General features: G+C 35.6%; 1 protein-coding gene across 3 annotated transcripts; it reads left to right on the top strand.

The window, feature by feature from the left end:
• The first annotated feature begins 17,236 nt into the window (after positions 1–17,236).
• LOC101890263 (sodium- and chloride-dependent glycine transporter 1) lies at positions 17,237–71,124 on the top strand. 3 transcript variants are annotated; one of them, XM_059131331.1, is made up of 11 exons: positions 17,237–17,705; positions 47,013–48,039; positions 53,403–53,534; positions 53,621–53,799; positions 53,865–53,905; positions 62,343–62,463; positions 62,522–62,864; positions 62,958–63,115; positions 63,184–63,312; positions 69,970–70,176; positions 70,325–71,124. In XM_059131331.1, the coding sequence occupies exons 2-11, from the start codon at positions 47,595–47,597 to the stop codon at positions 70,601–70,603; spliced, it is 2,034 nt and encodes a 677-aa protein (XP_058987314.1). In that variant the 5' UTR covers positions 17,237–17,705; positions 47,013–47,594; the 3' UTR covers positions 70,604–71,124. The 3 variants fall into 3 exon arrangements, with proteins under 3 accessions (XP_058987314.1, XP_058987313.1, XP_019893180.2); XM_059131330.1 differs by having other exon boundaries at positions 17,237–17,709; XM_020037621.2 differs by lacking the exon at positions 17,237–17,705 and having other exon boundaries at positions 46,670–48,039.
• The last annotated feature ends 965 nt before the right edge of the window (positions 71,125–72,089 follow it).

The raw sequence follows: 72,089 nt of genomic DNA, 5'->3' as shown, positions 1-72,089 counted from the left end.
ACATACCGTTCCACGCGCCGACACTACCACCTACGTCGTAACTGCAGTGGCTGGTGAGTAAAGCAAAACAGGTAATGATGTACTAATAGGTTGCGATGCTAACTCTCACCACATTGGGGTAGTACTAACACTTATAAGAAGGGCCAGGTCCTATTAGATAATCTAAATAATTCTTAACATTGGATATAAAGCGACCTTTGTAAACAAACTTAGGGAGGAGGTTTTAGATATTACTTTTTGTTCAGGAAATCTTATAAACGATATTCAGAATTGGAGGGTTTCAAAAGAACACATGCGGCGAATTGTTTCGAACCTCTTTTCAACCTAACCTAACCTATTAAAAGTTCGGAACGGACGAATTTGGCTGCCTTTTTACTTTTTAAATATTGATATGAGGTTGTAATAAAAATAATTATTTATTCTACCTAACAGATCTCGTATGTAAAAGTATTTATTGGTTAGTAACACTGATTATCATTTACATTTATTTCATTATATTTTATAATTAATTTCCGTTCACCATTAATAACTATATTTATATAATTATAATGTAATGCAACCTTTCTTAGTATCGCCACTCGCCACATTTTTTTAAAATTATTATGCTGATATAAGTGTGTGACACTTTGACTGTTGGTTTCATTTATAATAGCGACATTGTTGTTGAACTGACAAAACAATCGACCACTGGCCACACCTAAGCTGCGGTATTGAATTAGTTCCGTTAATTAATAATCTACTTATATTTTCTATAAAATTAATTGATAAGTTGAGACAAATATGTCAATATCATTAACCCATTACCGGTTAGTATCGATCGAATTACACAGACATACGATCGCTGTCATAACTTGAATATCGCTAATTTTTAAAATGGAAAATAATTATCATATTTATAGTTTAAACATAGTTTTATGTTTTCAAGTCCTCCAAATTAGTTTAAGTTGCTTATTTAAAAGCTGAAATCGAAAGTTAAATTTAAAAAAGTTCTATATTGCGCCTAATGCCAATATGGTCGCCTTTATGGGCATGCTAGCCAATGTCCGTATTCGGAAAGAGGAATTTATATTAAGTTACTTTATGTGTGACTTTTTAATCCAAACAGAACGAGTTAAATAAAATAATTGTAATTGCCACAATTCACTCCATTTGGGCTGATATTAGCTTTTTGGTGCACAATAAACCTCAAATCGGCTATGTCTCAATATCTTTTAGCACAATTCTTACTTTTATAGAACGTATTTCAAACCCACCACCGAATCTCAATCTTACACACCAACAGTGACCCATCATTCCAAATATCAGAGTTCTAGCTCTATCCGTTTATGGGGCAGGAGCCCGGTAGGATTGAGACAAAATTTTTCAATTTTATTTGTGTAGTTCGAGGCCGAACCCTATTGAAGTTGGTGACAACAAATCCAAATTTAGATATAGCTCCCATATATATCTTGGTCAGATTTCAATTTAATTGTGCGCCATGTGTATCACATTCGTACAAATTGGATATATTTAGATACTATAGCTCCAATATATATGTTTCCTGCGATTTGGTACACCAAATGACCAATATCAGTACAAAAGTTCTGCAATTTGGTACATCCGACCGAATTCAGTGTAGAAGCAAGAACTTCAAATTTGGCGAAAATCGGTTCAGATATAGCTAACATATATACGTTTCATCCGATTTGGTGTTTAAATCCCCCACAATCTAAAACAATAATATTTGGTACCAGATATCGCGTGAAGCTCAGAAGTAGCTTTGTCAAATTTTATCGGTATCGGTTCAGGTTGGGACATACAAGGTGAGATAAAAAAAACTGCAACAAAATCAAACGGCATAATTTTTACATTTTTATACCCTACAACACTATGTGTTGGGGGTATTATAAGTTTGATTGGGCCAAAAATTATGTAACACCTCGAAATATTGATTTCCCACATAGGAAACTATATATGGATCTTCCTATCTCGCCGAGTTGAGTCGATCTAGCTATGTATGTCCGTCTGTCCATCTGTCCATGTTAATTTGTAATCACTCTACAGGTCGCAATTATGACCCGATCTTCACGAAATTTAGAATGGAGCTGGGGCTAGGGTCAGAATAGAACCCTATTTCTTTTGGAGATGATCGCATAATATTTAGGGGTCGAAATGGACCAAAAACTGAAAAAATGTCGGATTTTGCAGTAGCTATACAGGTCGCAATTATGGACCAATCGACGCGGAACTTCGCATGCAGCTAGAGTTTAGGGCGGGGAAGAAGCCTACCAATTTGGGTGGTCATCGGATTATATTTAGCGGGTAAAATAGACCATATCTTTTGTATTGAAAAAATTAAAAATTTTTCATTAAACCGCGAATATTTTAAATCCCGGCGAAATCACAAAGCCATGACAAGGTTACTTCTGATCTTTACATTGATGTTAACATCCAACAAATCGGATATATAGCAAAATATGTGCGAAATGTATGTCTATCAAAGAAGATATGTTTGAAAGATCTCTTATATGTCGAGAACGGCTGAACTGATTTCGACAGTTCTCATTAAATCAAAATGGCCTCTTGGCAGGAAAGAAAAAACGTTTAAAAAAATCGCATAAAAATATCTCTCTAAAGATGAAAATATTGATTTTGTAAAATTTTCTCATATTTTTTCAATTTTGTCATATTTTTGGCATATTTTCATTTTGAATTAAACATTTGGTAATATTTCTACAGCTAACAAAACTAAGTAGTTTTGACATCAGAATATCATATACAGATCGCATTTATGGCCCGATCCTTACGAAATTTTGCATGGGGATAAGATGAGGGTCAGAATAGAAGCCTACTCTTTTTGGAGATGATCGCCATATATTTAGGGGTTGAAATTGACCAAAAAAACTGCAAAATTGTCGGCAGGTCGTAATTATCGCCCGATCCTCACGCACATTTGAAAGGGGGTTACCGGACATTGCAAAAGTCAAGCAGTTTTGGATGGCCATCCAAAAATATTTAATGTGTGAAATAGTTTGCCAACTTTTGTAAACAAAATACAAAAATGTCCATTCCAGAGACTTTATCGTTAACGAATATAGTCAAATGTCTGTATCTCATATAGATGAGTTTCAATCAAAAACCAATAATAGATGTTAATCTTTTGCTACTTCTAAGAAATTATAGGTCTTTGGGAAATATTGGTTCCAGATCTAGGAAGAACATTTAAGTGCAACATCTACCAATAAATTGGAAATGAGCAAATTAGTTAGTTGCTATTATTCGAAAATTAGAGAACGAAACCTGATGGTTTTCTTTTATTATTTGTCACAATATCTTGTGGAATTTTTCGAGTATCTCGCCTATATAAACTGTATCGTATATTATAGTGTTGTAGGGTATTCAACGGTCGGCCCCGCTCGACTGTAGCCTTTTCTTACTTGTTTTTTTTTTCTAAATTTTATTGAATAAAAGCAAAAAATTCCGGAAATAGAATCAAATTTTAGAATAAGTTTATATTTGTTCGAATTGGTCATCTTTGGCAGGAATTATGGCCTTCAAACGGCCAATGAAACCGTCAAACGCTGCCCAAATATTGCTCTGCGGTATTTTGGCCCATTCCCGGCGAAGCGTTTGCTTGAGGTGATCGACACTTTGGTATTTTGTAGTGCCAACATTGCTTTTCAAAATACTCCAGATACAATAGTGCAAGGGATTGGTATCCGGAGATTTTGGTGGCCATTGTGCGCTGGAAATGAAGCGAGGAACCTCATTTTGTAACCAGTCTAGGGTGGCGCGTGCTGAGTCCTCTTGGAATGTGGAATGTCCAAGGTCTGTGGCCAAAATGTTTGCGTGCCCAACGCTTTTTTAATACACCCTCCAGAATATTTTCGCGATAACATTGGGCATTTATTCTGCAGCCACGGTCGAATAATACGAGCGGAGAGTGACCATCGACTGTTATGGCGCCCCACACCATCACCATGAACAGCGCTTGAGTTCTTGGCCAACAGCAGGTGCACATTTTCAGCTGACCTCTTTGGCAAGTAAACACGATCATTTTGTTTGTTTACAAACTGCTGGACAACGAATGTCCAACCAAATTCGGCAGTTCACCACTTTCGACCAAGCGAAGCAACTCTTTAGCTCTTTTGAGTCTATTTTCTTTCTCTTGCGGTGTAAGTTCTTGCACTTTTTGGAATTTCAATGGCTTTACCCCGAGCTCAATATTTGCCGAATGGAATATTGCGATATGTTCAACTCACGAGCCATTTTTCGGCCACTTCAACGCGGATTTCGATCAAGTTGTTTCTTTACTTTTCGAACCATTTCTGCTGATGTTGCTGTTTTCTTCCATCCACTTCCTTCACGTGTCAGTATCACGTTAACGAGCGATGTTACGAGACACAAAAGATTTATTCAGATTTAAATGCTGCAGTGCTCTAACGATAGCCGCTTGTGGTTTTCCAGCCAAATATAAAGAAATCACACTATCACGCTTGAATTCCATCACGAATAACTTTTTTTCTGGAAAATTCTCACCAAAATGCTTTTGTACGCTTGTAAATAATATAATGAGCTGTCACTGGAATAATTTTAACAGCTGTCGAACTAGTGGCTTGGAAATGACAACAGTCTGAAGTTGGCTCCGGTTTCTTCATCTCACCCTGTAGCTCCCATATATCTTCGACCGATTTAACGTTTATTGTGCACCAGATGGTTAATATAAGTTCAAATGGGGTGAATTTTGGCTCTTTCAACCGAATTCAGTCTAGAAGCAAGTATTTCAAAGTTGGAGAAAATCGGTTCAGATATAGCTATAGCTCCCATATATATATGTTTCATCTGAAACAACAATGATAATTAGTACCAGATATCAGACACAGCTCAGAAATAAGTGCCTTAAATGTTGTGAAGATCGGTTCAGATTTGGATATAACCCCCATATATATATAGTCGAATCTTTATCCGAGTTCAGGTTTTTTGTGTACCAAATGGGTAATATCAATTCAAATATAATAGCTATAGCTCCGATATAAATCTTCAGCCGATTTTGCGGTTATTGTCCACCATATATGTAATATCAGCCCAAATTGTATAGATTTTTATACCCTACACCACAAGGTGGTCAGGGTATTATGTCTTTGTGCATTTGTTGGTAACAGGCAAAAGGAAACGAGATAGACCCATAGTTCCTTTTGATGATCTGCATAGAATCACTTTCTGAGTTGATTTATGCATGTCAGTCCGTCTGTCCGTCCGTCCGTCTGTCCATGTATTCTTGTGAACAAAATGCAGGTCGTATTTTTTATCCGATTGAGATGAAATTTTGCAAACAACATTTGTTTGGCACAAGGACGAACCCTATTGAAATTGGAAATAATCGGTAAAAATTTAGATATAGCTCCCATATATATCTTCGTCCGATTTGCCTTTTATTGTGCCCCAAACGTGTAATATCAGCCCGAATAGTATGGAATTTTGCACATACAACCAAATTAGGCCTGAAAATAAGTATGCCAAATTTTATCGAAATCGGTTCAGATATAGCTATAGCTCCCATATATATTGTTCATCCGATTTGTTATTTTTGTCCTCCGCAGCCGTAATATGCACTCTGTAACAACAATATTTGGGGAAATATATCAAATGCAGCTCAGAAATACCCTTGCTAAATTTTATCGAGATCGGTTCAGATTTGGATATAGCTCCCATATATAACTTCGTCCGATTTACCATTTATTGTGCACCACGTCTAATATTTGTCCAAATGGGATGGAATTTGGCACATACGACCGAATTTAGTCTAGAAGGAAGTATGCCAAATTTGGTGAAGATCGGTTCAGATATAGTTATAGCTCCCATATATATTGTTCATCCGATTTATTGTATTTGTTACCCACAGCCGTAATATGCACTCCGTAACAACGATATTCAGGGAAATATATCAAATACAGCTCAGAAATATCTTTGCCAAATTTTATCGAGATCGATTCAGATTTGGATATAGTTCCCATATATATTTTTATCCGATTTCAAATTAATTGTGCACCAAATGGGCAATACAATTCCGAATTTAAAATACAAATGCTTCGGCAATTTAGTCCTTTGAACTTTAAATTATAATTATAATCATAGCGTGTATGATTGAATTCTCCCATAAAAACTTTTAATTATTAAGTGGAGCTCTACTTAATTAGCAAAGTGGTGTAGGGTATAATAAAATCGGCCCCGCCCGACTTTAGGACTTTCTTTACTGGTTTCATATTCAATCGAATTTTTCCATTTGGTGTATCTCGGTCCGGTATATTTGTTGCTCCAATAAATATTTCGTAATATAATTATTATCGAAGTCATATCATGCACTATACGTCCGTCAAACTTGTTGAAAATCGATTCAGAGTTGGATATAGTTCTCAAATTGTGGCTACTCTAAAGCCATGATACGCATTCACATAAATTCCAATTATAAACGTTTATTTGTTACGGGTAGCTCTAATAAATATGCGTAGTGGAGTGGGTATCATATAGTTGGACCCGAACGACTTTTGACCTTTTTTTACCGGTTTACGAAAACTAATATACCCCCTATCATTGGTTTTGTAGAGTATAATTACCACCACCACTAACAATTCCCAGCGACTCGAGTAGGGTACACCGATAGATTGAATAACAAAACAATCAAAATGTAATTGACAAAACACCAAATGTGTCATTAAAAAGCAATTAAAGCAACAACGACAACAAAAGCAACTCCCTATCATTACAATCGTTCCAAAACTAGATTTTCTACTTTGTAAATAAAACAGCCAAACAAAAGTAAAGCCTTTTGTGGCTTCAACTTCATTCGATCAGCAGCAACAGCGGCGGCGGCAGCAGCTAGCTTAGCTACATAAATTGAATTCCAATTCAACATTGACAAGTATTTGCAATTTCAGTGACGTTAATGGCTGTGTGTGAACCAAAAAAAAATAAAAATAAACGTCATTTATGTTTACATTCTGAGTACGACAACAAAAGAGCAGTCGTTAACAGCGACAAGAGTAAATAAATAAAAGTTTTTGGTAATATCTGTTAACTGCTCTGTTATTAACATTGCCCCCAAACAATGTTAAGTTATCAGCCCAACATTTGTTAGGGATGGAAAATGTTGAGATTTTTAAAGAAGTACAATGTTGATACTCTAGAAAAGTACTTTTTATAAAAAGAGTTGTCCTTAAGAGAGGTGCTTTGAATTCTGAATTTGTTGAATTTTTGAAAAACTATCAATCAATATCAATTTTTTTTATACCCTACACCACACTGTAGTTAGGGTATTATGTGTATTCACCTTTGTATATTTGTATGTAACATAGAGAAGGAAGCGTGTTGGACCCGTAGTTTTTTTTGATGATCTGCATATAATTACATTCTATGCATGTCCGTCCGTCCATCTATCTATGTATATTTTGTAAACAAAGTACAGGTGGCATTTATTGTCCTATCGAGATGAAATATGATACAAAATCATTTCATAGGCCCAAAGACGAACCCTATTAAAATTGGGGATAATCGGTCAAAATTTAGATATATATCTTCGTCCTGTTTGCTTTTTATTGTGAAATTTGGTACATACGACCATACTCAGCCTAGATATAAATATGTCAAATTTGGTACAAATCGGCTATGATATAGCTATAGATCTCCTATATGTTGTTCATCGCAGCCGTAATATTCACATCGTACCAACGATATTCGGAGAAATATATCAAATAGAGCTCAGGAATACCTTTGACAAATTTTATCAAGAACGGTTCAGATTTGGGTATGTCTTCCATATATATCTTTACTCGATTTATTGTGGACCAAATTGAATGAATTTTGGCACATACAAACGAGTTCAGCCTGAAAGAAAATGTATCAAATTTGGTGGAAATCGGCTAAGAAATAGCTATATGTCCCATATATATGTGTCATCCAATTTATTGTGGAACAAATGGTTAATGTGGCGTTTCCACTGCACTTGATTCGCTCTCTATTCGTTGTTTGACCCTTAACTATGAAAAAACTACATAATGCTATGTTCTCATTACACTTTCAATCACGTTGTTCGCTCTCAGAATTAGGTACACGAATTAACCCGTTCATACGGCACGATTCGTAATTCATAGTAAAATGATTCATTTTTTCAAAAATTTTGTTTGTTGATTTGAATGGGAATTTATACAAAAATACATGAAATTCTCACTAATATGAATAGAAGAAAATATTGTTTTTCTTCCAAAGAATAATTATATCATTAATTTTACAGTTTTCATTCATGTTTTCAACTTTTTGTATTAATTTTGACATTTTGAACATATTTTTGTATTTTTCTATTTTTAAATTTTGCTGGAGAGACACTTGTCAACATTTTTTTCTGCAGATACAAACATTTTGAAAATATTGCCTCTTTTGTTTGCAGTTTTCTATGGAAATTTCAACTCGTGGACAAAATGCGTACCTCTAATGAAAGAGAAAACAAAATGTACTTTCGTTTGAATGTACATACGCCATTCAACATTGTAGTTTTCATTCATAATTTTCAGTCTTCCCAAAAATTTTTAAAATTTCATTAAAGTTTTTTAGTTTAATTTTTAAATGTCATAATTTATTTTTTCGATAAATGCTCTCATTTTTTAGGGATGGGACATACTTTTTCGTTGTTCTGAGAGTGATTTGATTTGAATTATGTACAAATATGAGTGTTCGCTCAGGAAATTTTGTGTGAAGAATTAAGTAGTTTTTTCATAGTTAAGGGTCAAACAACGAATAGAGAGCGAATCAAGTGCAGTGGAAACGCCACATAATTCTTCACACAAAATTTCCTGAGCGAACACTCATATTTGTACGTTGTTCAAATCAAATTACTCTCAGAACAACGAAAAAATATGTCCCATCCCTAACAACTGAGAGCATTTATCGAAAAAATAAATTATGACATTTAAAAATTAAAAATAGAACAAATTAATGAAATTTAAAAATTTTTGGGAAGACTAAAAATTATGAATGAAAACTACAATGTTGAATGGCGTATGTACATTCAAACGAAAGTAAATTTTGTTTTCTCTCTCTTTCGGGGTACGCATTTGGTCCACGAGTTGAAATTTCTACAGAAAACTGCAAACAAAAGAGGCAATATTTTCAAAATGTTTCTATCGGCAAAAAAATGTTTGACAAGAGTCTCTCCAGCAGAATTTAAAAATGGAAAAACAGAAAAATATGTTCAAAATGTCAACATTTACACAAAAAGTTGAAAACTTGAATGAAAATTGTAAAATTAATGATATAATAAATTTTTAGGAGGAAAACAATAATTTCTTCTATTCATATTACTGAGAATTTCATGTATTTTCGTATAAATTCCCATTAAAATTAAAAAACAAAATTTTTGAAAAAGGAATTATTTTACTATGAATTACGAATCGTGCCGTATGAACGGGTTAATTCGTGTACCTAATTCTGAGAGCGAACAACGTTGTTCGGTTTCCAATGGAAACATGCTATAATATTAATCCAAATTGAATGAATTTTAGCACATACAAACTAATTTTGTCTGGAAGAAAATGAATCAAATTTGGCGAAAAAAATATATATATATTGGATCAGCATAAAATTCTATGACGATTTAGCGATGTCCGTCCGTCTGTCCGTCTGTGGAAATCACTCTAGCTTCCGAACGAATTGAAGTAGATAGATAAAATTATACTTAAGTGTATATTATATCTGCAGGACTTTTGGTTTTGAAAATGGGCCATGTAGGTTCACGTTTTGGTATAGCCCCTATATATAAGGGTACCTCCCGATATTTTGTATGTTGATGATTTTTGCGACAATATTCTTCGGAATTGTTTCAAATTTGGTATTTGAAGTTCGAAATAGATGCTACAGCCTAAGACAGAAAATTGTCTGTGCAAGTCCACGTCGTCGTATAGCCCCCATAGGATGGTAGCCCCCGATATTCGGTATTTTGATTATTTTAGCGATATTATTCACCGGAATTCTTTCAAATTTGATATTTGAAGTTCTTAATGGATACTACAGCCTAAGACAGAAAATTGTCTGTGTTGGTCCATGTCTTCGTATAGCCCCCATTTAACGGCACCTCCCGATATTCGGTATTTTGATGATTTTAGCAACATTATTCACCGAAATTATTTCAAATTTGTTATTTGAAGTTTGTAATGAATACTACAGCCTATGAGAGAAAATTGTCTGTGCAGGTCCACGTCTTCGTATAGCCCCCATATATTCGGTATTTTGATGATTTTAGCTACATTATTCACGATTTTTTTTAAGTTTCACATTTGAATATTGTAATGGCTTATGACAAAAGTTACCTATGCAGATCCATGTCGTCGTATAGACCCTAATGTAACAACTACATTCGGTATTTTTAAGATTTTGAAAGAATTTTTAACGGATTTTATTGTATTGGAGAATTGCCAAATTCGATCCAAATGGCGGAGCTTTTTACTAGTTTATTTTTCAAATCAGTTATTTAACCTGCACAGAAAAATGTTAATCAGCTGGTAGGTCCACCTTACCTTCTTATTATACCATGCCTATAACCGGATTTTAGGTATTTCAATGACATTTTTAAGAATTCATCTGTAATTTGGAAATACTTTTACAGAAAGTTCAATTAAGGTATTAAATTTTCTACTCGGCCGAAGTTATGCTCTTCATGTTCTTCTGTTTTAAATATCTCCAGAATTATAGTAAATTCTTCTGATTCTCTAAAATCCCCAATTGACCCCACATAACCGTAGTTAACTCAAGTTTGATGTGCTTCTTAAAACGTACAACTTGGACAATGGTATACAATTTTCCATCTCTGCTAACAACAGCTGTTATTTTATGCACTCACTCTCTCTTACTCTCTCTCTCTCTCTGTCAACAGTTGAACATTCGCATTTCACTTCATGTGCAAAAGGCCAACCCAGAGACGAATGTTATTCTAACGTTTGTGTGTTTGTAATTTCAAATGAAAATGAAATTGGATTTGTTTGTTTGTTTCGCTATTTGTACTTCGAAATCGATAACAGAGAAAGGTGATTGTGACGTTGCAAATAAGGTGACCACATGTTGCTGCGAAACCAGTAAAAATGGCATTAAGTTAAAGCGGGTGGATCCAGACAAGCATGAGTGGATGTCCATTCAAGCATAACAAATTGAGCGTAATTATACCCTACACCATTATATGAAGAGGTGATTAAAACTAATTTTGGCAATATTAATAAAATTAGTTAAGGATTTCCCCAAGAGATAATCAAACACATTATTCTATTAATAGTAATTAACTTATTATTATTATATGTTGTCATAATTGCTGCAAAAGCCTTTATTTTTAAAGGGAGATCCAATTTCTAATTGTGATTTCTTTTAATATTTTATTTTTTAATAATTATAAAATTAATGTTATAACTGGATATAGTCAATGTCTATAAATGCCGAATGTCTATAAATGCCGAGGGCTAGTATTTGAGCGATTTATATTATAAATCTTATTAGGGACTCGCTATACTATATTAAAACCAGTAAAGAATGTCCTAAAGACGGGCGGGCCGACTTTACGATAACCCACACCACTTTGCTAATATAGTAGAGCTCCACATAACAATTATACGTTTTTATGGGAGAATTCAATCATACACGCTATGGTTATAAGTATAATTTAAAGTTCAAAGGACTAAATATGCCGAAGCTTTTGTCTTTTAAATTCGGACTTGTGTTGCCCATTTGGTGCAAAATTAATTTGAAATCAGATAAAGATATATATGGGAGCTATATCCAAATCTGAACCGATCTCGATAAAATTTAGCAAAGATATTTCTGAGCTGTATTTGATATATTTCCCTAAATATCGTTGTGATGGAGTGCATATTACGGCTATGGGTAACAAATGCAACAAATCGGATGAACAATATATGGGAGCTGTAGCTATATCTGAACCGATGTTCTCCAAATTTGGCATACTACCTTCTAGACTAAATTCGGTCGTATGTTCCAAATTCCATCCCATTTGGGCAAATATTAGACGTTTGGTGTACAATAAAAGGCAAATCAGACGAAGTTATTTATGGGAGCTGTATTCAAATCTGAACCGATCTCGATAAAATTTAGCAAAGGTATTTCTGAGCTGCATTTGATATATTTCTCCAAATATTGTAGTTACGGAGTGCATATTACGGCTGCGGAGGACAAAAATAACAAATCGGATGAACAATATATATGGGAGCTATAGCTATATCTGAACCGATTTCGATCAAATTTGGCATACTTATTTTCAGGCCTAATTTGGTTGTATGTGCAAAATTCCATACTATTCGGGCCGATATTACACGTTTGGTGCACAATAAAAGGCAAATCGGACAAAGATATATATGGGAGTTATATCTAAATTTTTACCGATTATCTCCAATTTCAACAGGGTTCGTCCTTGGGCCAAACAAATGATTTTTACAAAATGTCATCTCAATCGGATAATAAATGCGACCTGCATTTCGTTCACAAGAATACATGGACAGACGGACTGACATGCATAAATCAACTCAGAAAGTGATTCTATGGAGATCCTCAAAAAGAACATGGGTCTATCTCGCTTCCTTCTCCATGTTACAAACAAATGCACAAAAACATAATACCCTTACCACTATGTGGTGTAGGGTATAAAAAAAGAAAACAAGTAAAAAAGCATCAAAGTTCGGCCGAGTCGAACTTTTTATACCCTCCACCACTTTGAAGGAACTTGAAGAATTAAAAAAATCCGTCGAAAAATACCGCTCAAATGAAAAGAGTTGGTATAACCTTGCTTTCCAAATGACTCCAGACACAATAGTCCGGAGTTTTTGGTGGCCATTTGTAACCATTCATGGGTGGCGCGTGCTGAGTTCTGGTGGAATGTCCCAGGTCTGCGGCCAAAATGTTTGCGTGACCAAGGCTTTAATACACCCTCCAGAATATTTTCGCGATAATATTCGGCATTTTTTTAATGCCACGGTCGAATAATACGAGCGGAGAGCGACCATCGGCTGTTATGGCGGCCCACACAATCACCATTGCCGGCGCTTGAGTTCTGGTGGCCAAGCGAAGTAGCACGAAGTAGCTGACCTCTTCGTCGCTTCTTTACTTTTCGAACAATTTTTGCTGATGCTGCTGTTTTCTTCCGTCCACTTCCTTGATGTTGGGCTACGCTACCAGTATCGCGGTAACGAGCAATGGTAAGAGATAGAAAAGATTTATTCACGTTTAAATGCTGGAGTGCTCTAACGATAGACAGTTGTGGCTTTCCAGCCAAATATAAAGAAATCACACTTCCACGCTTGAATTCCATCACGAATAACTGATCACCAAAATGCTTTTGTACGCTTGTAAACAATATAATGAGCTGCCACTGGAATAATTTTAACAGCTGTCGGACGAGCAGTCTGAAGTTGGTTGCAGTTTTTTTCATTTCACCCTGTATATATCGAAGTTTTATCCAAACCTAAACCGATCTTGAAAAAATTTAAAACAGATATTTCTGAGATTTTTGGATATCTGGTGCCGAATATCATTCTAGTGGAGTGCATATTACTAATGTATCGGACATAAACACCAAATCGGATAAAATATATATATGGGAGCTATATCTGAAACGATTTTCACTAAATGTTAGGGATTTGCTTCTAAGCTGAATTGGCCATGATGTTTGTAAAGGTCCTTCAAGACGAACGAAGCAATGCATATTCTCATAGTAGAGATGTCAAGTTTTAAAATTAACAAATTTTTAAGGGTCTTTTTGAAAAAAAAAAAAACTTTTCGGTACCAATGATTCTGGATAGAAATCAAAGATCTCAAATTTCAGAGCTTTATCCCAAATATTGTGAAATATTTCTCAAAGTATGGGGGGGTCCCTTTGTATATGGTCAAAACTATATAAGGGCCTAAAAGCAAGTGGCCTAAGTAAGAACTCATTCCGGCTATTTACATTTTTTAGCGAGGAACAAGTAATTGGGAAAATGCATAATGTATGGACGAAAAAAATATACTTGTTGAGCATAACTCAGCTGGTTATACCCCACACCACATAGTGGTAAGGGGGTATTATGTCTATGTGCATTTGTTTGTAGCATGGAGAAGGAAGAGAGATAGACCCACAGTTACTTTTGAGGATCTTCATAGAATCACTTTCAGAGTCGATTTTACATGTCAGTCCGTCCGTCTGTCCATGTGTTCTTGTGAACAAAATGAAGGTCGCATTTATTATCCGATTGAGATAAAATTTTCCAAACAATATTTGTTTGAACCAAGGACGAACTCTATTGAAATTGTTGATAATTTAGAATTAGTGATTATTGATTTCTGAGCACCAGGTATCTTTTAGAGCTCGGAAATACCTTTGCGAAATTCTATCGAGATCGGCTAAGATTTTTATGTAGCTCCCATATATATCCTTAGTCCGATTGCAGGTTTATTGTGCATATAATGACTAATATCAGACGTAATGGAGTGAATTTTGGGACTTACGTTTCCATTTTGTGAAACTCGACTCCGATATACATTTTTTAATATAATCCTTCTGGAAGTGATATCATGCAACTTTAACTCCTCTAAAGCCAAATATTGATAGGCGGTATTATGGTACAATAAAAAGGTAAGGTAGAGCTCCCAGCTGATTACAATTTTCTTCTAAGTGTGCCCGACTTCTGCCAATTTTGTGTATGTATTTGTTGTTTTGAAAAATAACAGGTAAAAAAGTTGAAAGTTCGGCCGTGCCGAACTTTGAATAACCTCCACCATTTGGTACAAATTTGTCAATTTTCAAAAAATTAAAATCCGTTAAAAATTTTGTTAAAATCTTAAAAATACCGAATGTATCCGTATATTAGGGTCTATACAAAGACGTGGACCTGCATTCGCAACATTTGTCATAAGCCTGCACAGACAATTTTCTGGCATAGGCTGTAGTATCCATTACGAACTTCGAATACTAAATTTGAAAAAATTTCGGTAAATAATGTCGCTAAAATCATCAAAATACCGAAAATCGGGGGGGACCGTTATATGGGGGCTATACAAAGACGTGGACATGCACGGACAATTTTCTGTCACGGGCTGTAGTATCCATTATGAACTTCAAATTCGAAATTTAAAACAATTCCGGTAGATAATGTCGCTAAAATCATCAAAAAACCGAATATCGGGGGGAACAGTTATATGGGGGCTATACAAAGACGTGGACCTGCACAAACAACTTTCTGTCAAAGGCTGTAGTATCCATTGCGAACTTCAAATACTAAGTTTGAAATAGTTCCGGTAAGTAATCATCAAAATACCGAATATCGGGAGTACCGTCATATGGGCGCTATACCAAGACGTGGACCTGCACAGACAATTTTCTCTCATAGGCTGTAGTATTCATTACGAACTTCAAATACTAAATTTGAAATAGTACCGGTAAATAATGTCTCTAAAAATATCGAATCTCGGGGGAACTTTGAAAAAAATCGGTTAATAATGTCGCTAAAATCATCAAAATTTCGCATATCGGGAGATACCGTTATATGGGGGCTATATGAAGATGTGAACCTACATGGCCCATTTTCAATACCAAAAGTCCTGCAGACATAATACATAATTTTTATTAACTTACCTCATTTCGTTCGGAAGCTAGAGTGATTTCTACAGACGGATAGACGGACGGACATTAATAAATCGACATAGAATTTTATGCTGATCAAGAATATATATATATTTTGTGGGGTCTAAAATGTATATTTCGAGGTGTTACAAACGGAATGACAAACTTAATATACCCTCCATACTATGGTGAAGGGTATAAAAACAAAATATTTTCAAAATCAATGATTGGAAGAAACTTAAATTGCGGGACGGCTGAGGATATACATCTGGCGGCAAAACCGACTGATACTTTTTATACCCTACACCACAAGGTGGTCAGGGTAGTATGTCTTTGTGCATTTGTTTGTAACAGGCAAAAGGAAACGAGATAGACCCATAGTTCCTTTTGATGATCTGCATAGAATCACTTTCTGAGTTGATTTATGCATGTCAGTCCGTCTGTCCGTCCATGTATTCTTGTGAACAAAATGCAGGTCGCATTTATTATCCGATTGAGATGAAATTTTGCAAACAACATTTGCTTGGCCCAAGGACGAACCCTATTGAAATTGGAGATAATCGGTAAAAATTTAGATATAGCTCCCATATATATCTTCGTCCGATTTGGCTTATATTGTGCACCAAACGTGTAATATTAGCCCGAATAGTATGGAATTTTGCACATACACCCAAATTAGGTCTGAAAATAAGTATGCCAAATTTGATCGAAATCGGTTCAGATATAGCTATAGCTCCCATATATATTGTTCATCCGATTTGTTATTTTTGTCCTCCGCAACCGTAATATGCACTCTGTAACAACAATATTTGGGGAAATATATCAAATGCAGCTCAGAAATAACTTTGCTAAATTTTATTGAGATCGGTTCAGATTTGGATATAGCTCCCATATATAACTTCGTCCGATTTACCATTTATTGTGCACCAAACGTCTAATATTTGTCCAAATGGGATGGAATTTGGCACATACGACCGAATTTAGTCTAGAAGGTAGTATGCCAAATTTGGTGAAGATCGGTTCAGATATAGTTATAGCTCCCATATATATTTTTCATCCGATTTATTGTATTTGTTACCCACAGCCGTAATATGCACTCCGTAACAACGATATTCAGGGAAATATATCAAATACAGCTCAGAAATATCTTTGTCAAATTTTATCGGGATCGGTTCCGATTTGGATATAGCTCCCATATATATTTTTATCCGATTTCAAATTAATTGTGCACCAAATGGGCAATACAAGTCCGAATTCAAAAAATACAAATGCTTCGGCATATTTAGTCCTTTGAACTTTAAATTATAATTATAATCATAGCGTGTATGATTGAATTCTCCCATAAAAACTTTTAATTATTATGTGGAGCTCAACTAAATTAGCAAAGTGGTGTAGGGTATCATAAAATCGGCCCCGCCCGACTTTAGGACTTTCTTTACTGGTTAAAGTGTGTAAATTCCAATCTTGTAATTCCAATCTTTGCTTCTTCCTATTTTTTACAGGTGTGGTCACCCCAAAATCTCTGTACAATCGACGTAATGCATATTTGGATAAACTATGACGACCTGTTGTCGTGATATGGGGATGTGTTCGGATATGTATGCGCGCACACCCAACCAACCAGCCAAGCAAACAAACAGACGTGAGTATCACTGGCTTTGTTAGTCACTCTGGCCAAGTAAATACTCATCCAATCAGGCAGCAAACAAACATTAAGCTTAACAAACGAAGATATCACGGAGCACCCCGACCGACAAAGAAAGAAGAAGAAGAAGAAATGAGAAAAAGTTCAACAACGGGAGAAAAATAATAATAACAACAAAGCGCCAATCAGTTTACGGTTTGTTGTTGTTGATGTTGTCGTCGTTGCTGCAGCTGATGTTATTGTGGTGCTTCTATTGAAGCTTACGCTGCTGTTGTTATTGTTTTTTTGCATTCGATGCAATAAAGACGTGCAACAAGTGAATTCTTTTCATTTTCAAACGTCAGGGAATAGTCGCCGAGAACGACGCGTTGCGAACGCCCGTAAATATATAGAAAAGAAAATTCGAGCGAGCGAACGAACGAACGGATTGTAAGGCAGTGAGTGAGTGAGTGTGGGAGGGAGGGTAAGGAGAAGTGATGCATTGGTATATTTGTTATTTGGGGGGTAAGAAATCTACCGGCAACACTGGCCTGGCCAACACTTTGCCAATGCCAATCCAAGAAAGGAAATTATCAATTACGGACTAAAGAAGTTATTCAATTACATACGAGTGGTGTATGTTCGAAAGTCTTTGAAAAGAAAGCCAAAGTGCAAAAGCCAAGAGGAGAAAACGAAATGGAAAAAGTGAAACAAAGTGATAAAGAAAGAATAACACCCAAGAATACACAAAAGTGCAATCAATCCCAGTGCAAAAGGAAATTGCATCAAAACGTATAATAAATCAATCAATTAATTGCCGTGTGATAAGAGACCCACAAACAGCTGACCGACCGCATACCACTGTCATAATTAATCTCTTGTCTGCTCCCATACAGGGCAGAGATAAGACACGGAACCGAGTGATAAGAAAAACGAAACTCAAAGCGAAATAGTTTGAAATGAAAATGAAATTTATCGCCCAATACTAGTACCACCCAACAAAAAGTCACCACCGACCGACCGACCAAACGCCCATCCGACCAACTGCAAGTGAAAACAAAAACAACGCGGCGTAAACAAACCGCAGATTATTCAATTTAATGTAGAGGTGACGCCTGCCCATACGAAACGCTTTCTTTGTTTTTAGTCCGTGCTATTTGTCGATTCTATTTAGTAACCGGTTCTGTTTACGGTCGAGGTGATAAGAATTACTTGCGAAATCTGTCAACAAAAGTGTTTGCATAAAAAACAAAAAAAAAGGAATTCATGTGTTGGTGATAATTGATGATTTTTATTAAAATTCAAATTTTTGAAAGAGAAAAATATTCAAGAACCGGAATTACCTACTTCGCCGGCCAGTATAAACAATAGCGCCAGCGGTATTAACAATAAAATGTGGTTTAAATAAAAGTCAGGTGCAGCGTCCATAATTCTCACCATAATTGAACAAGTGACAACAATTTCATAAGAAGCCAGCAAAGAAAGGGCCATAGACGGGGGAGGCCGACATTATGATAACCTACACCAATATGCCTATATAATAAAGCTACCCGCTACATAAAAACAAGTTAAACAAGTAAAAAAGTTCGGCCGGGCCAAACTTTTAATACCCTCCACCTTAGGGTAAAAGAAACATTAGAAGAAATGTGGCAAAAACCATTAAAATGCCGAATATCGGGAGGTACCGTTATATGGGGGCTACACCAAAACGTGAACCCATGCATGCAATGTTTTGCCACCGAAGCTGGAACCCATTATGACCAACAAATACCAATTTTCAGACAAATCCGTGAAAAAAAAAATGTGGCAATAATCATCAAATTACCGAATATCGAGAGGTACCGTTATATGGGGGCTATACCAAAACGTGGACCTATACATGCAATGTTTTGCCACACGTACAGGGACCCGTTATGACCTACAAATACCAATTTTCAAACAAATCCGTGAAAAAAGTGTGGCATAAATCATCAAAATACCGAATATCGGGAGGTACCGTTATATGGGGACTATACCAGAACGTGGACCGATATATCTAATTTTCAATACCAACCATCCTAGACACAATACAAATAGCTCTGCTAAATTGTAATGCTCTATGTCAAATAATGTGACCTGTAACGTGATTTCAAAAGACATACAGGCGGACAGACAGACGGACATCGTTAAATCGTCTTAGAGTTTTATGCTGATTATGAATATATATACATTATGGGGTCTACGACAAATATTTAGGGATGTTACAAACGGAATGACAAAGTTAATATTCCCTCCTTTCCGAGGTGGAGGGTATAATAAACATTTACATTGGGAATTTCTGTAAAGTAACCGTTTAGAGGTGTTTGTATTTAAAAGTCGAATAGAACTATAGCTATATCTGAATAGCTTAATTCCAAACTGACTGACTGAGAATCAAAGCTAGACGAAACGGCTGCAGCTAGAATCTTGAAATTTGAGACGAGGGTCAGTCTTGGCGCGTAGGTATGTGATGAGGCAAGGTCTTTGGAAATTCACAGCAAAATGGTACGAAATGTACAAAAATGTACTAAAAGTTGAATACTCTGTATTGAGAAATGTGAATTGAGAATCACAGATCGATTGCGGGATGTACCAAAGTGCAGATGTTCCAAAGGATTTTTGGAAATTCGAACTTTAAGGTAACAAAAACTTCTAAACTCGTACCATTTGGTACTAAGTGTATGGATAGAGCCAAAAACTTGAAGTTTGGTAGGAGAATCAATGTTGGAAAGTAAGTTTGATATAGAAATGGGTACCATAATTGTACGAAAAGTTCGAAATAGTACTACATTTGGTATTGGGTGAAGGGATAGAGCTGAAACGGTGAAATTTTATATTGCGATAGCTGTTGGTCTGTAGGATTGTGATATGAAACTGTTTTGCAAATGAGTACGTAAGTTATACGAAAAGTACTAAATGTTGTTAAATTTGATATTGAATGAATGTGTAGAGCCTGAATGCCGAAATTTGATACTGAGATTCCTTTTGGTATCTGGTGATGGGCTTACAAATGGTTCGAAAAGTACTAAATGGAACTAATTTTGTCTAGGATGTAAATAGTTTTGGATATAAATGTTGCAAAATTGGTATCGGGTAATCGTGAAATTTTATGTTGTGCTAAGTTTTGGAATCTAGGATTGAGCTATGGAAGTGCTTTAGAAATGTGTACTTTAATTGTACGAAAAGTACTAAATTTTGTCTTTGTTGAACAGATATAACTGGAATTCTGAAATTTGATATGGATGTCACTGTTTCTAGGGTTTCAATTTTTCAAAGATAGATACCCAAATTCAAACGCACCTAACATTAACAAGTAATAAAGCACCTACGTTCGGTCTTGAAAACGCCGGAACGTCGGAAATTTTCAAAAAAAAAAAATCCATCAAAAATGTACCGCTTAAATAAAAACCATTATATGGAACACTTCTAGTGGACAGTGTCGCTAAAATCATAAAAATACCGAATATCAGGTGGTATTGTTATATGGTGGCTATATGAAGATGTGGACCTGCATTCTCAATTTTTTGTCATAATCTGTAGTACCCATTAGGAACGAAATTTGAAACGAGTCCGGTCTATAATGTCCCTAATAACATAAAAATACCGAATTTTGGGAGCTACCGTTTTAGAGGGGCTGTACGAAGACTTGGGCCTGCGTAAGTAATTTCTATACCGTCCAACATAATTTGGAAGGTATATTGGGTTTGTAATTACGTTTGTAATACCTGGAAATATACATTTTAGACCCCACAAAGTATATATTTTGTTGATCAGCATAAAATTCTATATCGATTTAGCGATCTCCGTCCGTATGTGGAAATAACTTTAGCTTCCGAACGAATTGAACTGATGAGGGTTGGTGGCTCTTCCCGAAACCTAGGTATTCCCTGCCCCCTGGTAAACATTACCATCGTTCTCCACTAATAAACAAACCTTGTTTTTATAAAAACAACAATAAAGGGATTAAGCCTGACCATTTTGCAACAAAAAAATACTATGGTATCCAGAACAAACAGGCCAACACAGTTATATTTTAGAATAAGTTTAGATTTGTTCGAATTGGTCACCTTTGGCACGAATTATGGCTTTCAAATGACCAATCAAACCGTCACAAGCTGCCCGAATGTTGCTCTGTGGTATTTTGGTCCATTCCCGACGAAGCGCTTACTTGAGGAAATTGCTTTTGTTCGCTTGTAATCAATATAATGAGCTGTCATTGGAAGCTGTCGGACGAGTGGCTTAGAAATGACAGCAGTCTGAAGTTAGCTGCAGTTTTTTCATCTCACCCTATATATATGAGCTATAGATATAGCTATAGCCGGTTGTCACTAAATTTGACATACTTGTTTCTAGACTCAATTCGGTCATTTTCCTGCACAATAAAAGGCAAATCGGAGGATATATGGGAGCCATATCTAAAGCTGAGCCGATCTCGATAAAATTTAGCAAAGTAATATCTTAGCTGTATTTGATATATTTCCCCAAATATTGTTGTTACAGAGTTGTTGTATTGTTACGGCTGCGGGGGACAAAAATCGATTTCGATCAAATTTGGCATACTTATTTCCAGGCCTAATTTGGTCGTATGTGCGAAATTCTATACTATTTGGGCAGATATTACACGATTGGTGCACAATAAAAGGCAATTCGGTTCGGCTAATAAATTTTATTTTCACATCAGATCTCTGGCTGGGAAAATATGTATTGTTATAACAAATTTAAGTATTGAACATCGTGGGAGAGGTAGGCCTTAACACCAGATCTTGTGTTATTAAAAATATTGGGATGTGTGAAATTTGAAGATAATCTGATGCTTATATCGAATTATATGAGATATAAGATGATTTTATAAGAGATATAATGGATCAAACATTGTAGTAGAGGTACCAGACGGAGTCATTCGACATATTTCATCTTTACACTTGATCTTGTGTTGATTGAAATATCGGGATTAGCCGAGTTTAAAACAAGTAAACAAGTAACTAATTTCGGCCGGGTTGAATATATCATTTGCAATATACCCTCCATCATTTGTAAAGAACTTGAACATTTTCAAAAAATTCTGAAAAATATCGTTTAAATGATGACCTTTATCATCAAAATACCGAATATCAGGAGGTACCGTAATTTTAAGATTCTGCCTCCCAGAATTTCAAGTGGTACTAAATTTAGTACTTTTTAGTACATGTTTCCAAAACCACCTTCAAATTTCAGCTCAATATACTAACAGTGACCCCAATAGCAACATTTCAATATTCCAGCACCATCCGTTCACCCAAACCTAAATTAAGTACCACCTCCATAAATCACCCCTATTTCCTGAATTAAATTCTTAGACAAAATGTAAAAATTTTAGCTGTAATCGTTCACATAATACCGAAGGGTACATATGTTTAGTCTAAAAGTACTAATGTTCTATAATACACTTATAGTTCGAATTTCCAAAAAAAAACTCCTATGGCCCATCAACGACCATCATTCCAATACAGTACCTTTTAGTACATTTAGTATACTTACAGTTTGAAGAAGTTATAAGCTTTGAGCTATAACAAGGAAATCTTACTCGGTTTACGTCCCAGTGCCTTTTCAACAAAATTTGTGGAACAAATAAAGGTCATTGTGTAGGGGTGGGAAATTCCCAGCCCCGGTGATGACAGAAAATGCAAATCGTACGCCTATTTTAACCCATTGTAAATTAATATCAAACTTAATATACCCTATATACCATCATAGTGTCTCCAATTCTTTGTATGCAAATGAAAAAAAAAATGACAAACCATCAACTCCAGCACCAGCATCCTTAACCTCAGCGGAATGAAAATGATCGATTTATTAGTCACAAATTTAATTTTCTTCATTTCTTTTGTCGTCGACAACATATTTTTGTGGCGCCGGATTATTTGTTATTGTTGGTTTTGCTGTTGGCATCGTGATAGTATCGAACATTTTTTTTTTTTCTATTCTTTATTTGTGTACTTTGAGTTCATTTACAGAGCAATCAATTGCATTGTTTGTTAGCTATTCGCTTTGTTATTGTTGTTGTTGTTGACTTATTGACTGTTAAACTTTAAGTCAACCACCAGATTGTAATAGCCATTGTCGCTGCTGCTGCTGCTTCGGACGTTGTCGTTGTCATTGTCTAGCAGCAGACCCAGTCGGAGACACCATGCTGCATGCACACTTGGTAAACGACCATTGCCGAGCGACAGCAACGAATGCCGTCTGCAGCGTCAGCATTACAAGCAACCGCCAACGCCTACACCTTGTTTTTGGTCATTGTTTTCTTTTGTCACAAAAAAAACGACACGGCAATAAATTGCGGAGAGGTGAGGATGCAGGTGCAGACTAGATATTTGATTTTAGTTGACTATTTATATATGCACAATTGTCGCGATAAGTCGTCAGGTGTAGTTGCGCGACATTGTTAAGGAAAACGCCTCTCAATTAATTTGAAATAACACCCAAAAATGTTGCCGAATTTGTGAATTCAGAGGAAGTCTTTTTCATGTGATTCGATGATTCTAGTTGGAGGTCAATAACCTAGAGACGGAATAGAAAATTAGGTCAAATTTGTGAATTGTGCAGAAATTATTTTTTGTCATTTTGTCAGCACATATCTAGTGCTTGATTTAACGACTGTAGCGGTTGTAGCCTGTTATTTTTCCTGTATAAAATAAATTATGACCTCAGCCCCGTGGCAATGGAAGGTATAAATCAACTGATGCTCCAGAAATCTGCCTCATCTTAATAACGGTCTTTGGAAATTGACCTAGATATGTCCATCAGTAGTTCTATTCGGGGAGTACTCGAATTGGCACAAACGTTACCTAGCAATAACTTGGGAGCCATATGAGCCGAACAACCTAGTATGAGGTAATGTAAACAATATTTCCTCATTAAAAACTACAAAAATAAATAAATAAATAAATAAATAAATTTTCCTCCTTGCCAAGCTTCCGACTACAAAACCAAAGCTTATATGCTTAAGACTCCGCGTCGGTAAATAAAGAACAAAAAACAGTTAAAAAGTATCTGTCGGTTTAGCCGACATATGTATACCCTCAGACAATTTTCGATTCTTTAAATATATTTTGACTTGTGTTATGATTATTCAAATTGTTGACCCTCTATGGAGTAGGTTCCAAAGGTATGGGCCAATATCGTCCATTTCGTATCGGTCCTAAATAAATATGATATAAAAATTGCCACGTGTCAGGTTTGGACTATATTGGTTACTTCCTTCACTTCGTATGACATATGTAATAATTTCTAGATGATATTGAAACGTGTGTGAGGTACCAGATACCAAAGTATCCCATTTCCATACTTCATTCAAAACCAGTAAGGAAAAGTCAAAAGTCCGGCGGGGCCGACTACGTGACACCCCTTATTTGAAGTAGATCATACCACCTATCAACATTTGGCTTTAGAGCAGTTATAGTTTGGTTTCAGAGGCAACTAATATATGGAAGGCATATCCAATTCTGAATCGATTTTCACTAAATTTGACGGAGACATTTTTATCTTTTATACCAAATAACATGGTTATAGAGTGCATGATATCACTTCGAGAAGGATTATATTAAAAAATATATATCGGAGCTGAATCCCACAAAGTGGAAGCGTACGTCCCGAAATTCGCTCCATTTGGTCTGATATTAGCCATTATATGCACAGTAAACCTGAAATCGGGTTAAGGATATATATAGGAGCTATATCCAAATCTTAGCCGATCTCGATAAAATTTGAAAAATGTATTTCCGAGCTTTATAAGATATCAGAGACGATTTCCTCCATATTTGAATCTAAACTGAATTCGGTCGGATGTATCAAAATGCAGGACTTTTGGACAGATATTGACTATTTGGTGCACAATTAAACCGAAATCGGTTGAAGATATATATGGGAGCTATATCCAAATCTGAACTGACCTTGGTAAAATTTGGCAGAGGCATTTCCGAGCTCTATAAAATATCTGGTACCAAATATCATTGTTGTCGAATGCATATTACAAATGTGAGGGAATTAAACACCAAATCGGATGAAACATATATACGGGAAATATAACTATATTTGAATTGATTTTCTCCGAATTCTATGTACTTGCTTCTATGGATGTCCGAAATTCAGGTTATTTGGACCTACATTGATCATTTGAAGCACAATTAACCCAAAATCGGTTGAAGATATATATTGAAGCTATATCTAAATCTAATTTGATTATCACCAATTCCAATAGGTTTCGTCCTTGGGCCAAACGAATATTGTTTGCAAAATTTCATCTCAATCGGATAATAAATGCGACCTGCATTTTGTTCACAAGAATACATGGACGGACAGACGGACTGACATGCATAAATCGACTCAAAAAGTGATTCTATGAAGATCCTCAAATGTAACTATGGGTCTATCTCGCTTCCTGTTCCATCTTACCCTTACCACTATGTGGTGTAGGGTATAAATATTTGGATGTGTGAAATTTGAAGATAATCGGCATATGGCTAGAGAGGGTATATATCATTTGAAACGGCTAAAACGTGCCTCATCGAAATAGCGGTTTTACCCCCTAGGTCTCTTTGGACCAAATCCATTTTAGGACATTTGGAGTCGATCTAGCGATGTCCGTCCGTCCGTCCGTCTGTCTGTCTTGCTGGTTGATACGCACGAAAATTAAAGAAGGGAGTATCCGTTGTGCATCGATTTCGGAGATGGGCAATATCGGTCCACTCTTTCTGGTACCTTCCTCACAAAAGTTCGAAATTTCCAAAAAAAAAAAATATTTTACTTCACAGAAAGAGAAAATATGATCCAATTGTGCTCCAACTTTGCAAATCCTATTTTTTCGGTGCGAAAATGGACAATATCGATCCCCTCCATTAAGCACCTCCCCCAGAAAGGGTCAACATTTTGAATATTAATAAATCTTATAAAATGTCATGTAAGGGTCTAATTGTCTTCAAATTAGACACATCTCAATATTTTTATTAACCCAATGTTTGGTGTGTATATGGAATATGTCGGTCCATTCCTTCTTGTGCCTCCCCCACAAAGGGTTAAAATTTTTAATAACCAATCAAATCCGAAATAAGCACCTCTTTATATTTCACACATCCCATTATTTCTACTAGCACAAGATTTTGTATGAAGATGGATAATATCGGTCCACTCCTTCAGATACCTCTTCCACAAGGGTCAAAATTCTGAGTATCCATGAAGCTCATAAACTCGAAATTAACGTCCGATTCCATTCAGACTTGGAACATCTCAATATTTCCATGAACACAAGATCTGTTATAAAGATGTTAGAAATTGGATCATTCTTTCTAGTACCTCCCCCATATAGGGGTCCATATTCTTTAATATAATCCTTCGCGAAGTTATATCATGCACGCTATAGCAATTTTATTTGGTATAAAAGATTTAAATGTCTCCGCTAAAATTTAGTGAAAATCGATTCAGAATTGGATATGCCTCCTATATATGAGTTCTCTTTAAAACCAAATTATAACTGCTCTAAAGCCAAATGTTGATAGGTGGTATGATCTACTTCAAATGAATTCTTTTGTTACGGGAGATCTACTAAATATTCATAGTGGTGTAGGGTATCATATAGTCCATCACGCTCCACTTTTGGCTTTTCCTTGCTGCTATATATTAAAATCTATTTTTATGCCCTACGCCACAAGTTGGTCAGGGTATTATGTCTTTGTGCATTTGTTTGTAACAGGCAAAAGGAAACGAGATAGACCCATAGTTCCTTTTGATGATCTGCATGATGATCACATTCTGAGTCAATTTATGCATGTCCGTCCGTCTGTCTGTCCGTCTGTCCATGTATTTTTGCAGGCAAGTACAGGTCGCATTTATTGCCCGATTCAGATGAAATTCTGCACAAATAATTTGTTTGACCCAAGGACGAACCCTATTGAAAATTAAGATAATCGGTAAAAATTTAGGTATAGCTGCCATATATATATTTTCTTCCAATTGGCCTTATATTGTGCACCAAACTTTTTAATATAGGCCTAAATAGAATAGAAATTTCCACGTACGGCAAGATTGGACCTGAAAATAAGTATGCCAAATTTGATCGAAATAGGTTCAAATATAGATATAGCTCCCCATATATATGAATTGTTCATCCGATTTGTTATTTTTGTCCTCCGCTGCCGTTATATGCACTCTGTAACAACGATATTTGTGGAAATATATCAAATATAACTCAGAAATACTCTTGCTAAATTTTATCGAGATCGGTTATTATTTGGATATGGCTCTCTAATATATATCTTCGTCCGATTTGCCCATTATTGGGCACCAAATGGAATAGAATTTGGTACTTACGACCAAATTGAGTCTAGAAACCAGTATGTCAAATTTGGTGGAAATCGGTTCAGATACAACTATAGCTCCCATACATATTGTTCATTCGATTTGTTGAATTTGCCCTGCATAGCCGTAATATGGAGTCCGTAGTAACGATATTCGGGGAAATATATCATATACAGCTCAGAAATACCTTTGCCAAATTTTCCGATTTCATCTTATCCGATTTCAAGTTAATTGTGCACCAAATAATACATGCCCGAATAGAAAAGGCGCAAATGCCTCGACAAATTTAGTAAAAATCGATTCAGGGGAGGATATTCCTCCTCCCATATATTAGTTCCTTTGGACTTTTAATTATTACTAAAATCATAGTTGGTATGATTACAACTTCCCCATTAAAACTTTTATTTGTTATGTGAAGCTCTACTAAATATGCAAAGTGGTGTAGGGTATCATAAAGTGGGCCCCGACCGACTTTAACACTTTCTTTACTGGTTTTCTCATATATCTTTGGGTGACAGCTCTAGACCAATTCATTGATTCAAAACCACACCATCATAATTTATTGTCTTCCACCTTTTCGTCGGAAATAACGCAAACACATACGTATGCACTCGTATATACATTCACCCACAAAAGTGCAATGTGGTCAATGACGTTCTGGTTAGCCATATTTTCATCTTTTCATGGCAAAATTGAAAATGTCTCACCACCACCACCACTCTCCCAATTAACACCTCACACCCCAATGTTGTTAACAAAACCTCGTACGCTGACGTCTCAGCTGAAAATTTATTCAAAGTAATTTGCTTTCATTTTTTGTTTTTGTCGTCTTGGCGATATGGCGACACATTTATCGGCTGTATTGCATTGAAAAATATTGCAAAAAAAAATAACAAAACAAACGAAAATATCTCAAATAATATTATTTTTTGATATTATTTTTAATGTTCGGGGTGAAAATTCTTGAGAGTTCAATTCAGTTGACAAATAAAAAACACAACAATCATCCTTCAAAATGATAAAATATATTTTTATTTTTTTTTTATTTGTGAAACATAAAAGGCGCCTTTGTTCCAAATGCGGATGCAATAGATTACACACACACACATACACCCGAATGCACGCACTGTCACCCCTGTCTGACTGACATTGAAATCTTCAGATTAAAGTGCTATGAAAACACGTCCAGTGGGGTCTGATAGATTTATCGCAAATTAAATGACGACATGAGTAAGGCCATATCTCTGATGAAATTAATTAATTTGTTTTCAAAACACTTGAACTGCTACTGTTCTCGATGATCGATGTGTCGGCTACTGTCTGTGGAATTATGTACAGCTAACAGCACTGTACAACAGCCACACTGGAGATTTTGTGGTGGAGGTCATAGTTTTTGGTTAGTAGATCAGAACTCCAAAACAGTTTCAAAGGCAAGACTTTTAGGGCCCTGTAGCCTTAAGCTATATATTAAAACAAGTTAAAAAATATCGGTCGGTTTTGTGTATGTATACCTCAACAATTCGATTACTTAAACATATTGTTTAAATTGTTTACCCTCTATGGGGTAGGTTTCGAAGGAATGGACCAATATTGTCCATTTCGTATCGGACCTAAATACATATGATAAACCTGTAAAGAAAGTCCTAAAGTCGGGCGGGCCGACTTTATGATACCCTACACAACTTTGCTAATTTAATAGAGCTTCACATAACAATTAAAAATTTTTATGGGAGAATTCAATCATACACGCCATGATTATAAGTATAATTTAAAGTTCAAAGGACTAAATATGCCGAATCATTTGTATCTTTTAAATTCGGACTTGTATTGCCCATTTGGTGAGAAATTAATTTGAAATCGGATAAAAATATATATGGGAACTATATCCAAATCTGAACCGATCTCGATAAAATTTAGCAATGGTATTTCTGAGCTGCATTTGATATATTTCCCTGAATATCGTTGTTACGGAGTGCATATTACGGCTGTGGGTAACAAATACAATAAATCGGATGAACAATTTATATGGGAGCTATAACCATATCTGAACCGATCTTCACCAAATTTGGCATACTACCTTCTAGACTAAATTCGGTCGTATGTGCCAAATTCCATCCCATTTGGAAAAATATTATACGTTTGGTGCACAATAAATGGTAAATCGGACGAAGTTATATATGGGAGCTATATCCAAATCTGAACCGATCTCGATAAAATTTAGCAATGGTATTTCTGAGCTGCATTTGATATATTTCCCCAAATATTGTTGTTACAGAGTGCATATTACGGCTGCGGAGGACAAAAATAACAAATCGGATGAACAATATATATGGGAGCTATAGCTATATCTGAACCGATCTCGATAAAATTTGGCATACTTATTTCCAGGCCTAATTTGGTAGCAAATGACATTCCATACGTTTCGGGCTGATATTACACGTTTGGGCCAAACAAATGATTTGTGCAAAAATTCATCGGGATTGGGTAATAAATGCGAACTGTACTTTGTTTACAAAAATACACGGACAGACGGACCGACGGACATGCATAAATCGACTCAGAATGTGATTCTATGCAGATCATCAAAAGGAACTATGGGTCTTTCTCGCTTCTTTCACCATGTTACAAACAAATTCACAAAGACATAATACCCTGACCACCTTGTGGTGTAGGTATAAAAATATCAGTCGTTTTTGCCGACAGATGTATACCTCAGCCATTCAATTACTTAAACATATTTTGACTTCTGCTATTATTATTCAAATTGTTAACCCTCTATGGAGTAGGTTCCGAAGGAATGGACCAATATTGTATATTTTGTATCGGACCTAACTAAATATGATAAAAAATATTGCGGCATGCCTGGATTTTACTATTTTACTTCCTTCATTTTATGTGAGATATGTGATAACTTTTAGAAAAAGTGCATGAGGTACCAGATATAGTCGATCGAAGTATTCCATTTTCATACTTTATCTAATACAGATAAAAATATTTTTAAGGGCAAAATTACAAAAGAAAAATCGAACATTGATATCCGATATATCCCATCTTCTAAATTGTACTAAATTTTGTAATGCGGGACATTATAGAGCATAAATCCTGAAATTTTGATGCAAATGTCACTGTTGGTATCTGAGGTTAAGATATGAAGATTGTTTTGAAAATACGTACTTTAAATTTACGAAAAGAATTAAATTCTACGAAATTTGATATTGCGTGAAGTGATAGAGCTGAAATCCTGAATTTTGATATAGATTTTTAAAATGGGTTCTATGAACGTATGAAAAGTGAAAAATGCCACAGAATGTGCTGTTGGGTGTTGTTTTAAAGATGGAAGGTGGTTTTGGACTTGCACAGTATAACAGTACAAAAAATATGAAAATAAATTTTGGATTATTTCATAGGATAGAGCTGGAATTCTGAAATTTGATATGCAGTCTACTGTTGGTACATAATTGAAAATTTTGAGAGAAAGAGGTGGATTTGGGAATACGTACTATGATTGTATGAAAAGTATTAAATAGTACCAAATTTGCTATTGAGCGAATGGTTAGAGCTTGAATGCTGGAATTTAAAATTGAGGTCATTGTTGGTTTTTAAGATTTGTATACCCTACAACACATAGTGGTAAGGGTATTATATCCTTGTGCATTTGTTTGTAATATGGAGAAGGAAGCGTGATAGACCCATAGATAATTTTGACGATCTTCACAGAATCACTTCCTGAGTCGATTTATGCATGTCAGTCGATCCGTCTGTTCACGCATATTTCATTATTCGATTGATATGGCATTTTCAAACAATACAGGATGAGATAAAAAAACTGCAACAAAGTCAAATGCCATAATTTTTACATTTTTTTATTGTTATTGAATGAAAGCAAAAAAATGTCGGAAATGGCATCAAATTTTAGAATAAGTTTAGATTTGTTCGAATTGGTCACCTTTGGTACGATTTATGGCCTTAAAAACGGCCAATGAAACCGTCACACGCTGCCCGAATGTTACTCTACGGTATTTTGGCCCATTCCCGGCGATGCGCTTGCTTGAGGCGATCGACACTTTGGTATTTTTTTGTGCCAACCTTGCTTTCGGTAACACTCCAGACACAATAGTCCAACGGATTTGTATCCGCAAATTTTGTTGGCCATTGTGCGATGAAAATGAAGCAAGGAACCTCATTTTGTAACCATTCTTGGGTTGTGCGTGCTGAGTGCGATGGTTCTGAGTCCTGTTGGAATGTCCAAGGTCTACGGCTAGAATATATTCGCGATAATAATCGGCATTTATTCTTATGCCACGGTCGATAAATACGAGCGGCGAGCGACCATCGGGTGCTATGGCAGCCCTCACCATCACCATGGCGGCGCTTGAATACGATCATTTTGTTTATTTGGTACCATCTGCATCAGACTCTGCTCGAATATACGTATGCCAAATTTTATCAAGATCGTTTTAGATTATGATATAGCTCCCATATGTATCATTATCCGATATCAAGTTTATTGTGAACCAAAGTGACGAATATCAGCCCAAATGGACTGCATTTTGGCAATTCCTAGTGAATTCATCCTTGAAAAATTTAAATGTAAATCGATTCAGATATAGCTATAGCTCCCATATATATGTTTCATCCGATTTGCGGTTTTAAGTCCCTCACATGCGTAATAGAAACTCCACAACAATGATATTTGTTACCGGACATCAGATACAGCTCGAAAATACCTCTGCCAAATTTTATCGAGATTTGTTCGGATTTTGATATGCCTTCGATATACATCTTCATCCGATTTTACGGTTATTGTCCACCATATATTTAATATCAGCCCAAATTGCATAGATTTTTTCATATTCAACCGAATTTTTGCATTTGGTGAACACGGTCCGATATATATATTGCTCCAATAATATTTTTTTAATATCATTCTTACCGAAGTCATATCAAGCACTATACAGCAATGTTATTTGGTCATAGAGATACAAAAGCCCCCAGCAAATTTGTTGAAGATCGATTCTGAATTGGATATAGTCCCCAAATTGTGAATACTCAAAGCTATGTTACCCATTCAAATAAGGTTCATCGTTGGTATGATCTACTTCACATAAATTCCCAATATAAACTTGTTTTGTTACGGTAGCTCTACTAGTGGTGTAGGGTATCATATAGTCGGCCCCACCCGACTTTGGACCTTTCCTTACTGGTTTTTACTTAACGATGAGTTTCTCTACTTTGAACTTTATTCCATGGCTGTAATAAATATTATTTTAATTGCGCTAATGCACTTAATACTCTCATAATACCTAAGCATATGCATAAATAAAACAAATGTTCTAATCTGGAATTTTTTGTTATGAATCCGAATACCATGCCCCTTCCCTTCACCGGCACACTAATTGAGCGCACATTATTACGCCATTAAGAACAAAGAGCTATTTTAAAATAGTCCCATAAAGAAGCCTCTAATGACTCATTAGAATTTTTATTTTTATGAATGCACTGAGATATGGAAAAAATCGATGATAAATAGACGACCCATTCTGAGCTGAAAAAACATTACACACAGGCGAACATACTTACTTGCGATACAAACATACATACACACATAAATGTGCACCCGCCGATGATGTGCGTTAGCCATGAATGATAAAGGCATTGTTTATAAACAATTGAAATCGCCGAACATGGCAAAACAAACCAAGAGAATTTTTTACTATTACCATACAGGGTTGTAAACGTGCGTTGCGGTGGCGGATACCACCCGCCAGACATTCGAAAATAAAACAAAGAAACTGTCGTATCATTGCTGCGAATAAAAAAAAACAAACCAAAACAGCTGTTTTTGTGGTTTGTTTTTATGAAACTATTGCAAAAATATATGAGCAGAGATGGTACGTCGTTGGTTGCCACGAATTTGTCGTACCTGTTTTTCGACAAAAACAGCAGGAAATTACGGAAATTATAAGAATTTATATGTGCATCGTTATTTGTACTTGTTAATATGATATCTATAGTCTGCAAGACTATGTTGTGAGGTTATTATAAGTTTGATTGGGACAAAATATTTGTAACTCCTCGAAATATTTGTCCTAGACTACCCATATGGTTATCGATCGATATGTCGTCAAGTTGCGGTGATCTACCTATGTACGTTTGTCCGTGTGTCAATGTTAATTTGTAAATATTCTACAGGTCGCAATCATGGTCCGATACTCAAAATCGCGGTAAGTTCCAGAATGAATGCCCATAATTTCGGGAAATTATCGCAAACCGTTAAGGCTATGAAATAGATAACAAATTATTTTTCCTAATTTGGCAATCGTCCTAGAGGTCACAATTATAAATCAGAAAGGAAAGATTTAAAGTCGGGCGGGGCCGATACCCTAGATCACTAGGCTTATTTAGCAGAGCTCTCATAACAAAAGAAGTTTATATTGGGAATTTATGCGAAGTAGATCATACCAACTATGAACCTTATTTAAATACGATTCATGGATCTCAACAAATTTGACAGAAGCCTGTGTACCTCTAGTACCAAATAACATTGTTGTATAGTGCATGCTATGACTTCGATAAGGATAAATTATTAGAGCAATAGATATATCGGCCCGTGATTCACCAAATGGTAAAATTCGGTTGAATATGAAGAGATTTATCCAATTTGGGTTCATATTACATATATGGTGAACAATAACCGTAAAATCGAATTAAGATGTATATCGAAGCTATATAAAAATCTGAACCGATCTCCAAAAAATTTGACAAAAATCATTTTTGTGGAGTGCATATTACGAATGTGAGGGACTTAAAACAACAGATCGGATGAAACATGTGTATGGAAACTATAGCTATATCTGTATCGATTTTTACCAAAATCTGAAGCGCCTGCTTTTAGTCTGAATTCCATTGGAAGTTCCAAAAATCAGTCCATTTCGGCTTATATTAGCCATTTGAGGCGCAATGGCCAAAATCAGCCCCAATTGACTGAACTTTTGCAATTACGAGTGAATTCATTCTAAGAACAACTACTTCAAATTAGGTATAAATTGGCTCAGATATACCTATAGCTCTCATATATATGTTTTATACGAATTGTGATGAAAATTCCTAAAATTGATACGCGATAAAGATATATATTGGATATATATCCTAATCTGAACCGATCTTTATAAAATTTGGCATACGTATTTTCAAGCAGTATCTGATGTCCTGTACCAAATATAATGGTATAAGGGTATTATGTCTTTGTACATTTTTTTGTAACATGGAGGAGGAACGGAGATAGACCCATAGTTACTTTTAAGGATCTGCATAGAATCACTTTCTGGGTCGATTTATGCATGTCAGTCCGTCCATGTATTATTGTGAATACTTATTATCTGATTGGTGGGAATCGGTGTAAATGTAGATATAGCTCCAATATATCTTCAACCGGTTTCGGATTAATTGTGCACCAAATGGCCAATATCAGTCCAAATGACTTGAATTTTGGCACTTCCGGCTGAATTCAGTCTAGAAGCAAGTACATCAACAATTTGGCGAAAATCGGTTCAGATATAGCTATAGCTCCAACATATAAGTTTCATCCGGTTTGGTGTATAAGTCCCTCACATTCGTAATATGCACCCCACAAGAATGATATTTGGTACAAGATATCAGATAAATCCCAGAAATACCTCTGTTAAATTTTATCGAGATCGGATCTGATTTGGATATAGCTTCCATATATATCTTTATAAGATATCAGGTTTATTGTGCACCAATTGACCAATATCACTACAAATGACCTGAATAACATATCCGCCCGAATTCAGTCGTAAGAGCAAGTACATTAAATTTGGTGAAAATCGGTTCAGATTTGGTGTATAAGTCCCTCACATTCGTACTATGCATTCGACAACAATGATATTTGGTACCAGATATCTTATGGAGCTCGGAAATAAATTTGCCAAATTTTATCGCGAACGGCTAAGATTTGGATATAGCTCTCATAGATATCCTTAATCCAATTTCAGGTTTATTGCGCAAATATAGCTCATATCAGCCCAAATGGAGTACATTTCGGGACGTACGTTTCCATTTTGTAGAACTTGGCTCCGATATACAGGGTGAGATAAAAAAACTGCAACAAAGTCAAACTCCATAATTTCGACCTTTTTTTAAAATGTTATTGAATTAAAGCAAGAAATGTCGGAAATAGCATCAAATTTTAGAATAAGTTTAGATTGGTTCGAATTGGTCACCTTTGGAATGAATTATGGCCTTCAAACGGCGTATGAAACCATCATACGCTGCCCGAATGTTGCTCTGCGGTATTTTTGCACATTCCCGGCGAAGCGCTTGCTTGAGGTGATCGACACTTTGGTATTTCTTAGTGCTAACCTTGCTTTCCAGAATACTACAGACACAATAGTCCAACGGATTGGTATTCAGAGATTTTGGTGACCATTGTGCGCTGGAAGTGAAGCAAGGAACCTCATTTTGTAACCATTCTTGGGTGTTTTCTCATCGGAGAAACCCAAATTCGGCAGTTCGCCACTTTCGTCCAAGCGAAGCAACTCTTTAGCTCTTTTGAGTCTATTTTCTTTATGTTGCGGTGTAAGTTCTTGCACTTTTTGGAATTTCAATGGCTTTACCTCGAGCTCATTTTTCTATTTTTCTTGAATGGAATATTGCGATATGTTGGCCACAGCGACGCAGGTTCCGATCAAGTCGCTTCATTACTTTTCAAACAATTTCTGCTGATGTTGATGTTTTCTTTCGTCCTCTTTCTTGACGTCGGACTACGCTACCAGTATCACGGTAACGAGCGATGGTACGGGACGCAAAAGATTTATTCACATTTAAATGTTGGAGTGCTCTAACGATAGCCAATTGTGGTTTTCCAGCCAAATATAACGAAATCATACTATCACGCTTGAATTCCATCACGAATAACTTTTTTTCTGGAAAATGCTCACCAAAATGCTTTTGTACGCTTGTAAACAATATAATGAGCTGTCACTGGAATAATTTTAACAGCTGTCGGATGATTGGCTTAGAAATGACAGTAGTCTGAATTTGGTTTCAGTTTTTTCATCTCACCCTGTATACACTATTTTAATATTAACCTTTTCGAAGTGCTATCATGCACTCTATAGCAATGTTATTTGGTATAAAATATTAAAATGTCTCCGTCAAATTTAGTCGAATCGATTCAGAATTGGATATGCCTCCCATATATCAGTTCCCCCTGAAACCAAACTGTAACTGCTCTAAAGCCAAATGTTGATCTACTTCAAATAAATTCTTTTGTTACGGGAGCTCTACTAAATAAGCATAGTGGTGTAGGGTATCATATAGTCGGCACCGTCCGGCTTTTCACTTTTCCCTACTGGTTTTTATTTTCCGTTGGAACTTGGAATTTCTCCACTTTTTCAATAAGTCAAAAACATTAAGTTCAACACACAGAAAATGAAGTACCTTCTTAGTTTAGTAGAGTATCTCGATAATACTTGGAACAAGAAAAAAATATATTAATAATAATTTTAGAATAATAGTTGCTAACCCACAATTACCTAAGCAGATTTGAATATCGTCGGTTATAAAGACAATTATAGCTTGAAATCACTTTCACTTCAAGAATAAATAAGTTATCGCCAAAATTTATCTAATCTCACATTCTGAAACTCACTAATCCCAAAATAAATCACAATAACCCCTAGATTTGTAATAAATTACATTTTCCACCGATTTCATTATCTTTGTTTATGGAATGTGTGAATTCAAATATTTCTCTATGTGCGACGCCAAATGTCTATCAAGCTTATCAAAAAAAAAAGTAAAGACAATAGATGCTCTCTAGATGAACTAATCAAGCGCAAAGATAATGCGTACGTTGTGTCAACAAAATAAATTATCTACGTAAGAGCAAGCGTACAGCGACAGTTCAGCCAGACAAAAGCATAAACAATGACTGCGTGAACAAAGTATAGTTTTTTTCTCAGTGCTTTGAACTCCGTGGCCTATAGCCGTAAATTGTCATCTGAAGGAACTGAAAAAAATTAAACAAATCTTATTCTCATATAGAGATACAGATTTCAATGACAATTGACAGAAGTGGGTAATATGTGGCACACATCTAATAAAGAAGATTCCAAATGTATTTGTTAATGCTTAAACAGTTATTAAGGCTTTGGGAGATTTTGTCGGTAGTCTGTAGAAAAACTGGACTTTTTTATATGAAAATACTACAGGTTCATTCCATCAGATGGAATTCCTATAGAACAGACCCTTTTCAACAGAATAGCATAAGACCATAGCGTTGTCTTCTTTTATAGAATACCATCAGGTCGTCTTCTTATATAGAAGACCATCAGGTAGTTTTCTTATATAGAAGACTATCAGGTGGTCTTCTTATATATGGAAGACCATCAGGTGGTCACCCAATTTCCTTCACTCACTACAAAATTTAGTACCATTTAGTACTTTTCGTACAAATATAGGACGCCAGCAGTAACATCCATTTCAAATTTCGGGATTTAAGCTCTATTAATTCACTCAATACCAAATTTAGTACTATTTAGTACATTTCACACAATTATGGCACACATTTCCAAAACCACCTCCCTATCTTATTTTCAGATACCAACACAGACTTTAATATCAAATTTCACAATTTCAGCTCTTTCGCTTCACACCATACCAAATTTAGTTCCATTGAGTACTTTTCGTACAAATATAGGACGCATTTCCAAACCACCTTCAAATCTCAAACAGAGATGCCATCAGTAGTCTAAATACTAAATTTCAGAATTTCATCTCCATCCCCACTCCGAATACCAAATATAGTACCATTCAGTACTTTTGGTACAATTATGGTACACATTTCCAAAAACCACATTCATATATCAAACTTACTTTCCAACCTTGATTCTAATACCAGATTTCCAATGTTTAGCTCTATCTGTTCAAATAATACCAAAAGGTACCATTTTAGAAGTTTAGTACCAGTTTGAACTTTTCGTGCCAAGAAATTTCCAAGAGCCCTTTGGCACCTCAATCCTGTACTCCATCATTGCAAATTTCAGAAGTCTAGCTCATTCCATTTGTCTAATACTAAGTTTACAATTTTTAGTACATTTCGTATACTTTTAGTACGAATTTCCAAAAACCAGTTTTATCACAAGCCTATGCCCCAATACTGGTCCTTGTGCAAAGTTTCTAGCTTTAACCGTTTGGTCTTGATTCTCGATCAGCCAGTCAGTTATTTCACAACTCTTTTATATACAGGGTGAGATGAAAAAACTGCAACCAACTTCTAACTGCTGTCATTTCCAAGTCACTCGTCCGACAGCCGTTAAAACTATTCCAGTGACAGGTCATTATATCGTTTACAAGCGTACAAAAGCATTTTGGTGAGAATTTTCCAGAAAAAAAGTTATTCGTGATGGAGTTCACGCGTGATAGTGAGATTTCTTTATATTTGGATGGAAAACGACAAGTGGCTATCGTTAGAGCAATCCAGCATTTAAATGTGAATAAATCTTTTGTGTCTCGTACCATCGCTCGTTACCGTGATACTGGTAGCGTAGCCCGACGTCAAGGAAGTGGACGCAAGAAAACAGCAACATCAGCAGAAATGGTTCGAAAAGTAAAGAAGCGACTTGATCGAAACCCCCGTCGCAGTGGCCGAAAAATGGCTCGTGAGCTGAACATATCGCAATATCCCATTCGGCATATATTGAAAAATGAGCTCGGGGTAAAACCATAGAAATTCCAAAAAGTGCAAGAACTTACACCGCAACAGAGGTGAACAGTGGTGAACTGCCGAATTTGGTTTTCTCCGATGAGAAAACATTCGTTTGTAAACAAACAAAAATGATCGTGTTTACTTGCCAAAGAGGTCAGCTGAAAATATGTATGTACCTTCGGTTGGCCACTAGAACTTAAGCGCCGGCCATGGTGATGGTGTGGGCCGCCATAACAGTCGAAGGTTGCTCTCCGCTCGTATTAGTCGACCGTGGAATCAGAATAAATGCCGAATATTATCGCGAAAATATTCTGGAGGGTGTATTAAAGCCTTGGGCACGCAAACATTTTGGCCGCAGACCTTGGACATTCCAACAGGACTCAGCACCATCGCACTCAGCTCGCACCACCCAAGAATGGTTACAAAATGAGGTTCCTTGCTTCATTTCCAGCGCACAATGCCCACCAAAATCTCCGGATACCAATCCGTTGGATCATTGTGTGTGAAGTATTTTGGAAAGCAAGGTTGACCCTAAAAAATACCAAAGTAGAGATCACCTCATCCAAGCGCTTGGCCGGGAATGGGGCAAAATATCGCAGAGCAACATTTAGGCAGCGTGTGACGGTTTCATTGGCCGTTTGAAGTCCATAATTCGTACCAAAGGTGGCCAATTCGAACAAATCTAAACTTATTCTAAAATTTGATACTATTTCCGAATTTTTTGCTTTCATTCAATAAAATTTAAAAAATAAATAAAAATTAGGGCGTTTGACTTTGTTTTAGTTTTTTTTTTTTTTTTTGTGTTATCTCACCCTGTATAGTAGACCAGTAGATTGTTCCTTTATGCAGGAGGCCAACAATTGGTCTTCATCATCAGGCGGTTCCATAAAATGGAAAATCATCAGGCCGACTTCCTTTGTAGAACACCATTTGGAGGTCATTTTATAAAGTAGGCCCTAGGCCTAGGTTGTCCTCTTTTGTAGAAGCAGGTTGGCATTCAGTAGTCATTTGCATTCTAGAAAACTTAAATTAAAATTTCATGTCAATATTCCAACATGCCTGAGGCCCTCCACACACACGGAGGTTTGTTTACCTCCCGGTTGTCAAGCATAATGAACCAAATAATTATTTTACTTAGAGATAATCTGTGTGCGATGAAGAGCTTCACTATTACAGTGGTGTTGCTCTTGTTGTTGTTGTTACTGTATTTGATATACATTTTCACTTTTTTCTTTCTTTCTTTCTATTTATTTTTTTGTGTGTCATTTACTGTATTTAATTAAATTGTCTCCATCTCGCCATGGACCAAACCGAGTCCAGCCAACCGACCATAGATTATACAAATATGAGTGTATGATGCCCTATCTGTAGTATGTTCGTCTGGCTGTCTGTATGTTCGTTTGTTTGTCTATTTGTCCGACTATTAGTCTGTTTAGTGTTAAACATCTTTTGTACTAAACTATTCGCTGTGTGTTGTCATTATTAGACCAACAGCCATTTGTTTATTTTACAGAATAGTTTTTCTTTTTTTTTTTAATTTCAGTCTCAAATGCGATACGCGCCGTGATAGAACATCGAAATCTTTCGTTTCACTTCCCCGGTTAATTTGTGCCACCACAAAAAAAAAAAAAAAAAAAAAATAAAATAAACGAAAACAAAAAAAAATAATAATTAATTAATTGCTAAGAAGTGTTATGTACGTCTATTGCCGTTAGTCACAAATTAATTAAAATTTGGTTGGAATTTTTGTTATTCGAATGCATTTTGAATTTTTTGTTTAAATGTACAAAAGTTAATGTTTGTGTGTGTGTGTGTGTGCTTATATGTGTTCTCAACTCTGACGTATTTTTGGTGTTTTTGTTTTGAATTTGGACATTTTTATCAGAAGTGTATTTTCTTGCTTTTATTTATATCTAAAGTTAACGATATTTTTTCTTTGCGTGTTTTCTTTAAGTAATTTTTGATTAGCCTCAAGCATTTGCCCCAAGTGAACTTCAGTCATATTTCACGCCATAAAAATCGTTTTTATTAAGGCGACTTTGTGGTTAATGATTTAAATGATATTTTGAACCTAAACAATAATCGTAGCTGTCAAATTGAATATTTGATTTTATTTTTCAATTTTCATTAACTCATTTGTGGTATATAACCAGTAAGGAAAGCTCAAAAGTCGGGCGGCAATATGATACCCTACACCACTATGCTTATTTAGTAGAGCTCTCGTAAAAAGGTTTATACAGGGCATTTCAGAGCTCTATGAGATATTTGGTACAAAATCAAAATCTATCTAATTCTATCGTGCATTTTACGAACTATAGCTATCTCTGAACCGGGTTTCTCCAAATTTGATGTATTAGCTTCTAGACTGAATTCGGTCTTATGTACGAAAATTCAGGTGATTTGGGCTGATATTGGCCATTTGATGAACAATTAACACGAAATCGGATGAAGATATATATGGGAGGCATATCCAAATCGGAACAGATTTTCATAAAGGTAAAATCAACTATTTTTGGGCTTTATCTGATATTTGGTACCAAATATCATTCCTGTGGAATGCATATTACGGATGTGAGGGACTTAAAGACCAAATCGGATGAAAGATATATATGAGAGCTATAGCTATATCTGAACCGATTTTTACTAAAATTGGTTTACTTGCTTCTAAGCTGGTTTTGGTCGGATTTGCCAAAATTGATGCTATTACGGCCATTTGGTGGTCAATCACCCGAAATCGGATGAAGATATATATGGGAGCTATATCCAAATCTGAACCGATTTCGATAAAATTTAAAACAGCTATTCATGTGCTCCATCTAATATCTGGTACCAAATATCACGGTTGTGGAGTGAATATTACGAATGTAAGGGACTAAAACACTGAATCGGACGAAACATATATATGGTTGCTATATCTATATCTGAACCGATTTTCACCAAAATTTGCTATACTTGCTTCTAGGCTGAATTGGGTCCGATGTACTAAAATTCAGTCCATTTGGACTTATATCGGCCATTTGGTGGTCAATTAACCCGAAATCGTATGAAGATATATATGGGAGCTATATCCAAATCTGAACCGATTTCGATAAAATTTAAAACAGCTATTTCTGTGCTCCATCTAATACCTGGTACCAAATATCATTCTTGTGGAGTGCATAGTAGGAATGTGAGGGACTTAAAGATCATATCGGATGAAAGATATATATGGGAGCTATAGCTATATCTGAACCGATTTTCTCCCAATTTGATATACTTGCTTCTAGGCCGAACTCGGTTGGGTGTGCCAAAATTCAGGTAATTTGGACTGATAGTGGACATTTGGTGCACATTTAACCCGAAATCGGATGTAGATATATATGGGAGCTATATCTAAATTTGATCCGATTCTCACCAATTTCAATAAGGTTCGTCCTTGGGCCAAAAAAAATATTGTTTGGAAAATTTCATCTCAATCGGATAATAAATGCGACCTGCATTTTGTTCACAAGAATACATGGACGGACGGACAGACGGACTGACATGCATAAATCGATTCAGAAAGTGATTCTATGAAGGTTCTCAAAAGTAACTATGGGTCTATCTCGTTTCCTTCTCCATGTTACAAACAAATGCACAAAGACATAATACCCTTACCACTATGTGGTGTAGGGTATAAAAATGTTAAAAATCTCAATTTAAAGAGATTCATAAAATATAGTTTTTTTTTTGTATGGATTGTTGACTGTTTTGATGACCCAATCTTTATGACTTTTTAATGACTGAAACGACATTAATTGCCATTATTAAGACACTAGTGGACTTTAATAAAAAGTCAAGCAGGTTTATATTAATTTTGTGACTCTTTTCAGTTTAAAGTCTTTTTTGACATTTCTCTATAAATTACATTTTAAATTTCATAATTACTATTTTAAAATTCAACAAAATGTAAAGAAAAAATGGTCGAAGTAATGCATTTTTCAATTAAATTTCACTAAATTCGAATGTTGGGAATGTGGAATGACAGGTGGACCAAAAACAAAGTAATTTTTCCGCCTTTAAATTAAATTTATTAGAAACCAGAAAGGAATTATTAAAAGTCGAGGAATTATTTAGACGTTTTATGTTTCCTGTCAAGAGGTCATTCTAAATTAATGAGAACTGTCGAAATCAGTTCAGCCGTTCTCGACATATAAGAGATCTTTCAAGCATATCTTCTTTGATAGACATATATATCGCACATGTTTTGCTATATATCCGATTTGTTGGATGTTAACATCAATGTAAATGTCAGAAGTAACCTTGTCATAGCTTCGTGATTTCGCCGGGATTTAAAATATTCGCGGTTTAATGAAAAATATTGAATTTTTTCAACACAAAAGATATGGTCTATTTTACCCGCTAAATATTATCCGATGACCACCCGAATTGGTAGGCTTCTTCCCCGCCCTAAACTCTAGCTATATGCGAAATTCCGCACGATTGGTCTATAATTGCGACCTGTATAGCTACTGCAAAATCCGACATTTTTTCAGTATTTGGTCCATTTCAACCCCTAAACATTGTGCGATCATCTCCAAAAGAAATAGGCTTCTATTCTGACCCTAACCCCACATCCATTTTAAATTTCGTGAAGATCGGACCATAATTGCGACCTGTAGCGTGATTACAAATTAACATGGACAGACGGACAGACGGACGGACGGACATACATAGCTAGATCGACTCAGCTCGGCGAGCTAGGAAGATCCATATATACTTTCCTATATGGGAAACCAATATTTCGAGGTGTTACATAAATTTTGGCCCAATCAAACTTATAATACCCCCAACACATAGTGTTGCAGGGTATAAAAACCGGAAAATCGGTGGTAATTTCATATTGGAGTATACCAAAGCGTGAACTGATAAAGCCCAGTCAACCAGTCATTCTAGACATAACTACAACTTTTTTGGTTTCCAAGTTACAATTTGTAAGTTGGTCGGGATAAAATTGTACATCCCCTACCAAATCGGCTACCCTATAACACTACAATATGTTAGAAGCCCCCTTATGTCCAAATTCACTTTGGAAAATTTCGCTTTCTAAATTATGCCCACTGCCGAGATATTACCCTTAGCATTTTGACCAGGGACACTTGCTCAATACTTACGCACTGCGTCGTGCTGTTAGTTGTTGTGGTCCAGTTTACAGCTAAATGCTAGAATTCTTTGAAAATGCTAGAATTCTCCCCTGTCCTAAACTTTCATCTCAGGCGAGTCGATTAGCTGCAATTGTGTGATCAGGATTTTTTTTATTTTTTTGGTTTATTTGAACCCCTACATATTTTGCAATTATCTGCAAAAGCAAGAGGCCCATCTCTATCTCCAAATTTAGACTCATCTATATGATTTGCTTGTCTAAGATATTTCGCTAAATTCATCAACGAAATCAGCATAAAAAAGCCAGAAGTTCGCCTTTTGTGTATTTCGAATATCACCTGTAAGTAATGTTGGTATTTTTTTCACACAAAAGTAGTGGTCCATTCTACACGCTGTCCTAAACTCTAATTTCTTGCGAGATTTCGTGTCCTTCGGATTTTTTTTGTGGTCTTTATAACGGCTGCAAAATCAGGAACATTTTTAGTTGCTGGTCCATTTCAACCCCTAAATATATTGCGAGCATCATTGAAAACAAAAGGCCTAGCCCTACTGAGCCAACTCTTCCCTTGTGAAAATTTTCGTGAGAATCGACGATAAGTTCAAAAATATTACAAAATATATACTTCAATATTATAAGACAAAGTGAAAAAATCGCATGCGATAAAAAATATGAAAAAATTAAAAAAATGTCACAAAATACTACAAATTCTATATTGACATCATTATTGGCATCTTTTTATGCGATTTTTTTAGATTTTATTCTTTTATGCCAAAAGGGCATTCTGAATTGACCAAATTTGTCAAAATCGGTCCAGTCATTCTTGAGATATAATAATTCCTTTGTATATTTACATTATATATATTTCGCTATATATATCCGATATTTTCTCTATAGGCATCTACGTAACGGTCAGACTTGACCTGTTCGTATATCTGTGATTTCGCCTGGATTAGAAATATCCGCGGTTTAATTAAACAATTTGACTTTTATTTAACACAAATATTATGGTCTATTTTATCCACAATATATTATCCGATGACCATTAAAATTGGAAGACTTCTGCCCAGCCCTAAGCTCTAATCCCATGCTAACTTCCCCGTCGATTGGTCTATAATTGCGACTTGTGGAGCAACTGCAAAATCACGAAAATTTTCCATTTCAACCCCTAACTGTTATGCGATCATCTCCAAAAGCACTAAGCTTCAATTCTGGCCCTAGCCCCACCTCCATTCTAAATTTCGTGAAGATCGCACCGTAATTGCGACCTGAAAAGTGATTACAAATTAACATGGACAGACGGACGGACGGACATACATAGCTAGATCGACTCATCTCGGTGAGATAGGAAGATCCATATATACTTTACTATGTGGGAAACCAATATTTCGAGGTGTTACTTAATTTTTGACCCAATACCTCCAACACATAGTGTTGTAGGGTTTAAACAATTAAAAAAGCTGTAAGTTCGGCCGAGCCGAACATTGAATACCCTCACCATTTGGAACGAATTTAGCAATTCTCAAAAACAATAAAATCCGTTAAAAATTTTGTTAAAATCTTAAAAATACCGAATATAAAAGCTAATATTAGGGTCATGGACCTGCATAGGTAACATTTGTCATAAGCCATTACAATATTCAAATACGAAACTTAAAAAAAATCGGTAATAATGTCGCTAAAATCATCAAAATACCGAATATCGGGAAGTACCGTTATATGGGGGCTATACGACGACGTGGACCTGCACAGACAATATTCTGTCTTAGGCTGTAGTATCCATTACGAACTTCAAATACCAAATTTGAAACAATTTCCGTGAATAATGTCGCTAAAATCATAAAAATACAGAATATCGGGAGGTACCAGGGGCTCTACGTAGACGGGGACCTGCATACACAATTTTCTGTCTTAGGCTTTAGTATCCATTTCGAACTTAAAATACCAAATTTTAAAACAATTCCTGTGAATAATGTCGCTAAAATCATCAAAATACCGAATATCGGGAAGTACCGTTATATGGGGGCTATACGACGACGTGGACCTGCACAGGCAATTTTCAAATACCAAATTTGAAACAATTTCCGTGAATAATGTCGCTAAAATCATAAAAATACCGAATATCGGGAGGTACAGTTATATGGGGGCTATACCAAAACGTGAACCTACATGGCCCATTTTCAATACCAAAAGTCCTGCAGACATAACATACATTTGAGTAAAATTTTAACAATCTACTTCAATTCGTTCGGAAGCTAGAGTGATTTCCACAGACGGACGGACATCGCTAAATCGACATAGAATTTTATGCTGATCAAGAATATATATACTTTGTGTGGTCTAAAATGTATATTTCGAGGTGTTACAAACGGAATGACAAACTTATAATACCCTCCATACTATGGTGGAGGGTATAAAAATCCGAAGATTGATTAAAATATTGAACTAACATAAAACACAAATCTGTGGCGCCCAATATAAAATGTTCTGCCAAATCACGTAAAATTACACAACTGTCCTACCCCTGCACTTCTATTCAATTTGACATATCTATTTTCCATTTTCCAAGAACTATAGGTTTCACATTGTTTGAGCAACAACAATAACAAGATCAGAGAATGGATACAAAGTAACGATCAGCTAATGAGAAATACTGAATTGTTAATTCAGACAACAACTAATTGCTATTGTAAATATAACTTAATCATGATGATGACAATGATTTGAAAAACGACAACAACAGCAACAACAATATCATCATCGGCAGCAGCTTTAATCGATCAACAATAAACAATTTAAAGTCAAACACAACAAAAGTTTTAACCTCAACGCGAGAGATCAACGACAACAACAACAACGGCGACAGATACCCCCCAGTCTAAACGAACAAATTCTCAGACTCAAGCTCAGACTACTTTACAGAAATTAACATAATTTGTCGTGCAAGTGGCACTCCATAAAATAAACAGACGGAACGAAAGTACAATCCACAGCAGGGGGTCTCAATTTATGGTAATAAAAGTCAAAATTGAAATTGAATGCGACATCTTCGAAGTGCAGCAGAGCCACAGAAATCAGAGACATAAATGATCATCCGACAGAGTTCCTAGAAAAAAAAGTTGTGGAGACCGTGTCCTAACATTGATATACCATGAAATCGTTCTATACCGAAGCCAAAAATCAATTAAGCAACTGTACTCGCATTATATCGGATACAACAGCATCAGTGCCGCCATCACCACCAGCCTCAACAACACCCACCTCCAACTACAACTACAACCACAAACATGAACTTGAACACGATGAGTATGGTTATGACACAGATGTCAATGCAACCGAGGTAGCTATGGTGGGGGAGTGTGGGGAAGATGATGACACTCTAACACCCGGCTGTCCCCCATCCACACTGGGTCTGAACAATAATTTTATTGCATCGACCACAACGGCGTACGACACACTGCAGCGACCTTTCAAATATGACAAATTGCGGGGTCGCTGGTCGACAGCAGCTGATTTTTATTTTTCCTGTACCAGCCATGCATTCGGATCCATTGTCTTTTCAGAATTGGCGCTGTACGTTTCCATGTTTGCGGGAGGTAAGTACACACACACACACGTTCACATATATATTTTCTTAGTTTTTCTCTGCTCATCACACGGAAAAAGAGTAAATATTTTTACAAAATTTATTGGACAAATTGTTATTGTTTTTTTTTTTTGTTGCAAACAATTTTATTTAGGAGGCGTCAACAAATTAATTTTGATAAAAGTGAATAAAATTTATGATCTCTCAGTTTTGTGATGCTACTTTTGGGAATAAGCTAATTTTAAATGGCAAATATGCAAAGAGCTTTACTGAAGGCACGCGGTTCCAAAGAATTCCTCAAAATCGCCGCACAGTGGGGGTGAGATCCTTGAAAACGAACATTAATTCAGGGAAGCATTCTATCGCTTCGAAATTTTGCTCAGACATTTATATTATCCCTAGTATGTCTGATATTAAAAATGGGCCATATCGGTCCACGTTTCGTTATAACCCCCCTATATAACATTAATTCCTGATTTCAGGTATTTTGAATTTTTTTGACCACAATTTTTAACCAAATCTTATTTAACTGGACATTTAGAGTCCTGAATAGATATAATTTCTTCATGGCTAACCTTTTCAAGACTGCTCTACTATTTTGTATAGGTCCCATATTACTCTACCTCCTAATATTCGGTATTTTGAAGGTATAGACCACAATTTTAAACCCAATCATGAGTAACTTAACATTTCAGGGCTCACAGAATCTCTCCCTTATAAATTTTCTGAAGGTCCACAAATATGTATAGACCATATGTAATGGAACTTCCAAATTTTTGATATTTTAGGTATTTTGACAGTTTCAAGTAGAGCTTTTTTAAAATCTATTATTTGGTATTTTCTTTCTCAGTAGATAAAAACTACAAATATTGTCATTATAGAACCAAACTTTAACGTAGGTCTCTGTAGAGCCCAATAGGATTCGACCAAAAACAGATATAAATTCAAAGGAATACTTTCATCGTACCCTTTCATTTGTTTTTATACCCTACACCACAAGGTGGTCAGGGTATTATGTCTTTGTGCATTTGTTTGTAACAGGCAAAAGGAAACGAGATAGACCCCTAGTTCCTTTTGATGATCTGCATAGAATCACTTTGTGAGTCGATTTATGCGTGTCAGTCCGTCCGTCCGTCTGTCCATGTATCCTTGTGAACAAAATGCAGGTCGCATTTATTATCCGATTGAGATGAAATTTTGGAAACAACATTTGTTTGGCCCAAGGACGAACCCTATTGAAATTGGAGATAATCGGTAAAAATTTAGATATAGCTCCCATATATATCTTCGTCCGATTTGCTTTTTATTGTGCACCAAACGTGTAATATCAGTCCGAATTGTATGGAATTTTGCACATACAACCAAATTAGGCCTGAAAATAAGTGTGCCAAATTTGATCGAAATAGGTTCAGATACAGCTATAGCTCCCATATATATTGTTCATCCGATTTGTTAGTTCAGTCCTCCGCAGCCGTAATATGCACTCTGTAACACCAATATTTGGGGAAATATATCAAATGCAGCTCAGAAATACCTTCGCAAAATTTTATCGAGATCGGTTCAGATTTGGATATAGCTCCCATATATAACTTCGTCCGGTTTATCTTTGATTGTGCACCAAACGTCTACTATTTGCCCAAATCGGATGAAATTTGGCACTTACGACCGAGTCTAGAAGGTAGTATGCCAAATTTGGTGAAGATCGGTTCAGATATAGCTATAGCTTCCATATATATTGTTCATCCGATTTGTTGTATTTGTTACCCACAGCCGTAATATGCACTCCGTAACAACGATATTCAGGGAAACATATCAAATACAGCTCAGAAATATCTTTGCCAAATTTTATCGAGATCGGTTCAGATTTGGATATAGTTCCCATATATATTTTTATCCGATTTCAAATTATTTTTGCACCAAATGGGCAATACAAGTCCGAATTTAAAATATACAAATGCTTCGGAATATTTAGTCCTTTGAACTTTAAATTATAATTATAATCATAGGGTGTATGATTGAATTCTCCCATAAAAACTTTTAGTTGTTATATGGAGCTCAACTAAATTAGCAAAGTGGTATAGGGTATCATAAAATCGGCCCGCCCGACTTTAGGACTTTCTTTACTGGTTTTTTTTTAATGTTCACTTCTTAAGAAGTAAACCAGTAACGAAGGTCAAAAGTCGGGCGAAGCCGACTATATGATGCCCTACACCACTATTCGTATTTAGTAGAGCTCCCGTAACCAAAAAATGCGTTGGGAATTTATGTGAAGTTGGTTTTAGGGAAGTCACAATTTGGGAACTATATCAAACTCTGTATCGAGAAAATTTGATTGAGGCCTTTTTCCCTCTACTACCAAAAACATTGTTGTATAGTGCATTTTATGACTTCGAGAAGGATCATATTAAAAACTATTTGTTGGAGCAATATCGAGTTTCACCAAATGGAAAAATTCGGTTGAATATTAAAATTAAATTAAAAAATGATCAAATTTGGACTAATATTATATATGCGGTGAAAATAACCGTAAAATCAGAATTGCCAAATTCAGTCCATTTGGGTTGATATTAGCCATTTGGTCCACAATAAACCTGATATCGGATAAAGATATATATGAAATCTATATCAAAATCTAATATGATCTCGATAGGATTTTACAGAGGTATTTTGAGCCCCATAAGTTATATGGTACCAAATATAATTCTTGTGAAGTGCATATTACTCATGTGAGGAACTTAAAACCTCAAAATCGGATGAAACATATATAGGCGAGCTTCATCTGAATCAATTTTCTTCAAATGAACTTGTTTCTAGGATGAATCAAGTCGGTTGTGCTAAACCTGAATTTGGATAAATGTACGTATGGGAGCTATATCCAAATCAAACCTATCTTGATAAAATTTTGGCAGAGGGTTTTTTGGGCTGTATCTTATATCTGGTATTAAAGTTCATTGTTGTGGAGTCGGAAGAAACATATATATGGAAGCTATAGCTATATCTGAACTGATTTTCTCCAAATTTGATGTACTTGCTTCTAGACTAAATTCGGTCAGATGTGCCAAAATTCAAATCATTCTGACCGATATTGGCCATTTGATGCACAATTTACCCGACATCGGTTGAAAATATGTACAGGGTGAGATAAAACAAGTTAAAAAGCAGTATGTTGGACCGGGCAGTACTTTGAATACCCTCCACCATTTGGAACCAATTTGGAAATTTTCAGAAAAAAAAAATCCCTTAAAAATTCTGTTAAAATCTTAAAAATACCGAATATAACCGCTATATTGAGGTCTATACGTGGACCTACATATGCATTATTTGTTATAAGTCATTACCACATTATAAACGGGTATAATGTAGCATATTTAAAATACCGTATATAGGGAGGTACCGTTATATCGGAGCTATACGAAGACCTGAACCTGCATAGACAATTTTATGTCAGAGGCTGTAGCATTCATTACGAACTTCAAATGCTAAATTTGAAACAATTCCATTGAATAATGTTGCTAAAATCATCAAAATACCGAATATAGGGAGGTACCGTTATATGGGGGCTATATGAAAACGTGGACCTACATGACCCATTTAATACTGGCAAAATAAGCATGTGTGCAAAATGTAAGCCTTCTATCTCAATTCGTTCGAAAGATAGCGTGATTAAAACAGACAGATAGAAGGACAGACAGACGGACTTCGCTATATATTCGCTAATATATATACTTTGTTGGGTCTGACATGATTATGCGCTGGAAATGAATGGCCATTGTGCGCTGGAAATGAAGCGAGGAACCTCATTTTGTAACCATTCTTGGGTGGCGCGTGCTGAGTGCGATGGTGCTGAGTCCTGTTGGAATGTCCAAGGTCTGCGGCCAAAATGTTTGCGTGCCCAGGACTTTAATACACCCTTTCGGCATTTATTCTGATGCCACGGTCGATTAATACGAGCGGAGAGCAACCATCGGCTGTTATGGCGGCCCACACCATCACCATGGCCGACGCTTTAGTTCTGGTGGCCAACCGAAGGTGCACATTTTCAGCTGACCTTTGTAGCAAGTAAACCCGATCATTTTGTTTGTTTACAAACTGCTGGAAAACGAATGTTTTAGCCACCCTGAGCTCATTTTTCACGAGCCATTTTTCGGCCACTGCGACGCTGTTGTCGATCAACTCGCTTCTTTACTTTTCGAACCATTTCCACTAATCTTGCTGTTTTTTTCGTCCACTTCCTTGACGTCGGGCTACGCTACCAGTATCATGGTAACGGGCGATGGTACGAGACACAAAAGATTTATTCAGATTTAAACGCTGAAGTGCTCTAACGATAGCCACTTGTGGTTCTCCAGCCAAATATAAAGAAATTACACTATCACGCTTGAATTCCATCACAAATAACTTTTTTTTTGGAAAATTCTCATCAAAATGTTTTTGTACGCTTGTAAACAATATAATGAGCTCTCACTGGAATAATTTTAACAGCTCTCGGACGACCAAATCCGTTTCAGGATATTTGGAGTCGATCTAGCGATGTCCGTCCGTCCGTCCGTCTGGTGCGCACGATAACTCACGAAGGGAGTATCCGATTTGGTCGAAACTTGGTACATCGTAATATTATTGCCAAACTTAAATCGAATTCTGAGATGAGCAATATCTGCCCATTACTTCTGGTACGTACATTGACAACATTGGTATCTATCGGTTGGTCTTACTGCTAACATATTTCGTGTTTTGAATGGACTATTCCAGCCAGATTTAGGTATAGTATGAATATTTTCCATATTTCAAAGGGTTTGCCTTTAATTTCCAATGTTATCCCCTGCAATTAGATATTTCAGATTCTTAATGGGTAGTTAAACCTTTCGCATGTTGCTCCATTTTTTTTTTTGTGTTTTTTCTAATTTTCAGAATTTGATGGTTTCGACCAAAAAATCATGCTTTAATTTGGTATTTTGGGTTCTCAGTGAGGATAGTCGATTTGGTCATAAATCAAGTTTTCACATGGTGGAAAGTATAAAATATTCTGCAAGCCTAAGTTATCATTATCTTTACTTGCTTTTTAGTGGCAAGCTTGTACTTTCCCCTGAAAAGTTTCCAACTTCAACCAACTACTTCTATTAAACCCCTCCCTTCTGCGGATAATACAGTAGATTAGTATGAAATAATTATCAAATAGTTTGCATTCATTATTGAAAATCATTAGACAAACAGTCGTCGTCACTGCGATTATTTTCAATTATAAGCAGATGATTAGAGAGATCATTGAAAGGTCGAAGCAAATTGATTTATAGTTCCCTTGAAATGCTAACTTGCTCTCCATTAACCTCTTTTTAATTTGTTTTCTTTATTATTTTTTTTTTATAATTTTATTAGCATATGCACTGCTGCCATATCTGTTTGGTGTTCTGCTGTATGCCATACCCATATTTGGTATACAAACATTTTTGGGACAATTTTCATCATCCGGAACGATATCGGTGTTTCGTGTAGCGCCCATATTTAAAGGTAAATATGTGATATTGTTTCTTTTAATTCTACTAAATTTTAAAAAGTTAACCATAGTTTTTGATTTTCTTTGAACACCCGGACAGGTATTGGCTATTCAATTTTACTACACAATTTTGTTTCACTGTCATACTATGCGGTAATCGCTGCGGTTCCTTTAATTTATGCCGTTAACTCTCTACAACCTGTGATACCATGGATGAGTTGCAACAACTCATGGAATACTCCAAATTGTTCGACACATAGCACCTACGATGATTATGATGTGAGTTGATGGGCATAGGAAAAGTGGATAAAAGAAAGTAATGACTTCTTTTTTTACGATTCTAGGAAGATGAAATTTTTCCACATTCCTCGGAAGAATTCTTTCGGTGAGTATTGAACCATATCTTGGACTCAATTAAATTTGTCAATTTAGGTATGTGTGTTACTGTACAAAAAACAGAGTTTTCCCTCTTTTCTTGGCAAATTTCTCTAATTAAATGCTTTATAGTCTTTGAGAAAGTCGTAATTTACTTGTAAGAATATCAACGGCCAATTTTCTTTTGTAAAACTGCATTTCATATATCGTAAACATAACAAACAGTACTTTCTAAAATATTGAGCATACTTTTAGGCGTATATTGTCTTTGCATGGGCAATGCTGTCAATGAGGGAAAGTAATTTTACGAAAATAATCACTTGTAAAAAAATTGAATTGATTGAAATGTTTTTATACCGACAGACCTACTACAAAGGATATATATAATTTAATTTAACATTTTATGAGAATTCTTTGCAGTAAAATATTTTACCTTTATGTTACAACTAAGCATGATTTGTTTGATATCAGTTAATCCAGTTCGAACTCCATGTTAAACCAGTAAAGAAAGTCCTAAAGTCGGGCGGGCCGATTTTATGATACCCTACACCACTTTGCTAATTTAGTACAGCTGCGCATCACAATTAAAAGTTTTTATGGGAGAAATCAATCATACACGCTATGATTATAATTAAAATTTAAAGTCCAAAGGACTAAATATGCCGAAGCATTTGTATCTTTTAAATTCGGACTTGTATTGTCCATTTAGTGCACAATTAATTTGAAATCGGCTAAAAATATATATGGGAGCTATATCCAAATCGGAACCGATCTCGATAAAATTTAACAAATGTATTTCTGAGCTGCATTTGATATATTTCCCCAAATATTGTTGTTACAGAGTGCATATTACGGCTGCGGAGGACAAAAATAACAAATAGGATGAACAATATATATGGGAGCTATAGCTATATCTGAAGCGATTTCGATCAAATTTGACATACTACCTTCTAGACTAAATTCGGTCGTATGTGCCAAATTCCATCCCATTTGGACAAATATTAGACGTTTGGTGCACAAAAAATGGTAAATCGGACGAAGTTATATATGGGAGCTATATCCAAATCTGAACCGATCTCGATAAAATTTAGCAAAGTTATTTCTGAGCTGCATTTGATATATTTCCACAAATATTGTTGTTACAGAGTGCATATTACGGCTGCGGAGGACAAAAATAACAAATCGGATGAACAATATATATGGGAGCCATAGCTATATCTGAACCGATTTCGATAAAATTTGGCATTCTTTTTTTCAGGCCTAATTTGGTTGTATGTGCAAAATTCCATACTATTCGGGCTGATATTACACGTTTGGTGCACAATAAAAGGCAAATCGGACGAAGATATATATGGGAGCTATATCTAAATGTTGACCGATTATCTCCAATTTCAATAGGGTTCGTCCTTGGGCCAAACAAATGATGTTTGCAAAATTTCATCTCAATCGGATAATAAATGCGACCTGCATTTTGTTCACAATAATACATGGACAGACGGACGGACGGACACACGGACTGACATGCATAAATCAACTCGGAAAGTGATACTATGGAGATTCTCAAAAGTAACTATGGGTCTATTTCGCTTCCTTCTCCATGTTACAAACAAATGCACAAAGACATAATACCCTTACCACTATGTAGTGTAGGGTATAATTAATTTCGCCCGGTCCAAATTTTAATACCCTCTACCTCTTAGAAGAAACTCAAAAAAAAAACGAAAAACATCAAAAAAAAACGGAAAAAATACCTTTTAAATAAAAACCGTTATATGGAGCTATACGAAGACGAGGACCTGCTTAAGTAATTTCTTAATCATAGGCTAAAGTGACGATTCGAACTTCAAATACTAAATTTAAAACAATTTCGATGAACGATGTCACTAATACCATCAAAATACCGAATAAGGGTGTGGCTACACGAAGACGTGGACTGCATACCCAATTTTTTGACATAGGCTATAGTACTCATTACGAACTTAAAATAATAAATTTAATACAATTTTGGTCTTTAATGTATCTAAAATCATAAAAATACCGAATATTGAGAAGTACCGTTGTATAGGGGCTATACGAAGACGTGAGCCTGCATAAGTAATTTTTATCATAGGTTGTAACACCTATAAAGATCTACAACTACGAAATTTAAAACAATTCCGGTAAAGAATGTCACTAAAATCATAAAAAATACCGAATATTGAGAGATACCATTATATGGAGGATATACGAAAACGTGAACCGAGGCTATACGAATACGTGAACCATTCACGAACTTAACCTGCCTACTGGCAAAATACACATGTGTGCTAAGTTTTAGCTTTCTATCTGAACTTGTTTAAAGACAACGTGATTAGAACAGACAAACAGACAGACAGGCGGACATCGCTAAATCAAGAATATATACTTTTTTGGGTCTGACATGAGTATTTCGTGGAGTTACCACCGAAGTTACAAAGAAAGTTAATAATCCCCCTCAGAGTATGGTGGAGGGTATAAAGCAAACATGACAGGAAACAGGGGTTTCCCTTGTTTCTTGACATTTTCTTAAATAAATGCTTTAAAGTCTTTGAGAAATCAGTAATTTAGTTACAATAAATAGCAACGGACAATTTCCTTTTGTAAAATTTATTATTATTATTATTTATTTATTGAGACTTCATTCATTTCATTAAAGACAAGGTATTAACAATAAATATCAGGGACACTTAAAACTATCATGTATTATTCTAATATCATTATATAAAATGGGTATGCTACATGCTTAAACATTCTTTAGATATGTAATTGTATTTAACAAATAATCAATAAATAAGATAAATAGTGTTTGCTCCCGACACTTGCTGTAGCGAATAGAGTTTTATCTATATTTTGATGTGTACTTATAACTAGGACTTACAACTACAGAAAAAAAAACGAAAACAAAGCAATTAAACTAAAATTATGAATACTTAAACTATATAAAAAAAACTACCCCCTATGTGTTCCAGGTGTAGAGTAAGAATAAAAGTTTTGGCCAGATGAATTTGACCCTCCTTGAATTATTCCTAAGGCGGAAAGATAATTCGTATTCGTCCAATTAAATTCACGTTCGCTGTTTAAAATTTCCTGAAAAATAGACCCATTGAAATCGACAAGTCTTTCTACGAATCGCTTCATCAAATCAAGTGCATATGTTGAATTTAATATTTCATAAACAAAACAAACAGTAATTTCTAAAATGTTCAGCATACTTTTAGGCGAATATTGTCTTTGCATGGGCAATGTTGTCAATGATGAAATAATTTTACAAAAATAGTCACTTGCAAAAAATTTATATAAAATTTATATATAATTTTGTATTGGGTGAACAGATAGTGCATGAAATCTGAAAATTGGTATAAGAGTTGTTGTTCATGTGGAGCCTGGACATACGGAGTTAGTTTCGAAAACGTGTACTATAATTGTAGGAAAAGTACAAAGTGGTACTACATTTGGTATTGGGTGAAGGAATCGAGTTGGAATTCTAAAATTTCATATTGAGGTCTCTGTTGCTATCTGGGATTGAGATACGGAGGGGGTTTTGGAAATGTGTACAAAAATTGTACGAAAAATACTAAATTTGGTAATGGGTGAATAAATAGAGCTTGAATCCTGACATTTTACATGAATGTGACTGTTGGAGTCTGTGGTTAAGATATGGGGGAGAAAAATGCGTTTCACAATTGTACACCAAAAGTACTGAATGGTACTAAATTGGGTATTGTGTGAAGGGATAGATCTGCAATCCCGAAATTTCATATTAAGGTCTCAGTTGGTATATGGAATTGAGATAGGAAGGTGGTTTTGGAAATGTGTACTAATTTGTACGAAAAGTACTAAATAGTACTAAATTTGATATAGATATTGTTGTCTAAGATTAAGATATGGAACGGTTCTGCAATAGAGTACTAAAATTATACGAAAGGTACTAAATGTTACTAAATTTTGGTATTGGTTGAAGGGATAGAGCGGGAATCCTCGAATTTGCTATTTAGGTCTCTGTTGGTATCTGGAAATGAGATATGGAGGTGGTTTTGGAAATATATACAATAATTGTAGGAAAAGTACTAAATATGGTATTGAGTAAAGCGACATAGCTTAAATTCTGATATTTGATATGGATGTCACTTTTGTTGTCTATGGTTTAGAGAAGGAGCTGGTTTGGGATATGCGTACCATAATTGTACTAAATGGTTTGGTAACAGGTGAAGCTCTAATCCTGATATTGAGGTCTTTGTTGGTATCTGGGTAGATATATGGAAATTGTTATGAAAATGAGGTAGAGAAACCCTTTTGAGACACAATCAAAATCAATCAGCCGGTCAGATGGAACATGTGGATTCGAGTTACACAAACCGGTTGTAACTCATCGAAATAATAATTTTAGACCAAACAAAGTCCATATATTTTTGATCAGCGTAAAAATCTAAGACGATTTAGCCATATCCGTCCGTCTCTCCATCTGTTGTAAACACTATCGACTCAACACGAATAATAATAGAAAGCTAATTTTGCACAGATCAGTCTTTTGTCTGCTGTCAGGTCAAGTTCGAAGATGCGCTATATCGGTCCACGATATCGCATATCCCCCATATAATATAAATGTATTTTTCAATGTTTTTATACCCTACACCACAAGGTGGTCAGGGTATTATGTCTTTGTGCATTTGTTTGTAACAGGCAGAAGGAAACGAGATAGACCCATAGTTCCTTTTGATGATCTGCATAGAATCACATTCTGAGTCGATTTATGCATGTCCGTCCGTCCGTCTGTCCGTCTGTCCATGTATTTTTGTAAACAAAGTACAGGTCGCATTTATTGCCCGATCTAGATGAAATTTTGCAAAGATCTTTTGTTTGGCCCAAGAACGAACCCTATTGAAATTGAATATAATCGGTCAAAATTTAGATATAGCTCCCATATATATCTTCGTCCGATTTGCCTTTTATTGTGCACCAAACGTGGAATATCGGCTCGAATTGTATGGAATTTTGCACATACACCCAAATTAGACCTGAAAATATGTATGCCAAATTTGATCGAAATCGGTTCAGATATAGCTATAGCTCCCATATATATTGTTCATCCGATTTGTTATTTTTGTCCACCGCCGCCGTATAATGCACTATGCAACAACAATATTTAGGGAAATATATCAAATACAACTCAGAAATACATTTGCTAAATTTTATCGAGATCGGTTCAGATTTGGATATAGCTCCCATATATAACTTCGTCCGATTTACCTTTTATTGTGCACCAAACGTCTAATATTTGTCCAAATGGGATGGAATTTGGCACTTACGACCGAATTGAGTCCAGAAGCTAGTATGTCAAATTTGGTGAAGATCGGTTCAGATATAGCTATAGCTTCCATATATCATCCGATTTGTTATATTTGTTACCCACAGCAGTAATATGCACTCCGTAACAACGATATTCAGGGAAATATATCAAATAAAGCTCAGAATCTTTGCCAAATTTTATCGAGATCGGTTTCGATTTGGATGTAGCTCCCATATATATCTTTATCCGATTTCAAATTAATTGTGCACCAAATGGGCAATACAAGTCCGAATTTAAAAGATACAAATGCTTCGGCATATTTAGTCCTTTGAATTTTAAATTATAATTATAATCATAGCGTGTATGATTGAATTCTCCCACAAAAACTTTTAATTATTAAGTGGAGCTCAACTAAATTAGCAAAGTGGTGTAGGGTATCATAAAGTCGGCCCCGCCCGACTTAAAACTTTCTTTACTTTTTTTTTTTTTTTTTGAAAATTTTCAAGTTCCTTAAAAATTATGTTGCAAAATGGTCAGGCTTTATCCCTTTATTGTTGTTTTTATAAGAACAACGTTTGTTTATTAGTGGTGAACGATGGTAATGTTTACCAGGGGGTAAGGCAGGGAATACCTAGGTTTCGGAAAGAGCCACCAATCCTCATCAGATACCTTGTTTTTTGTGTGGGATATTCTCCCCAGAAGTTATTGAGCTTACGATCTCGTCACTTGGGTAAAAAATGTTTTTTGTCATAGAAGTTATTTTTAAAATAACTTCTGGGGAGAATATCCCACACAAAAAACAAGGTATCTGATGAGGATTGGTGGCTCTTTCCGAAACCTAGGTATTCCCTGCCTTACCCCCTGGTAAACATTACCATCGTTCACCACTAATAAACAAACGTTGTTCTTATAAAAACAACAATAAAGGGATAAAGCCTGACCATTTTGCAACAACAAAATATTACGGTATCCCGAACAAATAATCCACACTGTTCTGTTCCTTAAAAATGTAGAAGAGTATTAAAAATACGGCTGTTTTTTATCTTGTTAGTTATACTGTCGTAATATGTTGAGTTTTCTCTTTTAACTATTGAAAATGAATTTTGTTTCATTGAATATATGTGATCTGTTGCAGAACACCACTACACCACGTTGCATATTTAGTGGAGCTACCCATAACAAATATACGTTTTTATAAGAAATTTATGAGAGATCGTTGTTGACCGATGGCTTTAAAGCAGTTATCTTCATTCTGTTTGAGCAGATATTGTACTTTTTATTCACATTAACGTGAAATCGGATGAAAATATATATGGGAACTTTATCCAAATCTGAACCGATCCATTCCTGACCACAGTGTGGGGGGTAAAAATTGTAAACTTTATATTGATGCTCACTGTATGTGGACCCTCCGGAATAAAAAAGAATTTTGTCGTATTGTGTAATTTAACTTCTTATGGGCCTTATTGTTGCATACTTTTAGGCTCGTTTAAATAAATGTGGTTGGAATCGAATACGAAAAGTCACTTCGAATTTTCAACTATTCAAATGGCCAAAATACTATTCAATACCAAATACCAACCAGTAAAGAAAGTCCTAAAGTCAGGCGGGGCCGATTTTATGATACCCTACACCACTTTGCTAATTTAGTTGAGCTCCACATAACAATTAAAAGTTTTTATGGGAGAATTCAATCATACACGCTATGATTATAATTATAATTTAAAATTCAAAGGACTAAATATGCCGAAGCATTTGTATCTTTTAAATTCGGACTTGTATTGCCCATTTGGTGCAAAATTAATTTAAAATCAGATAAAGATATATATGGGAGCCATATCCAAATCTGAACCGATCTCGATAAAATTTGGCAAATATATTTCTGAGCTGTATTTGATATATTTCCCTGAATATCGTTGATACGGAGTGCATATTACGGCTGCGGGTAACAAATACAACAAACCGGATGAACAATATATATGGGAGCTATAGCTATATCTGAACCGATCTTCACCAAATTTGGCATACTACCTTCTAGACTCAATTCGGTCGTATGTGCCAAATTCCATCCCATTTGGGCAAATATTAGACGTTTGGTGTACAATAAAATTTAAATCGGACGAAGTTATATATGGGAGCTATATCCAAATCTGAACCGATCTCGATAAAATTTGGCAAATATATTTCTGAGCTGTATTTGATATATTTCCCTGAATATCGTTGATACGGAGTGCATATTACGGCTGCGGGTAACAAATACAACAAACCGGATGAACAATATATATGGGAGCTATAGCTATATCTGAACCGATCTTCACCAAATTTGGCATACTACCTTCTAGACTCAATTCGGTCGTATGTGCCAAATTCCATCCCATTTGGGCAAATATTAGACGTTTGGTGTACAATAAAATTTAAATCGGACGAAGTTATATATGGGAGCTATATCCAAATCTGAACCGATCTCGATAAAATTTGGCAAATATATTTCTGAGCTGTATTTGATATATTTCCCTGAATATCGTTGTTACGGAGTGAATATTACGGCTGTGGGTAACAAATACAAGAAATCGGATGAACAATATATGTGGGTGCTATAGCTATATCTGAACCGATTTCAATCAAATTTGGCATACTTATTTTCAGGCCTAATTTGGTTGTATGTGCAAAATTCCATACTATTCGGACTGATATTACACGTTTGGTGCACAATAAAAACCAAATCGGACGAAAATATATATGGGAGCTATATCCAAATTTTGACCGATTATCTCCAATTTCAATAGGGTTCGTCCTGGGGCCAAACAAATGATTTGTGCAAAATTTCATTTCAATCGGATAATAGATGCGACCTGCATTTTGTTCACAAGAATACATGGACAGACGGACTGACATGCATAAATCAACTCAGAAAGTGATTCTATGCAGATCATCAAAAGGAACTATGGGTCTATCTCGTTTCCTTTTGCCTGTTACAAACAAATGCACAAAGACATAATACCCTGACCACCTTGTGGTGTAGGGTATAAAAACGATTAATTGAAATAGTGAAATTTTTCCAGATTTTTCAATACATTGTGCTCCTGGAGTTAGAGGTGTCGTCTTCTTGGCACTAATGAACTTGTTTTATTTTTCTTTTTAGGTACATCATACGTTCCGATGACAACTCCAGCAATCCTTTAACGATCTCATGGCCCATTTTGGGTGGTGTTCTAATAGTATGGCTACTAACACTAGCAATAAGCTTAAAAGGTGTATCCTTCGTGAGTAGTTGAGCAAAGTGATATTTTTATAATTTCTAATAAAAATTCCCTTTTTCAGATAGGAAAATTCATGCGCTGTGTATGTTTGCTGTTGATAACCCTATTCGTCGCCATATTCGTACATTTGCTAATGTATGTTCACATTTCATGGGATTCATTGATCGACTATATGGAACCAACACTGCCCGACAGTCATTTGGCCATAATGGCGGGTATTAAGGCAGCTGTCCTAATGCCCATTTGGTTATTGGGGCCAGGATGTGGCAGTGTACTTACACTGGCTAGTCACAATCGTTTTCGCCAAGACTCGGAGAAGCAGACATATTGGGTAGCTTTGACTTTTGTCATTATCACACAAATGGGAACACTGTGCACACGCATTGCCATGGATCATTTTGAGGGTGAGCGATAATAGATGGGATATCTTACTAAAGAGATAGTTGAGATGATTTTTAATTTTATTGAGAATTTCATTATTTCTATCTGATTTACAGATCACGTAGCTCTGTTACATGTCCATGTCAACGAGGAACACAATATGAGATTTGTCTACATCTGTTTTGCTTATCTATTTGGCAGCTTTAATAGTATACCTAATTTTTGGGCATTTTTATTCTTTTTTATGCTCTTCCTGGCAGAATTATCGGCTGTGGTAAGTAGGACTCTAGAGAATTAAAATTCTGGTGGCGATTATTTCAAGAAGTGGCTTTTACATTCTAGATCGTCCAAATTATGACCGTTCAGCGAGCCCTGTTTGATGAATTCGAAAATTTGCGACGAAAAACATCGCTACTAACAATTGGTTTGGTCACAACAATGTTTCTGATATCCGTGTATTTTTGTACAAAGGTAGGTAAAACAAGTAAACAAAAACATTAAGTTTGGCCGTGCAGAACTTTTAATACCCTCCACCTTAGGGTAAAGGAAACATTAGAACCAATTATGACCTACAAATACTAATTATTAGACATATTCGTGGGAAAATGTGGCAAAAATCATCAAAATACCGAATATCGGGAGGTACCGCTATATAGGGATATGCAAAAGCGTGGACCTATACATACAATATTTCGTCACGAGAGCAAGAACCCCTTATGACCAACAAATACCAAAAAATTTTAGACAAATCCGTGAAAAAATGTGACAAAAACCATCAAAATATCGAATATTGGGAGGTACCCTTGTATGGGGGCTATACCAAAACGTGGACCTATGCATGCAATGTTTCGCCACCAGATCTCGAATCTATTATGACCAACAAATACCAATTTTCAGACAAATCCTTGAATCAATGTGGCAAAAAAATCATCAAAATACGAATATCGGGAGGTACCATTATATGGGGGTTATACGAAGAAAGCGTGGACCTATACATACAACCCATTATGACCAACAAATACTAATTTTTAGATAAATGGATGAAAAAATGGGACAAAAACCATAAAAATATCGAATATTTTTAGGAGGTACCGTTATATGGGGGCTATACCAAAACGTGGACCTTTACATACAATGTTTCGCCACCGGAGCTAGAATCTTCTATGACCAACAAATACAAATTTTCAGACAATTCCGTGAAAAAATGTGGCAAAAATCATCAAAATACCGAATATCGAGAGGTACCGTTAATCTCTCTCCCGTGGCTATACCAAAACGTGGACCGACATATCTGATTTTCAATACCAACCATACTAGATACAATAGAAATTGTTCTGCTAAATTTTGATGATCTACGTCAAAGTAAATCCTCATTAATCATTTTATGAGTGTTTTGAATCTTCAATATCTTGAACCTTTATAGGGGAAAGATATGAGTGGTAATGACACATCTTCCAACTTGATCTAAGTTTTTTACAAATATTGTTAATCTATTGCTAGTCTAGACGAAATCGTGGACTTCTTATTTTTATGATTTATTATTTTTTATGATTTATTATTATTATTTTAGCCTTATGTACGGGGATCTACCACAAATAGTGAACTTAAATATTCCACTTCACGGAGAAGTGCCCGCTATACCTTAAAATTTTAGATTCGTTCCAACTTTTCAGTCCTCAAAATGCACAATTTATTCAGTTTGACAACATTGTTTAAATCAAAACTTTATAGATCGTACTAAACATTCAGACTTTCAAGTTTTTATACCCTACACCACATAGTGGTAAGGGTATAATGCTTTTGTGCATTTGTTTTCAACATAGAGAACGAAGCGAGATAGACCCATAGTTACTTTTGAGGATCTTCATAGAATCACTTTCTGAGATGATTTATGCATGTCAATCCGCCAGACTGTCCGTCCATCAGTGTGTCCAAGTATTCTTGTGAACAAAATGCAGGTCGCATTCATTATCCGATTGAGATGAAATTTTCCAAACAAACAATATTTGTTTGGCCCAAGGACTTCACCTTCAACCGATTTTGTGTTAATTGTGCGCTAAATGGCCAATATCAGTCGAAATTACCTGAATTTTGGCACATCCAACCAAATTCAGTCTAGAAGAAAGTACATCACATTCGGTGAAAATCGATTCAGACATAGCCACAGCTCCCAAATATATAATTTTCATCCGATTTGGCCCTTAAGTCCCTCACATTCGTAATATGCACCCAAAAGAATGATATTTGGTATCAGATACAGCCCAGAAATACAACTGCCAAATTTTATCAAGATCAAATTTCAGATTTAGATATAGCTCCCATATATATCTTAAACCCATTTCGGGTTAGTTGTGCACCAAATAGACAATATCAGTCCAAATAACCTGACCTTTAGCTGCCATATATATGTTGAATCCGATTTGGTCCTTAAGTCCCTCACATAAAATGTCTCAGTAAATGTTAGGGAAAATCGATTCAGAATTGGATATGCCTCCCTCTGAAACCAAACTATAAATGCTCTAATGCCAAATGTTGATAGGTGGTATGATCTACTTCAAATAAATTCCTTAGTTACAGGAACCCTTCTAAATATGCATAGTGGCGAAGGGTATCATATAGTCGGCCCCGCCCGACTTTTCTTATTGGTTATATATATTATTCAAGTTTATCCTTCTTCGGAAAGAATACAAGGAAAATGTGTACCTGTTTCACAAAAAAAGGACTTGGAAATCTTTCATTTTGAACTTTACCGAGGAGGATATAAGTAAAACCATTGCACAGTGGACCCACATAAAATTTTTCTATCCAAAACTATTTCCAAATGTAAACCCAAGAAACCAACAGTGACCTCAATATTAAATTTCGAAATTTCATTCATTTTTCACCCAATATTAAATTTAGTAACATTTAGTACACATGTCCAATACAATCTACATCTCTCCATCTTAGGCATCAGCAGTGATCCGAAATTGGTACAATTTAGTACTTTTCGTACAATTATAGTACGCATTTTCAAAACAATCTCCATGTCTCAACCTCAGACACCAATAGAGACTTCATTATAATTTGATTTAATTTGACGATTCCAGCCTTATCCCTTACACATTGTCAACTTAGTACCAACTATAGACACCAACAGTGAAATTCATATAAAATTTCAGGATATCAGCTCTATTCCTTCACCCAAAACCAAATTTGGTACTATTTAATACTTTCGTACAACTATGGTCGAAATTTTCAGTGACATATATGCCCAATTTGAGGATTCCAGCCCTATCCCTTCACTAAATACTAAATTGAGTAAACCATCCCCAGATCTCAGCACCACATACCAACAGAGACCACAATATCAAATTTCGGCATACCAGCTCTATACATTTACTCAATCCCAAATTTAGTAGCATTTAGTTATTTTCGTATGATTATAGTACACATTTCTAATACCACCTCCATATCTCAATTCCAGATACCAACAGAGACCCTAATGTCAAATCTAAAGATTCCTGTCCTATCCTTTCACCCATTGCCAAATTTAGTACCATTTACTACATTCATAGTACGCATTTCCAAACCCAGCTCCTTTTCCCAACCACAGACAGCAAGAGTGACATCTGTAGCAAACTTCAAGATTTTTGCTCTATCCCTTCACCTAAAACCAAATTCAGTACTTTTCGCACAATTATAGAGCACATTTCTAGAACAACACCTCCATACCTGAATTCCCGATGCCAATAGAGACCTCAATATCAAATTTTATGATCCCAGTCCTTACCCTTCCATATTTAGTACCATATCATAGTACTTTTTGTTCAAATATATGATGCATACCCAAAACGCAGCCAAATCTCGATCAAAGATGCCATTAGTACCATCTTAATATAAAAATTCAGAATTTTATCTCTATCCCCTCGCCCAATACCAAATATTCATTCCATTCAGAACTTTTCGTAAAATTATAGTACATATTTCCAGAGGCCCTAATAAGAAATCTTCGATTTCAAGCACTACCTGTTCAGCCAATACCAAATGGTAGCATTTTAGAACTTTTCGTAACCTTAAAGTTCGAATTTCGAAAAATCCTTCAGTAGATCTTTCCTGCACACCATTAGGGATTCTCATTCAAAATTTCATATGTTCCGTATGTCCAATACAAAGTGTTAAATTTTTAGTACGAATTTCCAAAAACCCAATTTTATCACATGTCCACGCATAAAGACCACCAAGTATGCAAAATTTCAAGTTTTTAGCTTCATCCGTTTCGTTTGGGCGTTGGTCAATCAGTCAGTCAATTATGTCAATACTCCTTTATATATTATTATTGATACGATGTGATATTGGTCCATGTACCACCAACTCTAGATTTTTAATAATTTAAAGCCCTTACCCTCATTTCCACCGACTGAGTTTTTCCCAGTGTATACTCTCTTCTGAAGTGCTGGGGCTGTTCTGTAATTTCTGCATAAACTGATACAGATTTGGTAATTCATAAAAACCTAGGAAAAACTCATTACTAAATAATGTATTTTTATACCCCCAGCCAGCCATATGACTAGAGAGGAAATATATAACATTTAATACGGTCAAAACTATTGCTATTTGGTTCAAACATGGTACATCGTAATATTATTATTAAACTTAGATCGAGTTGGGAGATGGTCAATATCGGTTCACTCCTTATGGTACCTCCCCTACAAAGGGTCAATATTTTGAATATTCATGAAGATCATAAAACACGAAATTAACATCCGATTCCATTCAGACTTGGCACATCCTAATATTTCTATGAACACTAGATCTTTTATAAAGATGGTAGAGATCGGGCAATTCCTTTTTGGTACCTCCCCCCGAATTTTGTATAACCAAAACGATTATAAAATCCGAAATAAGCATCCGGTTCTCTTCATATTTCACACATCATATTATTTCTACTAACACAAGATCTGCTATGAAGATGGTACATATCGGTCCATTCCTTCTGGTACCTCATCCACAATGGTCGAAAATTTAAATATCCACGAAGCTCATAAATCGCAAAATTAACATCCGCTTCCATTAAAACTTGGTACATCTCAATATTTCTATCAACACAAGACTTGCTATAATGATAATGGAGATCAGACCATTTCATCTGGTACCTCTCCCACAAAGGGTTCAAAACTTAGAAAAACAAAACGCTCAAAGAAAGCGAAATAAGCGAAATAAACCCTCTCTTCGAATTTCACACATCTAAACATTTTTTGCTAATACAAGATTTGTTGTAAAGATGCTATATATCTGCGAACCCCTCACCGACAAAGGGTCACAATATTTCTCTCAACCAGACACACAAAATGTTTGCGTGGCCAGGGCTTTAATACACCCTCCGGAATATTTTCGCTATAATATTCGGCATTTATTCTGATGCCACGGTCGATTAGTACGAGCGGAGAGCGATCATCGTCTGTTATGGCGGCCCACACCATCACCATGGCCAGCTCTTGAGTTCTGCTGGCCACACATTTTCAACTAACTTCTTTGGCAAGTAAACACGATTATTTTGTTTGTTTACAAACTGCTCGACAACGAATGTTTTCTCATCGGAGAAAAACAAATTCGGCAGTTCACCACTTTCGGCTAAGCGAAGCAACTCTTTAGCTCTTTTGAGTCTATTTTCTTTCTGTTGCGGTGTAAGTTGCTGCACTTTTTTAAATTTCAATGGCTTTACCCCAAGCTCATTTTTCAAAATTTGCCGAATGGAATATTGCGATATGTTCAGCTCACGAGCCATTTTTCGGTTAATTATAACTCTAATAAAATGTGATGTAAGAGGCCGATTGTCTTTAAATTATATACATAACAATATTTCTAATAACCCAAGGTCTCGTGCGAAGATGACATATATCGGTCTACTCCTTCTGGTATCTCCCCCACAGAGGGTTAACATTTTGGATATCCGTGAAACTCATAAAACGCGAAATTACCATACAATTTCTTGCAAACTAAGCATATCTCAAAATTTTTATCAGCAGAACGCCCACAACGGTTCAAAATTTTGAATAATTATGATTCTTATAAAGTGTGAAATAGGAGTCCGATTCCCTTCAACCTCGGGACATTTCAATAGTTTTATCAATAGAAAATTTATTGAGAAGATGGGATATATCGGTTCACTAATTCTGGTACCTCCCCCACAACGGGTCAAAAATTTGAAAAGCCATGAAGCTCGTAAAACTCGAAATGAGTACCAGATTCCCTTCAAACTCGGCACATGTCAATATTTTTATCAACACAAGATCTATTGAGAAAATGGCATATATCGGTCCACTCCTTTTGGTACTTTCCCGACAATGGGTCAAAATTTTTAATAATTATAATTTTTAAAAAGTATGAAATAGGAGTCCTGTTCCCTTCAAACTCGGCACTTCAACACAAAATCTGTAAAGAAGATGGTATGAAACCTCCCCCATAACCGGTTAAAATTTTGAATACCCCAAAGCTCGTAAAACGCGAAATTAGCACCAGGTTAATTTTAAACTCGGCACATCTCAATATTTTTATCAACAAAAATTGGTTGAGATGATGGGATATACCGGTTCACTATTTCTCGTACCTCCCCCACAACGCGTCAAAATTTTCAATAGTTATGGAGTTCGTAAAACGCGAAATGAGAATCATAGTCTCTTAAAACTCGGCACATCCCAAAACTTCTATCAGCACAAGATCTATTATGAAGATTAACAAAATCGGTCCACTCCTTCTGGTATCTTTTCCAATTTTCAGTTTTTATAATATAGGACCATTCTTTCGCAACCTCTCCCATGAACATTGCCTGAGGGTATGCAGCTGTCGGCCATACCGACTGATTCTTTTTAACTCGTTTTATTAAATTTTTGTTCACATTCATTGCCCATTTTTTTTTTTTTTTTTTTTTTTTCAAAATCACATTCAAAAGTCCTGAAAATTATCAAAAACATTTCGAAATATAGTTTTCGACGACATAATTCACGTTTCTATGGCCTAATGGAAAAAATTTGCATCTTCAATTTTTGCATCTTCAATGTGATGTCTTTGAAAAACTCCCATCACAGCAAAAATTCTAACATTGAGTTTTTTTCATTTGTTTTTTTTTTTTTTTCTCCCATTTTGCAGCAAGGTTTCCAACATTTACATATCTTGCCCGACATTGTCACAGTCACACATTTAATTATATCGATGCTGCTCTTGTTCGTCAGCACATGGATCTATGGCCGAGAACGATTCCAATGTGATTTGCAATTTATGCTTGGCAAGACGATATCAAATTTCAAAATATTTCTGTTACGCTTTTTGACGCCCATCTTTTTGGGTTTTTGCATTGTGAGTATTGAAGCGTAGAAATTGGTTGAACGAATTTTTCCCCAGTGGGAAACGCCCCTCGTTATGTTTTAATAAAAAAATAAAAATAACCACTTTTTATTCTTATCTTTATTTAATGCACAACACCATTCCACACAACAAATCAAAGGGCGATGTCATCTATGCAACCTACTCCTATACCGACGACAGTTACAATCCGCCCTCTGCCTGGATTCTGATAACGCAATGCTTGGTCTTTGCAGCCGTACCCCTGTACATGGTGTACAAAGTGACGCGGACCACGGGCTCTCTGCGTCAGCGCGTCAAACAATGTTTTGCGCCACACGATTGGCATCCCGTCGATGCGGACAATCGCCGTTTCTACGAGGAGATAATGGGCACATCGGAAATGTTGGTCATACTCAACAATGAGCACGAGAGTTGCTGATGGATGGCCTAATTGAAACAAAAGACTTTATTTCTCATATAATAAATATTATTATTATTATTATTATTGTTATTTTTGCTGAAAACAACAAATTATCAAAAAAAGTGATAAAGATAGACCAACAAAAACAAATGTTTATAATTTTAAACGGGGAATACTCCAATCAAACACAAACATATATTTGAAATTTAATTATTGAAATTATCTACAGTAATTTCTGTATAATTGATAAATTGGCAGCAAAGAAAAAAGAAACAAGTCAACCCCCTCAGAGACCTTGAAAATTTTGTCAAATCACTGCAACAATAAATTATCCCCGGGGTCTCTTAAGTGGAAATAACTGTGTAGGAATGTATGTTTTTATAGTTATTGTATATTTAATAATTTTATATTCGATCTTTTTTTATAAGAACCCATACGCCTGTATATATATATTTATAAATAGTTAATTATTTAATAAGTGATAATGAAATTATTTAAATACGAAATTAAATACATTTTAATAGAGAAATTAAAAAAAATGTTTGTGTATTTTTTGGTGTTGGATGGAGGTAAGTTTTTGAATAATCGCCATTCTGTAGAGCAGTGCAGATTTGTGAACGTTGCATATAGGCGAAGCAAGAAACAGAAAAACGCCACAGCGCACAATGGTCCAATATGTAAGGGAAGGTGTGGAAAAAATGTTTCCATACAACTAATCGATCTGATTTTTTCGAGTAGCTTTATGATGAGTAAACCAGTAAGGAAAAGTCAATAGTCGGGCGCGGCCGACTATATGATACCCTACACCACTATGCCTATTTAGTAGAGCTCCCTTAACAAAAGAATTTATTTCAAGTAGATCATACCACCTATCAATATTTGGCTATAGAACAATGATAGTTTTCTTTAGAGTGCGTGATATCACTTGGAAAAGGATTATATTAAAACAAGTAAAGAAGCTGTAAGTTCGGCCGGGCCGAACTTTGTATACCCTCCACCATTTGGTACAAATTTGGAAATTTAAAAAAAAAATAAAATCCGTTAAAAATCCTGTTAAAATCTTAAAAATACCGAATTTAGCCGTATATTAGGGTCAATACGACGACGTGGACCTACAATTTTCTGGCATAGGATGTAGTATCCATTACGAACTTCAAATACCAAATTTAAAACAATTCCGGTAAATAATGTCGCTAAAATCATCAAAATACCGAATATCGGGGGTACCGTTATATGGGGGCTATACGAAGACCTGGACCTGCACAGACAATTTTCCGTCATAGGCTGTAGCATTCATTACGAACTTCAAGTACCAAATTTGAAATAGTTCCGGTAAATAATATCGCTAAAATCATCGAAATACCGAATATCGGGAGGTACCGTAACATGGGGGCTATACCAAAACGTGGACCTGCATGGCCCATTTTCAATACCAAAAGTCCTGCAGACATAATATACATTTGAATAAAATTTCATTAATCTACTTCAATTCGTTCGGAAGCTA

The sequence above is a fragment of the Musca domestica genome, unplaced genomic scaffold (assembly GCF_030504385.1).
Source record: "Musca domestica strain aabys unplaced genomic scaffold, Musca_domestica.polishedcontigs.V.1.1 85, whole genome shotgun sequence".
In the NCBI taxonomy this organism is placed as follows: Eukaryota; Metazoa; Arthropoda; class Insecta; order Diptera; family Muscidae; genus Musca; species Musca domestica.
This window is presented reverse-complemented; position numbering and strand designations above follow the sequence as displayed.

Excerpts from the sequence above, each read along its gene's own strand:
- LOC101890263 (XM_059131331.1), top strand. The coding sequence starts at position 47,595 with ATGAAATCGTTCTATACCGAAGCCAAAAATCAATTAAGCAACTGTACT. Across the intron at positions 48,040-53,402 it reads CGTTTCCATGTTTGCGGGAG|CATATGCACTGCTGCCATAT; the intron begins GTAAGTACACAC and ends TAATTTTATTAG. Across the intron at positions 53,535-53,620 it reads TGTAGCGCCCATATTTAAAG|GTATTGGCTATTCAATTTTA; the intron begins GTAAATATGTGA and ends ACACCCGGACAG.